Source organism: Corvus moneduloides, chromosome 14, assembly GCF_009650955.1.
Source record: "Corvus moneduloides isolate bCorMon1 chromosome 14, bCorMon1.pri, whole genome shotgun sequence".
Lineage (NCBI taxonomy): Eukaryota > Metazoa > Chordata > Aves > Passeriformes > Corvidae > Corvus > Corvus moneduloides.
Window position 1 is genome coordinate 12,830,746 of NC_045489.1, and position 72,089 is coordinate 12,902,834.

General features: G+C 41.7%; 2 protein-coding genes across 8 annotated transcripts in view; one reads left to right on the top strand and one right to left on the bottom strand.

Moving 5' to 3' along the window:
• Positions 1–5,668: 5,668 nt before the first annotated feature.
• On the bottom strand, positions 5,669–43,985 carry CHRDL1 (chordin like 1). 3 transcript variants are annotated; one of them, XM_032124062.1, is made up of 12 exons: positions 43,584–43,985; positions 40,629–40,774; positions 38,804–38,916; positions 34,809–34,902; positions 19,908–20,050; positions 19,065–19,158; positions 16,919–16,986; positions 16,025–16,199; positions 12,654–12,848; positions 10,794–10,961; positions 9,579–9,668; positions 5,669–8,318 (listed from the first exon to the last, which is right to left on the bottom strand). In XM_032124062.1, the coding sequence occupies exons 2-12, from the start codon at positions 40,723–40,725 to the stop codon at positions 8,188–8,190; spliced, it is 1,368 nt and encodes a 455-aa protein (XP_031979953.1). In that variant the 5' UTR covers positions 40,726–40,774; positions 43,584–43,985; the 3' UTR covers positions 5,669–8,187. The 3 variants fall into 3 exon arrangements, with proteins under 3 accessions (XP_031979953.1, XP_031979952.1, XP_031979951.1); XM_032124061.1 differs by having other exon boundaries at positions 10,794–10,958; positions 19,908–20,053; XM_032124060.1 differs by having other exon boundaries at positions 19,908–20,053.
• An 18,276-nt stretch (positions 43,986–62,261) lies between these two features.
• Positions 62,262–72,089, top strand: part of LOC116451000 (serine/threonine-protein kinase PAK 3-like) — a 113,482-nt gene continuing 103,654 nt past the window's right edge. For all 5 annotated transcript variants that reach the window (XM_032124069.1, XM_032124065.1, XM_032124072.1 and 2 more), the window contains exon 1: positions 62,262–62,495. The gene's annotated coding sequence lies outside the window, so the exon portion shown is untranslated. The remainder of the gene's footprint in view (positions 62,496–72,089) is intronic.

A 72,089-nucleotide genomic window follows, 5' to 3' on the forward strand; every position in this document is an offset into this window, starting at 1 on the left:
GTGGCTCCGCCCGCGCGCGGGAACTGCCTCGCTGCTGCTCGGAGAGCGCTCGGTGCACGTGGCCTGGGCCGCACGGTCCCTGCGCCAGGCTTCCCTTCGCCAAGACACAGCTGACATTGCTCAGCAGTCTCGGTAACTAAATAATATTCACGAAAATATTCTTCCATCGGCATATATTTTGACTCAAATATTAACTGTGTCCAAACGGTTTTCCAAAAGCCCTTGGTAAGAATTAAATCCCAAGAAACATAGAAAAAGTTCTTAAACAACCATGCCAGGAAGTGTTTCAGTTCTTTCTGAGCTTGAATCAAGCTAAAATTTACAAATCGTTGTTCAAGAATTGTTTTAAGTTTAAGATAAATGTCCATATGCGGCTCTGAGAGCCAAGAGTCTTCCCACGGTTCCTCCATAGTTTAGATACGGAATAGCAAAGCAAAACCAAGAAGAGGAATCCAAAGTTTCCAGGGTTTACTCACACAAATCAGTCGCTTAGGGATCGGGGATCGTTCTGCTCTCAATTCTCCACCATTTGTTGCAGTGGGGATACTGCAACACGCATATATCAAACCAGGAGTCCCGTGGAAAGGAAATATATATGGACAGACAGATTCTTGCTAGATGTTTCAGAGATGTTTATTTCCCCAGCCACATGGCCGGAGCTCTGCCGAGGAACTGTCCCAGTCACGGGACCAAGGGTCCTTCTGCCCGCGCAGGGAACACAAACCAACCAATGGGAACGAGGCTGAGCAGGGACAGGGAATCCCCGTGTCTGTGCCCTCAGGGCCCCTCTCCCAGGGCTACACGGCGGGGGAGGGACCCCAACAGTTTGTCAGAAAAAAACCCCTTTGATCTATAAAATCTTTTTTTTTGAATGCACTTTCAACTTACTGGACTACCAGTTTTAAAGTCAAAAGTTTATTGTCAAACATTACATCATTCTGAGCTATCCTAAGCCTAATCACCAACTTTCTTTTGGGATTCTCTCTCAGATGGCAATTGCTGACAATAACAGTTATGCTGTTGGCAGGGGCAGACTGGCTTTTCACAAGCTTTTTTAGAAATGGGCCAGGATCCTTTGTAATTTCCCAGGCAGCAGAGATGGAATTTTACAGAGTTTCTCCCAGCGAGGTCATCAAAAGTTCTTAGGAAGCAGATTTTGGCTCTTCTGCTTTTTTGGGTCACAAAATCTTGTTTTACCAGGATTTTTTCACAGTGGAATAGGTGTCCCTAGCTCTGGGACTAGAGGGAAGCTGATAGAAATATGATATCTGATAGAAATCAGGTTATTTTGATGCCAAGGAGCAGTCTATAGTTCTTGACTATTTTTTGTTAACATATGTTAGGTAACATATTCCAGAACAGTAGCAGCAGTCAGGCAGTCGATACACCGGCTGATTGAGGCAGCCCCAGCAGTGATCCCGGGGTTCACCTTGACTACCTTTCATCTACTGGACCAGAGCAATCTTTTTTCACAAGCAAGGTCTTTGGATGTGATTTCTGAGATGGAAATAAAAGTTAGTCTGCTGTGTTCAGCCCACTGCCCTGAAGCAGAAGTCAAAGTGACTGCTGCTCTACTCTCTTTACTAATCCTCTGGGCTAAGCAGTCCCCTGAGAACCTCTGTTTGGAAATCTATTAAGATTTCACAAGTTGTTCAGTGGAAGTACCAACTAATGATTTGCAATTTAAAATGAAAATGGGAAATGAGAAAAGTCTTTCTCCTTACTCTTATAATAGACAATGTAGTATTTTCCCTAATTTTTTGTGCCTTCTCTCCAGATTGAAGTGCTTCTTCCTCTGTTGGGTCAGATGTCCCTCTAATGTGCAAATAGACTGATTTGCACAGAATTTGATCTAATAATTTTGTTTGAAATCCCACTTGATGTATCTTTTTCCACTGAATTTCACTAAAACCTTCAGAGGCTATTATGTGGATTTATGGAGAAACGTATCTTAAGGGAACAGTGGCAGGCAGTGATTTTCTGGTATATTTGAGTTGTGTAATCTAAGGATTGGAAACCCCATTTCCCTGTTACTGAATTCTTGGCTTCAAGACTCTTCTAGTAGATAGATTTTGCTGGAGCTTCGTTCTAGAGGTATTGTTCTAGCAGAAGCTCCTTGCAGTATTTTAATCATAGCAAAAAAACCAGTCTCTTAAGAAATGCACTGCTTGGTGGAGAGGCCAGGAAAAAGAGCTGCAGGTTGCAATGTTCAGTATTCAAATGCAGTTTTGAAGCTGTCAAGAGTTTCTCTGCTCCTCAGTTTCTCCAGGGTTTGCTTAACTGCTTGCTTGAAAAGTCTATTTTCTTAGACACTCTATGCATTAATGTGAGCCACAATCATCATGAGCATGGTGGTTATGATAGTTTTATCTTAATAAGAGTGATCTCATCATGGACATCGTTTAGCTGGGGTAAATAATTCCCAACACATGCAGACTATAAAGACATTGGGAGCTTGTTATACACTGATGTCATGGGAAGACTCTTCAGCAGGGACTCATCAGTGCGAAGGTCTCTAAAAGATGTCTGACTTTGAAGTAAGAAGAAAAATCAGGGTGGAAAAAGTTGCTGTAAATTCTTAAGTCTGAATGGACTCTGATCATTATTATCAATTGAATATTTCAGCTCCTTATGATGGCAAAATAAAAGACTCTAGGCCAAATTAATAAAAAGTCGACTTTTTTTTTGTTTTGTTTGTGAAAAAAATCCATAATTTATAAACAGAGTCTTTCAAACAAAACAGCAGGAGGAGTTTTGTTTCCAGAAGTCTAGCACATTTGCTGAAGCTCAAAACCACTCCTTTTTTCTTTTTTTTTCTTTTTGATTTCATAGTGTGAAGTGAGTGAGAAGGGCTACTGGTAGGATTGATTGCATAATTTTACACCTGGTTTGCATTAATATAAATGGCGAAGTTAAACAGTGGATAATCAGTTATGATTGTAAACATCCTCTAATGCTTTTTAGTGTTGTCATTGGACCATTTTTGAAAGGATGCCACTGTCTGGCTAGATCTAAACCTGAAGATTTTATGAGACTTAGCTTATATGGCTTTATAATATGGCACTCAAAGCAAGGAAATATTTTCAAATAACACAGAATTGAAAACATGATCTCAGATATGGAAATTCAGCTTTCTGGAATGTATCATCACTTGGATCTGTATATGTGTCTCTAAGAACATTTTTTTTTTGTTAACTAAATAACCACATTTAGAATCTAATCTTCCTTTTTCTAGGAAGACATTTGTGAAGATTGATTAGTTGGTGACTGTTGTCTATTAGTTTATGGATAGCTATTCAGCCATGACTATAAATACTTCTACATAGTGTCTTTTTATTTCACTAAGGATAAAGCTGGCCCAAGAGCTCATTTTTCTTGTTTGATGCTTCTATAACACTTCCCATTCCACCCTAAGTACACTAAGAAAAGTTTGTGTAGAAACTATTTCAGTCTCTATTGAACTGCAGCTACCACAAACTGTGTTTTTAACAGCATAAAACCTGGCCACGCTGTCCAACACTTTAGTACAGGAAATGAAAGTAAATGCCATGTTAATGTCAAACTCGATGTGTTAACTGGAACATCTGGCTCTTCCCTTTTAGAGATGTGGAACAGAAATACCCCAGTACATAAACCTTAAACATCACTAGACTTCTATTTATACCTCTATAATTAGAACTCAAATTCATTGTCCCATCCTAGCTGTTGGCAGAGGAGAGAACTGAGCTGGGGAGAACCAGGCTAGAGCAACAGTTCTGGCTAAGGAACATGAAGTGACTGGGAATCTGTGAAAAGTATAAAATACAACTTTGGAATTTCTAGAGCACACTGCAATGGGTTTAATGCCAGTACAGTATGTATCAGTATGACCCCTTCTTAAAGAGATTGGAAGTTTTGCTGTTTCCATCAGTGGGAATAGAATACAGTTTTAATTTATTGTGGCCTTAACACACCTGATTTTGTAGTGGTGTGATCCTGAAACAAACAAATAAATTAGAGAGAAACAGAAATATAAATCTGTAGGAGATAGATTTGATCTTGGTGAAGAGATAACTCTCTGTGTGTGCTGTTTGTAGTAGTTAGTTACATGTAAATCTTAGTGTGATGTACTATCTCTGTCTCTTGAGCTGAGGTCACTTGAGGACAGATTGGGAGTTTTTACTTTAAGTGGTAGTGCAATCAGGCTCACTGCATTTGCTGAACATGCTGAACTATCATCCAGTGTGTCTACATTAAAAACTGTTTTGCCGGGTGAAGATCAATTATTTGTTTTTGCTTTGGATGCTTTGCATTCTTGCTCACAGTTGGGTTGGTGTTATGTGAGAAGGGAGGGTTGTGGGCTCATACTCATATACTCATGTAGTTGCAGACATACTTTACCCAAAAAGTAAAACAGTCCAAAACCTCAGATCAAAAGATGAAGACATTTTTCAAACCTCAAACAAAAGCAATAAATGGAAATAAGGATTAACTTGGTCAATTTTCACCCCTCCCACAATAAATCACCAAAATCTTGGCTTTTATCTTAGATGGATAACACAATAGGCACTAGAGCACACCAACATTACGCAAATACTTCATGTGCTATCAATTATTTTGGAAGGAGTCATCATCTGAATTGTGAAACGCTTTGACCTTTTTTTTAATGAAGAGTGTAGGAAGATGAGAGTGTTAGTTAGGCTGACACATTGCTTCTCTTGTATTTGTGTGGGTATATTTCAAAGTATTTTCAGAAGAACACAGCAGTGAATAGGGCTCTCATCTCCATACCCAGCCCGTCCTGGCCTGTGGAGTCATGTGGAGCCAGAGATGATCCCTGTTACATGAGAGGGGGATAGGAGTGAAGTGAGAAATAAGATTTAGTGGGCTGCTAAAAAGAATTTGGTTGTTATGAAATCAAGAGAATACATTCAATGGGGATGTAGCTGTGCAACCCTGACAGTTAATGACTTTTCAGTCTGCAACTAGTAGGAAGGTGAATGCCCCTCACGGAGTTGGGAGGGCAGAGCAGGCCCATGTGCCTAGGGTGTGTTCTCAGGATTCTCCTAACAGATTTCTTGCTAAAATGAAAAGATGGTCAAAATGAATATACAGGGTGTGATGAAATAACAGAAATTAATTTCATTAGAAATTTCCAGAGATATCCTAGATTTCAGATTTGATGTACTTCCTGATTCGAACTGATTTACTTTGAACACTCATCTTTGCCAAGGCTGATACTCTCCATTTTAGTTACACTGCTAGCTATGTGTGAGTTACATTTTCTTTTCTTATGTTTCTGAAAACCATCTCATTTTTAGGCAGTAGCACAGATTGATTCCATCAACATTTCCCCAATTATTTTGAGCTTCAGAATATGTATTGCTTAAGAAAAGAGTAAGTCCTGTACTGTTCTCTCAGTTGGCAATGCTTGATTTCTTGTTTAGTTGGTTTCCATATATGGATGTCAATGCTTTGATTTTCAAAATTAATCTTGCTGGGTAGGTGAAAGCTGAATTGAAATGGGTATTTCCCAATCTGACTCTTCCATATCTCAGTATCGATTTCACAGCAGGCAGCCATGCACTGCACCCAGCTGGGCACATGGCTTCAGACTTTCTCTGAGGTGGCAGCAGCAGGACTGCAAACAGGGAACTGAAACCAAACATCTTGACCAAACAGCACCCTATGAAAACCACTGTATTTTATTATCAACTTCAGAGTTTATTAATTTATCAAACCAGGTCAAAGTGATACAAGTACATAAATAAGTACCATAACAGACATACATCTCATGAAGAGAATGCAAAACATGACACTGTGTATTTCGTTGTCTTTAGTGACCAGAAACTGAAAAACACAACACTGCATTTTATTAAATGATGCTTATGATTGTTCTTTGCTTTTCTTAAGGAGTGTTTATTATAAAATAAATACACAATCTGGATTCCACCAGTCCTGTCACAAATACAAAAAACAGGTTGCCTTCTTTGTAAAAAAAATTACAAACACTGTACACTTTCCACTTAGTCTTTTTTCACCAGCTACTTCTACAAACAGACAATGCCTGTTAGGTGAGAAATCAACTGCTGGTCTTCTCACCAGAACACTACAGTTCCTCAGAACCTCTTCCTAAAGATTTATAATAAAATTTTACAGCTTTGCAGCACATTTCAACCCATTAGATGCCATGTGCAATCAGTGATGCTCATGCCAAACTGCTTCTTCTACAGTTACACTGCAGCTCTGGTGCAGTGAGGTCTTAGGGCCTTGGTTTGGATTTGCTACACCCCTTTCCAACACCAGGACAGGACTTATGGAAGCTACAGTGCCCAGGAAATGTGGCGGGACAGTTCACTTAGCTCTCTTTTTAATGAACAGTGATAGAGCACTTCTCTTAGCCAGGTGTTCCTGCGTTTCAACTTGCTGTGCTTTCAAATGGCCAGTATGCTCAAATATTATCTGCTCTCTGTCCAGGCCTAGGGACAGCAGGGTGGTCCTGAGATCACCCTGTATGTTTTCTCCTAATTCCCTTCAGACTTTCCTTCACCTTCATGTCTGTTCTCCTCACTTGCTCCTCTTCGTTGGGAAGCCCTGCATCCCACTCGTCCCGAGGCTCAGGCAGCACAGGCAGGACCTGGGTGCCATGGAGAAGCCAGGTCATGAGGCCTGCACTGCTGATGGAGACTGCCAGGGTCTGCTGGGTCTGCTGCCCAAGCCAAGGATCCCCTCACGATGGTGAAGCTCTGCCTGAATAGGCTTTTGGCATTCAATACCAACCTCTCCCACAACTTCATCCCTTTAGGAATGTGGACACCCTAGAGTACTGTCACTGGCAGAATGACAAACCTCAAAATCCTTGCTGTCACTGTTGATTTCACTCCCTGTGAAGCCCCAGCCCCTGGTCCAGGCCATTTCCATAAAGCTTTGTTTCCTAGCATGTGTTTAAACAGCAGTATTCCTGTCTGCTTTTGGAGTAGAAAATGGGAGCAAAAGCAGGCAGAGTCACTTGCATCTTGAGATTTAATCCAACATTGCAGCCACAGGGCAGTACAGGATTTTGGTGAAAACAGTTTTTAAATTGTTACAATTGTTCTGCAGATGAGAGTCACCTGTCTTAAACACACTGTAGATATGCTATACTAAATTTAACAGAACTGCTTAGATTTGGTTTTTTTCCCCAAAGATAACAGTTGTCACAACAAGCAGTTGCTTGTTGTGCTCTAGAAGCCTATAGCTGTTTGGTGTTTGTCATGGGAGAGAGCTGTCCTTGAAACATGAGAATTGAGAGGCCACTCTCAGAAAAATGCAGATTATGTTTGTAACAAATCAGAACAAATAAATTAAGTTCTGTCACAACTTTTAAGGCATTATGAATTGTGAGTTTTAATGCTTTAGGTGTTTTGAAAACACTGCAAGTACTTCACTACCTTCTGCCACGTCACTTTAGAAGGTGGTTTACCAGCCAAGAGCATGTGTAAATAGGACCCAGAAGAATGAAGTTATTCGGGCTGTGATAGGGAGCTAACACTTTTAGAGAAGTGGGTGGAGGAAAGAGTGAAAACCACTTAAAAGTGAACATTTGCTCCAATTGCTACAAAAATATAGTGATTGCCACTAACACCTGCTGTTCAGATTATGGACTTTGTTTGCTCAACTACAAGACATCATCCCAAAGGCAGGCTGCTAAAGAGTTTGTTAGTTTAAATCTGGTTTTTATGTCTCCAACATGAGTATTGTATCACTTGTATTTTTCCTCCATTACTACAAGAAATCCATGAGTCATTTCAACATTAGAAATGGTATAAATTCAGCACAGGATAAAATGCTCTCCATAGCTCCTGCACATTTATTAGGTGTCCTTCTTTTCATTAGTTTGAATAACTTGCCAAATAATAATAGTAAAAATGTTCTGTTTTCTCTTTTTAACTTGTAAAGAAATGCAACTCTGGGAAAGCACAGTGTCTCTTTCTCCTTCCCTCACCAGTAACACAGAGCCTTCTAGTCTTTTGGAGGAGATATTTGAACGGTTGACACAGGCCACTACACATAAAGCAGCAAATTTGCTGTGCATGATGTGAATAATTACTGCATTATAGTTTTGGGGTTTAGGGCAACTGTTGACTTAAGCAAAATAAGCCTGCAGTCCAGCTGCAGATCCAAGTTTTCATAAGTTTTCTTATGTTTCTCCCTCCAGTGCTGTCTCCCTTAACAGTGACCCTTTTCAGACTTTTCAAGGTACAAAACCTTTACCAAATCCTCGAGCTCAGTCCTGCACACTCTGCTTTCACACATTTGGCTGATCTGAGCTTCTCCCTCGCTAAATATTTTCCACTGGCCTGAAAACAAAAACACAAAGGAGAAAGATATTGACTTAGAAAAGGGCACAGGGACTTTGAAGACATTCATAAGCACTCTGTAAACCAACTGGTTCACAATGGTCAAAGAGGGAATGTCCAATCCTCCCATGGAAAATATTCAAAGCATCTTACAACCATGTAACATATTCCATGCAAAATAACTTTGTTAAAAATATAAATATGGATCAGAATATTACTATTTTCTTTTAATTAAGTAATCCTGTAAGTTGGCTCTGTATATTCAACCCTTCATTGGCACTGGATACCCTGGTAAACCAAAGTATTTAAAAGTTGGGAAGCAACACAGCTAAATGTTTCATGTGCTGTGAACTCTTCCTACCTGTGTATAATACAAAGTGTGATGGAAATTAACATTTCTACACATTTTTGATGGTATTAATAGAAATGCATGCTGTCCTGGTAAGTGGAATACTACATTACAGATAACAATGACAAGCTTACAGAAGGCTAACAGCAAAAATTTAGGGAATTTTTAATATGAAGACTTATCTGTATCTCAATAGGTCTGTAACGATTAAGAATATATTATTTCTGGGAAAAAGACTTCTTAACTAGGAAAAAATTATAGAAAAAAATTATAGAAAAACATTACAAGTTGTAATGCAAAAGAACTAGGAATTAAAAATATCTATATCTTAATTCAAGTAGCAAATTAGCTGAATTAGTAATTGTTAACTACTGTCACAATCCCAAACTGGATGAAATACAAAAACAAAATTGAATCAAGAGTGATAAAAGAAGTACATGTCTTTCATAAAACACTTTTCAATAATGAAGATATTGTTAAGAACATAGGAATAGTCTTTCAAATATAACATAAGTGTATGTAGAACCCCTTTAATAACATCTGAATTTTCTCCCTTCTAAATTACTTTCTAAAACACTGCGGTAACTTGACCATGTTACATAAATAAATCCAAATTTTGCTGATGTGCTGACGTTATTTCAGACTTATGCTAGCATGGACAGAAAAGACCCTATATTGTACTTTATCAAAATACAAGAGACTAAGACAGCATGGACATGAACTACTGTTATATGTATCTATATTTTAAATTGCTGTATTTTGATTACTTAAAACTAAACTTATCAAATATTGTGATCATGTACTGGAGGAAAATCCAGTACATCCATTTGACTGTGCTGAGTAAGAGAAAATTTTTCATGGCTATGATTATATGGAGAATATAAACTTCAATAGGTCAGAATTTTACTTACTAAGGGTTGTTCTTGTTATCAACTTGAAGTAAGGAAGTTCTTCAAATTCTCTCTTGGACAGTTTTTCAACATAGAAGTGACGCAGAATCCCTTCAGCAAAGAAATGAGAAGTGCATGTTACTGGAAATGTGCCCATTGTTCTAAAGCTGGTGTGCTGGCCTGCATTTTTGTAAAATTTTCAGTCTATTTTTTTTTAATTCTGTTTTTCCATCCCCCCCCCCACCCCCATTTTTTTGCTATTCCCCTGTAAATCCTCCTGTGAAATTAGGATTGCAGTGAGTTTGTGAGGGGTGTGAGAATTAGCCAATTCTTTTCCAAAATAGATGAATGCTTCCTTATTATGATTAAATGTAAGATTACAACAGAAGCCAAAAGTTCCAATGTCTTTGAGAAAACCAGTATAATTTTGCAGTCAGATACCATTTTGAGCCAGCAGGCAACATGACTGTCAAATCATTATGAGGCTTTGTGGCTTCTTAAGACACAGGGTAGTTGTGAACCATCCAAAGCTCTGTGATTTCTTTTCTGCTCCCACTTTGGCCTTGGCTTTCTCCTTTAAAGCATCTAGGGATGTATCACTTCCATGTAAAAGGGTGCTCTATGTGAGCACCCTTTTCCTATGAGGAGCATATGCTTTTTGCTTAAAGTAGATAGAGGAGAGAGGATTTTTATGAGGCTGGAGATAATTTTATTACACTGAAAGTTCACAACTTGCAGTAGTGCTTGGGCTTCTGAATGCTTCTCTATTTTGTTCCGATTTTACCAGTTAGTCTAGTAAAAAATACTGTTTCCATCCTTAAAACATTTTTTGCCCATATTCGATATATACCATCATGGGTGTATCATCAGTATGGCAGATAGGGCAGACTGATTTCAGTGGAAAGCTTTTTGGGTCATCCTAAGTAACAGCCTCCAGGCACTTGGTTCAAACCCTACTACCCATTTCTCTGCAATAAATTACACAGAGTAATACTGAAAACCTGTTTGTCATTGTGCTTTTGCTGCCAGTGAAGGGTAGGAGTTAGCAGAACTACAGCTTTGTGTGTTTCTGATGGGTTTTGTACAGAAAAATTAGAGTATGTTGGAAGTGGCTGTAATAGTGATATCCTAAAGAGCCAAAAGAACAGCAGTCTCAAAATCCTTGGATCTGTAAACTGTCCTGGGATTTTGATGGAAGATGATACACTGTTTAAAGAAAGAACTTGCTTAACTCACCTATTCTAATTGTCCACACATGTATTTCTATTTGAGGTGGCTTTTCAATCTCTATTGCAATTTTCCTGATGGTTTCTCCTTCCTCTGTGAAAATGGATTCATAGACAGGAAATGTCTCTTTCCCACAGAAGTAATCCTTGTTGTCAAAGGTTTGACTTGGCACTTCTTCTGTTTAAAAAACAAGAAGGACAGAACACATACTACAGCTATAATCAAGTCCTCCAGAACTTACTTGGCATCAATAGCCAAGCATGGCTAGTTTGAAAGTAGAATGTTCATTTGTATGGTCACACAAATCCATCTCCAGCTATTAACACAGACAATTAACAGTGCTCTGTTCTGCCAGGTTCTGCCAGCCTGTCCATGGTGGCAAGACAGTATTTATACTTCGAATCCAGTCTCCTAAGGAAATGAGCTGTGTGGTCTGGGAGACTCCTCACAATTTTTGAACCTGTTGTCCATGTTTCAAGCACATTTGAAATAGTGTTAGAAATCTCAGGGTAATAAAATAACTAAATTAAAATTGGTGGTTGGTTAGAGTGAAGAGACCCGAATTAATGTTTTGCTGAGGAAAAGAATCTATGAGGTTTGCATTTTGCTTGGCAGCAGCCATGTGGCCAGTGCAAGCCTGAACCACCCACAGTGCACATTATCTCTTGCCCACCTGGTAAAGCTGTAGAACATATAAGCAGAAATTGTAATTATTCTGTTTGCAATTGGAAGCTGGACAGGAATATAAGAGAGATGATACAACTTAGAGGCTCAGACCACTGTTTGTGGAAACACCTAATAATTAATACATCACATATACATGAGACACTTCAGGAAAAGGTTCAGCTTTCTTAAAAACGGGCACATAGGATCTCAAAAAACAAGGCAGTAACTTCCTTTTTGCCATTAATTTTTCTACTGAAGCCTGTTAGCCAGGTTTTGTTGACTGTTTTACCAATGAAAGCTGTGGATCTCTGCTTCACAAGTATCCAGAAGATCTAGATACACACCTCCTGCCTGCCTACTGCCACTGCACAGTGTTTTTTCCCACTGAGCAAGACTAGCAAGAGAAGATGGGAAGTGTGCATTCTACGAATGTTTCTACATATGGCTGAGCAACTCATTTCCTTAGAACATTTGTGCCCAGTGCATCACCAAACAAACACACAAATGGGTACATAAGGGAACTGTTTAAAAGCACATAAGGGAACTGGACACTCCTTTACCTTTTGTATCACATGAAACATGGCTTGTCATTTGGCAAACCATCAGCAGAATCCTTTTAGCAGATTTTTCACTAGCTGTAGGCATTTATTTTAGTAATGTCTACAGAAGTTTTATCATTAGTGCAGCATAGACACAATGCTAAATCTGTGATGTTAGTATTTACTTTAAGGATTAAGTTATGTAACTGACACCAATCAGAGTTTTGAATCCTTCTGGTACATTTTGAAAAGCAGAAATGATGTTATCTCCATGTGGATTTCCGAAGCTAGAAAAAGGATTTGAAGGTTCTGTGGGCACTCTGGTGGGGGAAGGACAGGAGTCTTTTGGCAGTAATGAACTTTCTGTATACATTTCTGTAGTACTCTTTGGGAATGAGCATCAGGAAGTCGTGTTAATAGCAGAGAGAAAGGCAGTGACTGCTCAGAACACGTGCCAGCAGCATGTCCCCAGTGTGAGGAGCAGCAGCAAGAGGAGAGCTGGCCAGGCAGCTCTGCCTGTCTCACACTGAGGCCTCTGCACACACACACAGGAACATGGCACAGCTGCTGCTGTTCACATCGGAGCTTAGTCTGATCCGGAGGCCTGAGCCAAGCCCTTTAACATGCACAGCAAAAAGGTGGTCTGTGATCAACTTTGTTTTACCTGGACAAACTTTACAGCATTTTCCTTCTACTTTCTGAGGGTATTTGCAGGGATATTGTTCTGGACAGTGAATTTTCTTACATTCTTGTTTGGTGATGTTGCAGGTGCACAACACACACTCTACAATTCCAAAGGCCCGGAGATTGGGATGCCAAGATTCACCATGTGAGTATGTTTTGCCATTTGAAACACAAACTGCAAAGGAAAAGAAAAAGAAGAAAAAGTACAGCTGGAAAAGGTATGGTCACTGGCTACCTATCTATAAATATTCATTTGATTCATGCATATTTTAAAGATATGCATACATACTTTAAAGCAGTGTCTCTGTACATCATCTGTGAGCGTCTCAGATCCATTTCTCTGCTTCTTAATTTTAACTTGGAGTTCCTTTACTTAAAATACTCTGAGCCCGTGGTCACCTTTTTCTGAGCAGTTTTGCATTGATTCCAACTCTGCTGATGTCCATTATATTTTGAGGAAAAGAGTGAAGGTGTCTGAGTCAAGTGTCTGACTAGCTCCCCCCTGGTTCATGCATTTCAGTTGTGCATTAACCAGCTTATAAAACTCACTCCTTCCCCTCGTATTCTCAGTCCACACACAGGACACAGCCTGCTACAGTGGCTTTGGCTGCATTTGAATTGAATTTGCAGATGACAGGTTCATGTCATTTGCTACTGAATTCATCTGCACAGCTCCAGCCATTAGCTGAACACAGCCTTTGCAGTGAGAGCAATGCTATCAGCTGAATGGATTAGTGCCACCTGGGCCTTTTATTGCTTTTGCATAAGAGTTTTGCTACGTAGAACACAGAACAAACCACAGAATACTTGCGAAATGAAGTTTAACTCCTTTGTGGAAATATAAATGTCGATAGGTATATAAAGTAATTTGGCTTTTGGAATCACAAGAAAACATTAACATGAAAAGATGCATATGGGACTGAAATCTCATTCCAACAGCTTCTAAGAACTTCAGAATATTTATTCAGCAGAGCCCCTGGGAGTCAGAGAAATACAGCTGACACAAAGAGAGTGGAAAAATCCATGCCTGGTAGAAGCCACTTTGGGTCACCCAGCAGTTGATGGGAATTATATCACTTTACACCATGTTTGCATTTGTCCTATAAATCCTACTTCTTTCTTTTTAAATATTTTATAAACACAAAGAAAAATGCAAACTAATCCTAACAAGGTGAAAGAAAGGGCACCGCCTGATTTCTAAAAGCAACAAAAGTGAAGCTGGGATATGTTGTAAATATTTCCAATTCTTCTAATATGCCATCATTTTTATTAATGTTTTTATTTGTGAAATGTGTTCCTATTTTGCCTGTAACTTTCAAAAGCCATTTAATTTTTATCTGTAATCTGAAATTTATATCTAACTGGTAACAGATGTAACCAACTGGCTTATGCTTTACTGAGTTACTGAGATTTATGGGGAGTGTTTTTTGCAATGTCTTTTGTGAGCTTATGCTATCACTTAGCTCATAATTTGTTGCTTTTTAACTCTTTCTTAAGACATGGGGGTTTTTAGAGGTAGGAAACAGTTTTGTTTCTCAAATAAAAGGGAAGTTTTATCTGTATACTTAGAACATGGGAGAAAAAACTATAAATGAAAAAACTGTTAAGTACTCAGCTGCTCAGTAGGCTTCTTACATGCTCAAATAATATGGACCTCTTTTCCCCCAGCCAGAGTTCTCCAGATTCTTTATGGACATAAATACTGTCCAAGTTCTCCCTGACAGGGGAAGGGATGATACACGACACTGTGCGGATACATACTCTCTGTCTTTTAAGAGTTGATTAACACAGAAAAATTAAATATATACTCTGAGGTAGCAGATGAAGCCTCTAGCACAAGCCAAATAATGGCAAATAACTTCTGGTTACCCTGTTTTTAGTGCTCTTCATGTTCAGAATGATAAATCTGTATCCACACAACCACATAGTATTTGCATGTCAGGAGAGCTGTTGTGTGGTCATTTTTTAACTTGTTGAAACGTGTCTCAAGGGACAGGTGCATTAATTAATAAAACACTTGTTAGTTGTGCAGGAACAAAAGAAAACAGTTGGTCAGCATTCCTTTTTCCATCATGGGGATCTCTCAGACACTCTCCAGGCAGTGAGTGAAGTTATACTGCATCCAGAAATATGCTGTTCATCTGTACGTTCTTTATTTGCTGAAACAAGTCAGTTAGAAACTCCTTTGATGATGTCTTCATGTGTGAATTACATGTCAAAGACATTGCACTGCGTGGAGATTCCTGCTCCTAGATTCAGCATAAAACACTGGCATAATCTGAATGCTTTTTCATGCTTGTTCAGGTGGATAATAAAGATCCTATAGCCAACATTCCTTCTGTTAGTTAATACCTCAAAAGATTAGTTGGCCCTAATACAAGGGATTTTAACTCTTTGTGGGTAGTTTCTAAGTGTATGCTGACTGGTAGTTGTGGCCCCCTGTGGGAACTGAGCATCCCACCCTTTTTACTGTACAAAACCTGCTGTCCCACTAACTGGTGAACTGGTATTTTCCCTTCCTGTAGTGCATGAGGAATGTGACTTGAATATGGTTTGCCACATGGGCTTAAAATTCTGCTGTCCCCAAAATGTAGCATGTCCTATATTCTATTAGCAGAAGGCCCTAAAGGATTCTTAGAGTAAGATTCATTACATTGGTTAAATTTGCCTCTCTACAGCTCAGGCATCCAGTACAGGCTAATTGCCTACTCTGCCCCTTGTGTTAGTCACAGGGGACGAAAAGCAACCCTTGCATCCCACTGTATAGGAAACTAGTTTAACCTGAGGGAAGACATGAGACTCTCTTTCATGAGAATAATTTCCTAAGTCTTGGAGGCAGAAAACCTCCTAATACTGTGGCAAAGCTTTATGGTCTGAGATTTGCAGGGCAGTTGAAATATAAGCTGTTTAAAGCTGTGAAAGTTACAAAATAGGAGAGAGTGTAAAGAAAATAACCACAAACAATTTCCTCCAGGACAAGTCACTGTGTGAACAAATTAGTGAATCTAAAGGCATCAAAGGCATCATGGTGTCCTTTGTGGCACAAAGCACCCTGGCAGCCACTGCACGAGCTCTCAGAATTGTGGGGCACAATCCCACAAAGTAACTCAGAGAGCAATACTGCCTTTGCAGAGTGAAATGCACTGTTGTACATGTAGCCAGAATTTATCTCACTCAAGAAGGAATTTCATATCCTCAATAGCTTATTGCTTTTGCCACCCTGATTTGCATTGGATTTCTTAATACCAGTGTGAATTTTCAAGATTCTGCTGTATATTTTGAGAGGTTTTTTGAGCTCTAGGTGATTGACTCCTGACCCAGGGGAATACTGTAAGAAGTGCTTGTCTTTACCTCGTCCATGCTTATGCTTGCTGTTGATGACGATTTGTACTATTGTTCCTGAGGCCTGCTGGGGATCCGTTAGGACTCCACGGTTACTCCTGGCATTGGCAAATCGTGGAATGTTGACTACCTGCCTGGCAGAGCTGGGTGACAGGTCGTAATGGGAGCGATGGTATGAGTGTCTCTGTTTGGGGACAGAAAGAGAGCACAAGAGTAAATGTCTCATTCCAATGGACAAGGGGAATGTGTATTGCTGGACTAAAGTAGTAGTAGTAAGAGGAGGAGTAGTAGTGCATAGCATGTTTTCTAGAGCAAAAACACTGGGTTTTTTCACAGAATCATTTTCCAAAATGCCCATGAACCTGAAGGTTTCATATTACAGCCCCTATTTTATAAGACATGATTCTTCCCACTCATCCAAAGATCTGCTGGTTCATTTATTTAGGTAGTGCCCCTAATGCTTAAAAGCCCTTCAGATTCTCTCCAAATGCTGTTATAAAAATCATCTCTTGAGCAGTAAGTTGTTAATGGATACTTTTAACCACCAAAGACAGTGATGCCCTAAAGTAAATGTGTATGTGAACTGGGAAGCTAGTGTTTGCAATTATTATTTAAAAGCAATTCTTCCTTAGCAAACAAATACTGTCAAATCTTATTCTTATAGAGCATACACAGCAAAAACCAAATCCAGAGACCTCAGGAGCTCCTCCTGACAGTTTCTAATTCAGCATTATTCATGAATTCAGGTTGAGTGAAAGAAACCTATTTTGGGCTAGATTCACAGAACCCAGGATGAGGCAGTAGGTATTTAGCCCATTATCATCCTTTTCTCTTTTTTCCCTGATGTACTGCCATGCACAGCACAGCAAGAAAGTATGTCTTTAAACTGTAGGTCCCACTTACAGCTTCCCTGTTGGCTGGCTGCCGGAAGATGTCTCCGTCAGAATGTTCCCATGATAATTCTCCATCTCCTGTACATGAAGTAGAACAGCATCAGTTAGAGGAGTAACTGTGCAACACCTTGGGAGATACAGAGGGAAAAAGTCTCACCTGGCTTTACAGCTATATTTAGGGTCTAGTCAGTAGCAGAGGAATGAATATGAAAATCAGCAAATTTTAATATTAATATATTTGGCCACGCAGGGAGCAGAAACTGACTCACAGTTTCCTCCCCATGAGCTGTGCTAAATCTTTACAATATTATGTTTAGGTTTGCATTTCATAGAAATCACAGAGGAGAGATAAAAGAGCTTCTGCCATATTGAAAAGGACAAGCTAGATTATGAGATAAATTATCAATTTGACATTTTTAAGTCAGAGCAGTAGACAGGAAAATACATTTAAAAAGCCCTGCATCAGTGCAGACAGTGAGTTGCCTCTGGTACACAATCTGATGTAATCTCACCTCTCATATGAAAATGCTAATGAACTGTTTTCTCATTAGTGACTGTGTCTGAAGCGACTGATTTCTCCAGTGTAAGGCTGGTTTACTGCATAGCTATGTCTGATACTTTGTACTTGGAAAGTCAGATTGATTTTTGTAACTGGAAGAAGCTGGTTTCAAATACAGCTCAAATAACTACCTGGTAACTGACATCATACAATTGACAAGGATTTACTTTAATTAACTGTCAATGTATTACATTTAAAACAGTATATCACTGTATTTCACCCTGGGAACAGGACTATCACTTTGCTTGCTAGAGATCAGGTGGCTTCACAAGTAGTTTGCCTGGCAAAAAGTTTCAAGATTTGTAAAGATACTGTGGAGTAATATGGCAAAGCAGCAAAGAATGAGGAACAATCTCTATGCAAAGGACCACTGCAGAGAGATCCTCATCCTTGTTTTGTCTGAGGTGACATGTTCATGCAGCACAGAGCACTGCCCTCCTGAGAGATCAGCTCAGGTCCTCCTCCATGGTGCCACACATAGGTTAATTACCACTGCATGTCCCCAGGGTAAGCAGCTTTGTCAGCCTGCTGCACTGATGGGACTACGCAGCTTCTGTGCAGGACCTCATTCCTTCAAATTGTGCAGGGCTTTCTGCACCCTGCTGCTTTACTAGCACTGATGCACTCTCAAGTACCTTCTTGCTGGCTCAGCCCTCTGCTGCTCAGAGCTTTTGATCCATTTTGTGCACTCAGTCAACTCCTCAGGTCAGGGGCTGTGGGACTATGCTGGTTAGTGTTTTGCAACTCTTAAACCAGAGAGAAAATTATACAACCAACTATATAATACTCCTTATTTTTACCATGCAGTTGTACTGAGTTCAAACAAGCAGAATATCAAAAGAATACAGCAGCACAAAGGTGCAAGCAGGAGAGTTTTTCAAAGCATCCTGGCATCACTGATATCAAGAGTGGCACTTCTGAAAAGTGTAGGTACCTTTAAGTGCCTATCTGCATCTTTGAAAACAGGTCATAGATGCTTAGATACCCTGGGAGTGGTGATTCAAGTGCCATTATACTAACAGTGAGATAAAATTTATCCAGAAATTCTCAGACATTTTGAACTTTTAGACAGACCATTAGGTTTAGACATTCAGAAAGGCTGGGAAGGCCCCTAGAATCAAGTGTCCTGTGTGTACAAGATCTAAAATGCAATTGCTAGTAAAATCCTGAAGTCATATGAGTATTGTCTGACTCATTTATATTGTAGTAATTGCCCTTGCCTCTCAATTGAAATTCTCGTGTCTTGCACAACTTGAGTAGGTCTGGTAACTTGTCAGAAAGAAGCCCATCTTTTATTACAAAGCTTCTCTACCCAGAGTAATGGCAGCTACTTCAATGCATCATTTGAAGCCTCAATTTACCTCATTAGGGGGATGCAACTTCATCATCAGTGCATTCTCGCCTTATTTCAATTTCGGAAAACAAAGGTAACAATGTTACCTTGCTGGCACTCACAGGGTAATTTCCCGATGTGCATTGGATTGTAATTACATGGAAAACTTGCAGACAGTGTCCTGAGTGACAGTGCTGGTGCACAGACAAGGCTCTGAAAGGGGAAGGAGTAAGCCTGTCCTCCTGTGGCTGTGCTTGAACTTACCTCTGCAAACTGGACAGCAGGACTCCGGAACAGAAACTGGGAAAGAGCAAGTTAATTTGGGACAGGTCTTCAATCCACAGTACACATTTCCTTCCTGCCAGTAAAACACAAAGGGGAATTTAGAAGGAGTTGTCGACTGTCTGGTACTGTATATTCATTTTTTATGGAGATGCTTAAATCTGTGTTTACATAAATGCCACTCAATGCAAAAGCAGAATATTAGATTAGAACAGTCTGTTCAGTACTTGTATTAAATTCTTAGTTCATGAAGAATATGATGATGATGATTTTATGAGAGGAAGTACAGAGGTGCCAATAGTTGATACTGAAGAGCTGGTGGGATTGAGAGGGATGTTCTGGTTCAGACACTGTCTCTGAAGAGTCACTGCGTGACCGCTCAAATATACAGGATTTGAATCGTGACATCTCAGGAATGGCTCTGTGGCCCAATGCCAGTTCAGAGCTGTCCACTCCCGGCCTTGGGGCTCTTTACTTATCAGCTCAGTCTAAATGAAATCAGTCATTGGCTTAGTGCTATGTTTTCCAGTTAGGTTGAAGGGAAATATTCTATATATGCCAAGCAGCAACATTTTACCTGCTGCCTCTGCATTGTAAGCTCACTTACAGCAGATGCAGAGTATGCTTTGTGCACTGTGTTTAGGAGGTCATCTGGCATTTGTTTACCAGGTGCTGCACGCTGGCTCTGAGCACTCTCATGAGTTTCAGCATTAATTCTCAGTTCCCAGCCTTTGCTATGTATTGCTTATATTTCAGTGTCACATCTTCTAGAAAGAAGAACTGGAGCATAGACCGAGCAGGGTTCTGTCAAATCATGTTACTTACTGAGCAGCTGCACTGGGCACACTGGTTTGCTTGCCTGTTTTGGAAAAGGCCCTCAGCCACAAACATTTCGCCATGGTGGTAGGTGGTGCCATTGTATTCACAGGATTTCCCGGTGATTTTGCTGCTTACTGAGAAAAGGGAGTCTTCTGGAAACAATGGGAAAGGAACACTTCATGCAAATATTCTTGATAATTCACAATGTCATAAATAAAGGGGAAGAAAATCTCCCCTTCTCCCTCATTTCTCTGTATTATGTAATGACAAGTTTTGTCATGCTGCAAAGTACGAGTGATATACTGCTACCTTGCTGAACTTTGGTAATTCACACTTTGAGATGACTGTTCCAGTTAATCCTAAGATGCTGATGATCAACAGCAATGCCAGCACTAATGGCCCTGTCTCATGCTGCAGTATTTTCCCTTGTTCTGTAGCATTTGGTGTTAGGACAGAGGGGTGTAGTTATGCGCCTACTTGTTACATGTACGTGGCTCTTTCATGCTGTAATGTAAAAGGCATTCTGTGCATACACACAGAATCCCACTATCAATAGCTCTGTTCTAGCAGGGTTTCCCCCTTCTTAGTACTGGGTACTGATTTTTTTTTTTTTTTTTTAATGATTTCTAGTATTGCAGCCCAGAGAAGACTTAATTGCAGGTTAGCAAGTTGTGCCACAGGGCATGCATGATTCCATGCCATGCACAGGCACAAACCCTCTGGTAGAGGAGCAGCAATACTGATGATGGGACCGCCAGACTAAAGCTATGTACTAAGCAAGTGTTTGTTCCTAGTGGCCTTCACAATTCATTGCTGCTGTTGTTTGCAAAATGGGCAAAACTCGTCAAACGCAGATGCCAAAAGCTAGCCAAAAGTTGATTTTTCTCTGACATGCATTTTAATGTCAGAGGTGCAACTGAGTGAACTTTGTTTGCAGAACTTGGTGCATATGACAAAGTGCATGTGATGGCAGTGTCAATTCAACTCTGAAACCTCCTGCTTCAACTCAGTATCATATCGAGTTCTGCACCACAGGGGTTAAATGTTTTTCTGAGACATAAAGCTATCCATACCTTATGCTAAAATATCCTCTAGATTATTTAGCTGTTAGCAGTTGATAAACTCTGCAAAGGGATTACACTTTACCCATGAAATGCAAGTTACCTGATATTGCTTGGGCAGTGAACCTGGCACTGCATACTTACATTCACATGACTTTAGCATCTCAGCATGGGAAAAGGCATTTCAAACAAGGGCTCTGTGGAAGTAACAGTGGAGTGTTTGTTCTCTGGAACCCAAATCACTGCAAATTTCTAGGAATGCAGCTGAAATTTCAATCAGTGGGTTTGGGCTTTCATGTAAAAGAAACCTGACCTGAAAATTCAGGTTTTGCTACACTCCCTTTCATTACCTATCAGATAAAACCAGAGATATTTTTTTGTGAAATCATGACACCACAGAATGTACATTTTTCAGCTGTGAGCTCAAATGAAAGAGCAGTTTTCTGCTGGCATGCACTGGCATGAAACACTGTCATTTAGTTTTCCATAAAAGCATACATTAATTACATTGGTCCATCAAATATTAATATTTTAAATGGTAAATGTCAAATCTGTCTGTATACATGTACTACAGTATTTAAAAGTGTATGGGCTCAGCAAAGTCCATTCTGTAGGAGACTGGCAGAAGTCAGCTAGCTAGGGTTCCTTGCCTGACATTTCATTGCCTGACACACTTGGTGTTCACACTTCCACCTTTGAAGCACTGGATACATCACTAGTTCAGTGCAATCAAGAGAGTCTAATGATGCCTTTCCAAAATCTTATAAAGAGTACAGAGCCCTGACAACACCTGTGTTTGGCATAGAAGTGCATTGCTTTCAGCACTTTCTATATGGCTTGCTAGTAATGCACAGTCTGAAATGGAAAGATGTATGCTCTAATTAAGACATCCTTTGAAAGTCATCAGCAAAAGATTCAATTGACAAATTCAGCTACTATTTAGGCACAAATATTGGAAAACATGGATGAAGAGACTTCTTAGGACTGTGCTGCCTCCCAAAACTTAAATCTCCTTCTTGGGCTTTCTGAGAGACATCTCATGGAAAGCAGGAGGAAAGACCGACAAACCTTTCGTAATGTCCTTGCCCCTTGGGCAACTGGAAGAGCAGAAGAACTGGAAAGAAATGAAAATGGAAGGAGAAGTGAAAGGATAACATAGATGGTGCTTGACCGGATACAAGGCCCTGTTCACACAGCCTCTGCAGGACATTGCTGTGCCCATGTGGGATGCCTGTCCAAAAGTAGTGTGTGGCTTGTGGTCTGACATTTGCAAAGACCAATACCTGAATGACTCACCATGACTCTTCAGAGTGTTGGATGAAGAGAGTAAATTTTACTGCAGATTTACCTTGGTATATGCCACAATACTCAGATCTGTAGGAAATTACCAGATGCCCTTAAACTGTGGCTTCTAAATCAGGAAGGAGGATGGTGAAACTTTTATTGCTTGGAAAATGATGGCAGAGAGTTGCACTATGTAGTTGTTTTCATCTGTTTCTTTTAATTGATCACAGAGTTGGGCCTGTAACAGCTAAATCATAACATGCAGCCCAAAAACATGTACATCTGCCTGTCTGGAATATGGGATGAAATTCTATGGCTGTTTTAAACCAGAGAATCACAGGATCATTAAGGTTGGAAAGGACCTTTAAGATCATCAAGTCCAACTGTCAACCTAGTACCGCCACCATGTTCACCACTAAACCATGTCCTCAAGTGCCATAGCCGCACATTTTTTGAACACTTCCAGGGATCAGGATGCCACCACTTCCCTGGGCTGTCTGCTCCAATGCTTCACAACTCTGTCTGTTGAAACATTTTAAACACATCTAACGTAAACCTGCCCTGGTGCAACTTGAGGCCATTTCTGCGCATCCTGCCACTTGTTACCTGGGAGATGAGACTGACACCCACCTCACTACAACCTGCTTCCAGGGACTTGAAGTCTTATTTGATGAAATAATTTTAAGAAAAGTCAGTTTCAATTACAGAACCTAAGACTGTGGTTTAAGTCCTATGCTGCACAAACCTGTCCATATGATCATCTGTTAGCACATTAAGTGACTGGACATATTTCATTATTGCACAGTTAGGTCTAGAAGAGGTTTTCAGATCAAGACCACATTACTTGTTATTGCAAAAAAATATATAGTCATATATTGGAGATGGCATATTGGAGAGCACAACTGATCCTCTCCAAACACAGTATTTGCCTGGAGCTGCAAGGAAGATTTGTTTATATTCTGTGTCCAAATATAATTTGTCTGGTGCAGTTTCTCTCTCTCTAACTTTGCTGGTGTGTGACTGACTTTCTTCAACTCGGACTTGGTTTCTTTCTAATGCTTTTTAAATTATGGCTAATTAGATGAGTTCAGACTCCCCCATGATATCATATTCTCCTGTAGAATGTGAAATCAGAGTCATTGTGGTTTGTTTTAATAAGTGCCACGTTTGAGCTTTGAAAAATCTTGTCATTAATATTGATATCAGCATACATTATTCTGTGCCTCAGTGAAGACTTGTTAGAATCAGATTAATTAACTGCAAATGTACTGCATTGCTCAAAGCTCTATTTGTAAACCTTGCTTCCTAATCAGGATTGTTCTCTAAGCTTTATCTGGCATTTTAATGGTGCTGACTAACATCGCTTTAATTAGCTGCCTCTGTAAAGTACCAGGCAAACCATCTGTGTGAATCCTTTTAATTAACTGGGTTCAATCTGAGCTTTTTGTTTCTGGCATTCTTAGCATGTCAGTGGAAGCAACATACAACGTAAAGACATTATAGCATCAATTGAAAAGGAATTATCTCTGTTTCTGTGGTTGGCATTTATTCTCTAAGGACTCAGACTTCCATATAGAAGTTGAGAGGCCATGCTTACATTTGCCTACAATTTTAGCGTGGTCAAGATAAGACCATGAGTCTGCAATATGGATAGCAGTGATTTATCACCAACATTAGCATGAGGTAATGGCAGGGGCCAAGATGTACAACCTGGGCTTCACATGACCTGATATCGATTTGAATTTATCCTGTAAGTAACTTCAGAGGTTAAACCTGGCTGAAAATATCCTTCAGATTTTAAAAACATACCACAGAATACAACTGTATCAAAAATTCATTAGCTTCAAAAGAATTATTTTATAAAAAGGAACTGGAGACTATGATGGCTATACCTGAATCCTTATATCCAAATATTTCTCTTTTCCAAACACGGGATTCTGTCCAGCTTCTTTTGTTTGCCTGGGCTGTTTTTCACTGATGTCTCATACACGCAAGGTAAGTTCCAGCCTCGATGAAGCCAATTCCAGCCAAGGATTCAGCCAATGTATGTGCTTGAATGCTTTTTAGAAATTGATGCTTGTACTGTGAGGAACTGCTGATCTATAAAAACAGGCTTTGTATCAACTGAGAACTGTAGTACACCTCAATGTGAAAGTTCACTATGAACTAGAAGTGCATACAGGTATAGTTCACAGATTCCATTAATTGTGGTTCATTTGACAGAGCATGTGAAGAAACAATATGGCAAAAATTTTGCCATGAAGGGATGCTACCTCAGTGTGAACTGCAGCGCCAATGTTTTCCTGATAGTCTGACAAAAAAGTGTTAGATATGAATTTCATAAACCACAGACATTATATGGAAATTTTCTGGTTCAGTGGAATCTGCTCCAATTACATATTTTTTCATGGAAGCCTGTCTGGGTTCCTGATGGTCTGCCCATGACTTGAGGTGTCCAAGGGCCAAGGTTTGAGGAAGAGTCAAAAATGTACATATACCCGGCCTTCCTGGCTTCTGGAGCTTTCCAGCCTTCTGGGAGAAACAGATGCTGTGTCACATGGATGACAGTTTTGGAAACATCATCTTTCAGCTTTTTATGTTTACAATTCTATTCCTTCCTGGATTGTTATAAAAACTTGGTCCTGAGATGTTTTACCCTTACTTGGATATGAAGTAGAAGAGCATCAGTTATTTGCAACTAATCCCTTGAATAGCTTAGGCAAATTCCATGGGCAGTTCTCGGTGTTTGAAACAGTGGTAACTTCTGCAAAAGTATTTATGTGCAGAGAGTGAAAAGCAGTAACCAGCTATGAGCAATCTAGCCTTTTGGGAAATGGGAGCTGATTTATTTGAGAAATGGCTTTAGGATCCAGTCTTAACTACAATCAATTAAGCATTGAACTTGGATCCTTCTGGATAAAGACAAGAGGTGTAGGTATAATTACTAACAGACAATTTAGGACGCTACCTAACATACTGCTAAAACCACGTCAGAATCAGTACAGTCATGCCATGATAATCAGTGAAGCATTTATGATGTGACATCTGAAAGACAAGAAAATCAGCTGCTTATGGGCAGTCCTTGCCAGTGGGGACAGCGAGACCTCTTGGCTTTCTGACAGCCATTGTGCTGAGTTGTATTGACCTGCAGTCAGTAGCAGGTTGAAGTGAGTGTACTCCTGAAATGGAGACTGCACACGTTGGCCAAGAAAGGTGCAGGCAAAGCTCATGCTAGTCATAACCCTCAGCAGGATCTGCTGGGACCCTGTACAGCCCCTCAGGAAGGGTCTGTGGGGTTTTATTGCATCTCTATGAGGCGCTTTCTCGTACAATATTCTGTCCATTTGTGTTCGTACTTAACACTCTCACTATTGCTTATTTTAGTATCAGAACATCTGGCAAAGAACATTTTTTAAAAATTCTACAGACTCTTGGCTTGCTGACTTAGAAACTATTTTTGAACTGCAACATTCAGAATCACCTAGTGTCATTTACTGAAAAAGATAGGCTTTTAGTGTCCAGCAGAAAGGCTGGGTGCCCAGCCTGGCTTGGGTTTTACAGTTTGTCTATTTTATTAACCACCCTTATAAAAACAATCAAGTGCTAAACAGTATGAAATTAATCAGATGGTCTAATGCCTTAAGAAACTTACCATACTGGGAACTGTTTTGCAGATAGTCTGGTTTTTTTTAAAGCAGACAGATGATAGATTATGAATTTGAATCCAGAGAGGATTTTTATTAAACATGTTTTCTGAATCAACACAGAGCATAAGCATGTACAGACCAAGAGACTGAGGATTGTTTTGGAACTGTATTCACTAGAGAAGCAATTGGATTCTGCTCTAACTCCAGGACAACTGCTTGCACTGACATCTCTTCTGCACATTTCTTTGTATTCTCAGTGAGTTTTGCTACTGAATGTACACAATTGGAAGTGTCAGTTTAGTTGCAGTGCAGACTCTAAGCTCTCTAGGCTGTATCCTGGTGCAGGAAACTGTCTTTGGACACCAGCTGACTGGTGATGTCACATGCTGCTTTCTGTACATCTCAAGTTGTAACAGCATAATGCAAGGCTGCATTACTTTCCTTGTAACTTAAAACTTGCCTAAGAATTATGAGTTACCTATTCAGAAGGCACACATAAAGAGCCATTATGAAATAAAGCACAATTCTTGGAAATGTGCAGACCACAAGCATTTCTAATGCCAGAGGGGAACAGGACTAGAGTATCAAAGTACTTCTTCCTTCTTTGCTTATCGAAAATTCCATGAAACCTGAATCAACTTAGGCACACACATGGCCCAACAAAAGTGGGCAATACTTTGATGACCTGACATCTGCTTTTGCAAAACTCTTTGCTGAGGTAGAACTTGCACATACCCCTAGGTCTCTGTGTTAAAAAAATATAGTTAATTCTCCTCTTTCATGGAGTCCAGGTCTTTTCCTAGAAACAGACTATTCCGTAGGGTAATGTACATGTAGAAAATATAGGGATGATTTTTGCATACCAAGTGGTTTTCATAGCAATGTTAAAGGCTACAAAATAGGCTCCATGCTCCACTGCAAAAGCTTCATTCCAGGAGGCCCCAAAATACTACTACCTGAAGTAGTCTGGAATAACAGTAATGAGATAAGTTATTCATGTGCAGATTCTGAATGGGAAATGGATTCAAACTGAAAGAGAGTAGGTTTAGATTAGATATTAGGAAGAAATTAATTACTGTGAGGGTGGTAAAACCCTGGCACTGCTTGCCCAGAGAAGCTGTGGCTGCCCTATCCCTGTGACTGTTCAAGGCCAGGCTGGACAGATCTTTGTGCAACCTGGTCTAGTGGAAGGGATTGGAACTGGAAGACCTTTAAGCTTCCTTCTAGCCCAAACCATTCTATGATTGTATGAATTTACTTTTCTAGTTACTTTTGATTGCACAGACAGTTGAAACATGTTTGGATCCTCTGTCAGCCTGAAGGTCAAGAGGAAAACACAGAGTAAGTCTAAGTACTTCAAAATTCACTTTGTGAGGGGACCAGGGCTGAACTCCTCTCTCCATCTTTTAAAATGCTGTATGCCTCTTCTGGTTGCTGGAACAGCCACTTTGACAGCTAGATAAGCATGTAAAGATGTTAACAGTTGTTGAGCTGCTCTGAGTAACAATGTCTGAACTAGCCTTCTTTCACCTATGGAAACAGAGCTCTGAAAAAGTGGTAATGAGTCCTTTGACTTCTCCAGCCTTGGTGATGTGTTCCAAAGGGTTCAGCCAAAGCTCTCCCCAGCCCTGGAGAAATCTAAGTGCTAGTAAAAGATTCCAAGTAAAAGATAAAGAAGCCTGCCTCCAGGCAAAAATCCTCTATGTTAGGCTCTTCCCTCTCCTACATGCAAGACAATAGAATATGGCTGTTGTATATAAGGAACAGCTATTCAGTATGAGACATATTTGGAAAGGAGGAATAAATATGTGTTGATAATCTGATCCTTAAAAATTCAAAACAGAGTGGTCTAAGACTTAAAAGAGGTGAGGGAAGCATCCTGCAGAGATTATACATCTTTCTAGGAGAGTGACAGTGAGATTTTGATCATAGTTATGTTGAATAAATCTGGAAAAACTCTGTTGATTGAACTAACCCTGGTGCTATGTGTACAAACCAAACCATATTTTTAAAATATTCCTTAAAAAAAGATCTTCATGTTTATATGGAAAAAAGATCACATAAATTATACTCTTCTGTGTTTATGCAGTGCATTTCATGCAGAAATAGTAGTACTTTATATAACACAGAGCACTTGCCTATTTTCCTGCAGTTCCAGTGAAACTAAGATACAGTAACAGCAGTTGTTTTGCTTTGTACTCAGAGATCCAATTAATGTTTGTCTGCTGACCCATTTGTACCAGAAAGGCCAGTGCAAAGAAGCAGATAGCTGGCTCATTCTGCTGCTGTGGTTCACATCCCCAAAAAGACTTTCAGTGCAGGAAACGTTCTGTGACCATATTTTGGCCACTTGGGTATGAGGTGCTATGCTGGGGTTACTTGGTGAGAGGGGCCAAATGCAGAGGTGCTAAAGAAAAGAGAGTAGACAGGGAATCTCTGTCTTACAGACAGTGAGGGACATTGTGGAGCACAAGTTTCATGGTGACCTGGAATAAAATATGCTCTGTTTTTTCCAGAAATTTTCCCATCTACCAAACTTTCCTCAGTATCTGTAAAAGCCTCTTGCTTACCTTTGCCTCAAAAAGGCAGGAAACCTGTCAGCACCATCAACTCAGTTCTATGTATTCTGGACTTGCTCCTAGTGCAGCTTCAGGGCTGGATATCTAAACTGAGCCCAGAGAGCCAGCAGCACATGGGGAACAAACTGCTATTGCAAACTGGCTGTTTCAAGGTCAAAACCACCAGCTGCTGAAAGGAGACATTTTTTTACAGTGGTAAAAAAGTTTTTACTACTGTCACATCAGGTAGGGTAAAACGCAAATATTCTAGAGCTACTTCATCACCAGGACTAGGTCTTGATTCATCATCTCATAAAAATATAGGAACCTCAGATAAGAAAACCTCTTACACTGTTTCAGTGCAGGGTTATCTTCTAGGGGTCAACTAGGACTATTTTAAACAACTTTTGTGGCCGGAGGTCCTTGGGGATTTGTAGCACAGCATAAGAGACCAAATGGATTTCTTTCCTATTAAAAATTCTTTTTTTAAATTTCTTCCCTCTAATTTTGTTTCCACTCTACACAAATGTGTCACCTCAAGGTCTGATCTGAAGTCCATTGAACTGAATAGATTTGGAACCTGGCCCAAACACCTACTCTGTGTGGCACAGCAAAGAGGCAGTTTCCCCTTTCATCTTCTGTCTCGTATTTCTACCATATTCCTTAGTATTTCTAGAGAGAGAAAGTCAGTAGTCAGTCATAGTCAGTAACTGCATCTGTTCTCATAGAAGACTGAGTCCAAAAACTATCAAAGTTAATAGAAATCTGTTGATTGACTACAGTAGAATGTGGATCAAGCTTCAGTCCGTGTGCATTTAGCCTTTTCCCTCAGTCATGCATCACAATCCAAATTATTACAAATCTGTGATTTAAAGAAACATAGATGATGTGTGAAGGTTCCTTTAAAAAACAACCAAAGCTGTGCAATGAAGTCGTCTTTAGAGTAGTGGTGGAGGCTGACAATAAATGTGGATGGAAAAGTTGTGCACTATCCAAAAACTGCAAACACAAGCTCTAAACAAAATCCGTATGTGCCTCTTGGAGGTGCAGGTGTCAACGATATTAAGTCACAAAATGCTTTACATCAAAATAACTTCAAGGACCAGGTTAAGCTCTAAAAACTCCAGGGTAATTCAGAGTTAATCACCACAGCTAGTCTTTAATATGGTCAGATGGCAGAAAGTGTATGAAATTCATTGCTTGAAGGAACTACTAGCACCTTATCTAGACACTCTGAACTTCCATACAGATTCAAGGCAAAGATGTAGTTTCAGTTTAAACATTCAAAAGGCTGTTGGTTGTGTTTTAGCTTTCTAGGGCTAAGTCAAGCTCTTCACATTATTTTAATATATTTTCTGCAGCTTAATTTCCTGTGTTTTCTTTTATAGTTGCATAAAAAATTGCCCATCAATTGCCCAGCAACTCTGAAGGACTCATAAAACACTTTCTAGGTTGCTCTACTTTAATTCCTGCTCTCAAGTTAAACGATTATATGAATCCGCCAATCACTCCCCTGCCAAGGAAACAAATTAAATGAAGCTTTGGTGTATTCTGAGTCCTCTCTGAAGCCTCTTTGAAGGTCTTGGAAGTTATCTTGGAAAAATTCTGAGCAGCTTATCCTATCCTATCATGTCAGTCCAAAGAATGGAAGTTCTGTCACCCATGTGGGAAGATATGTATTCTTTCAATGCATTTTGGATGCCGATATACAGATAGACTTTTTTTGAATTTTTATGGTCAAAAAAGCAGAATGGAAACAAGTGATAACCTCAATCTGGTTGTGATAGCAAACATTCCTTGTGAAGGTAGTGACAAAGGCAAATCACAAACCAATACAAATTATCTAAGAACACATCAATAGGAAAGAATTAGACATCTCCTTGGAATGCCTATGCCATTATATTTCTAAACCAAATTTACTTCCAAATAAATACTTAATTTGAACTATCTGACAACTACCCGTTGTTAGGACTCTCACTTGCTGATGTGAGAAGGATAGATGGTAGCAAGAAGAGTTGCATAGAGAATGGAAGAGCTGGGCACAGTATGCCTTCCTCCATCCCAAAAATGTTTGTGAATGGAAGGGTAAGAAGACTAGAACTGAGAGCCTGGGAGCTCTGGTGTGTGAGCTGGGTAGGACCCAAAGCCTCTTCACCAAATGGTTTTATGTACATTCTGCAATGGAAAAATCACCAGAGCATTCCAACAGTCAGGGTTGAAGATTTTGGTTGTAATTCAGTGCGAGATGCGCTGCACTACACACACGTTCTGTATTTACTTATAAAATGTCTGTCAGGTCAACAGGTGCTGTACGTGCCCTGCACCTTGTAAGGCTGAATCTTTATCTACACTGCAGAGTGCAGGGTGTCACCTGGACTAGCTCAGTTACTGAGTGAAGGTAGCACTGAGCTCATGGCAGGCACATTTTTCCTGCTTCTTCAGCAAGTTTTGCAGTGCAGTGAGTTGCATGCTGTCCCAGGATCTAAAATAGCTAGTTCAAAGATTCAGGTATTACTGACTCATGCTGCAGTCTACCCTGCAGACAGAGCCTCACTTATTTTTAGGTGATGTTCTCAGACCACTGTTGTGAGACGCCTCATCTGGTCCATCTTTAGACCAGCTATGTATATAGGTACCACCTGGCATTTCTGTATCTAAAGAAGAACAAAAGTACATCAGAAAAGTGGTTTGAATTTGATAAAGAAAAACCATAGTACCAAAGGAGCTTAAATTTAAACATGTTACTAATAATGAATGTTCTTGGAAGGCAGTGTGTTTAGTCGGGGCAGCAAGCTTAAAAAACACTGGAGCCAGATGGGCTGATTCATACATCAGCGTGCAGCCTTATCTGCTGAGAAATCAAACCAGCAAGTGGAATGTGGAAAACTGTTCTAAATCCTGCAATTGTCAATCTTTGCTTCTGATGTAAGCTTTTCTTAGGTTTACACGTTTGATCTTCAACTAGACTCTAAATGCTTTGATTCATAATTGTTGAATGTAGAAATGATACAATTTACAATAGATGTTCCAGCTTTAAAGGCACTGTCCATAGAAGTGCCATAAATGACAGCTAAATGCTCAAAGAACTTGTACATGAAGTTTATTTTCATGACAGGAGTCAGAAGCTCTGAGGTCCACTCTAGGTAAAGAGCTGATCCAGATCTAAAAATGACAGTGAATTCTCTCCCTGACTACAAATCACCTCCCCTCTGATGATGCCCGGAGCATGCTGAGGTGGAAGGAGGGAGACCAAGCTCAGAAGCATGTGATGTCCTTTGGGTCTCACTGATGTGCAAAAAGAGTCCCAATTCATGTGACCCTAGTATTTTTGCTTATGTATGTGTGGTGATAAGAATACAATTCAGATGGTAAACTACTTTTCAGAGGTTCAAAAGGAAGGAATATCTAGATCTTTATAAGACACAAGGTCTGGAATTTGCCAATGCTAGAAAGAATAGGTTTAAAAAAAAAAGAAAAGTTAACAGTGAATCTATGGTAGAAGCTGGTGAACCACTGATGAAAGTAGAAGATGCTTCATAACATATGTCTAAAAACTACTTAAGATTCATGGTATCTGGTTCCAGGGAGACAGGATACAAACACTGCATCTCTTTGTGTCAGCAAGTCCAGTGTCGCTATGGATGTAGGAGACATTAATTCCAGGGGGAGAGCAGTGCCAACTTTTCTCAAAGGAATCCCTTCAACAGCTCCTCCACTTAGGTAGCTAAGAAGTTCAGCATCCAATGAAAGTTGCTGCCTCCTGGCATTACCTCTACTTCATTAAATAACAAGGCAGTGATTTGGGCAGTTACACCCTACAAGGCCTGTAGAGATGCAAGAGAAGAGCCTCAGGTCACTCTGACTAGCACTACTCATTTCTATAATGCAGCTTGAGAAATGGAGGGGAAACATATGTAACAGAATATAATGAGCATTTATGAGAATAATTCACATGGATGGCCAATGGCCAAAGCTCTCACACATTCCATTAAAAAATAACCAGGAAAACTAGAGAAGTGAATTTCCTGCATATCATGGCATGTTGCACAAAAGACATTGTATGCCAGACACATAGAAATGGAAAGCTGGCCTAAGATCTCCAAGAATGCTTGAGATCCTATTCAGATCGAGCATGAACATTTGCCACTGAAGATAGAGCACCAAATATGATATACATAATCACTGCAGAAAGCAGAATGCAAATAAGCCCTGAAATCACAAGAGGCTACGCATTCTCTTTTGCCTAATATTGTTACAGATTCAATTAGGGGAAAAACAGACCTTAGTGGGACTCTCATTTTTAATGAGATAGTGCACAGCTAGCAATGTAATGGCCTGTCATTTGTAGCAGATTGATTACAAATAGACTTTAGGAGCAGCTAAGAGAAGATAATATATCACAATTCAGGAAAGGCTCATTCTGATAATTTTCCATATTTATCAGTTTAAACACAGAGTACAAAATTCCAGCTGAAATCTATGAATAGGAAGAACTTAATTTGATAAGAAGGATTTGAGAGTTTACAGGGGGCCTTACTCTTCCTTACTAGACCACTGTAGAATGTTTTGAAATCTTCATAGATATCATGAAATTTGCAACTCGTGAACAGAAAAAAGCCAAAACAGTTCTTTGCCAAGGAGCACTTGAAGCAAAACCAATCAATCTAGAAGCGTTTATGATTCTATAGTAGATACTGTACAGAGATACTAAAAAAAGAATAGAAAACATTCCTGACTGAAGATGCCAATTATTGAGTAGGACTTCTGCGATTTAATTTAAACTGTCAAAAAGTAAGCATCCAGTGTAAGCTGTTTTCCTGTGCTCCCTCAATAATCAGTGGAGAGTGACAGGCATCTCCAGGGAAAAAGTCTTCTCATTCTGGGTAACAGGATGAATCACCCTCATGTTTCCAACAGCTGTAAAGGGCATCTGGATGATTGTCTTGCCAACTGAAGTTTAGATTAGCTGAAAAAACAGACCAGATTTTGGGCACACCAGTACACCAGTCCTTCTTTTGATCTGGAAACAAAAGAACCAGCACCTTACCATTTTACTAAGTTATAGTTGGCCAAAGAAAGCATTCTGCCTTACAAATTTTCTTTCCTAAGTATTAGACCATCATAGATAAAACTCCAGTCATCAGCTGGATGCCAAAGAGTTGGATTTAAAGTTGGATGGGCTCAATCTCATCCTAGGACACCAAAGCAGCATCACAGCATCAGATGAGTTATATGCTCGAAATGGTTCTTCCTTGTCACTGGTTAAAAAAGGCTTCTAGATACATAGATCAGATATTGATACTCAAATCTGATAGAGAGTGCATATAATTGTCGGGGAAGATGAATCCTACCCAAAATTGATGTGTGGATGCCATTTATTATCCAGTAAGTGCAGTAAACACATCCATCCCAGCTGAACAGCAACCTTTTGTGCACTCATGTTCCTCTGCCATTGTGCACTTACTGCCTCCTGCTCACAGGCTTTGGTCAGGGAACAGCTGTTTTCCTCAGACAATTAAACTCTCTGGAGAAAGTCAAATAAAACCCCTTTCTATGATGCTGCATGAATACTCTTTTATAAGTGGAAATGTGGGGTGCCACTAAGACAGACATTTAGGGAAAAGCTCCAGTCAAATCTACCAGCCATTAGGCCATGTCGGGAATGCTGGAACAGGCTCGTGAAAGATCTTGCTTAGTCTCTTTCATACAGTGGCTCTTAATAATGAGCATATAATAAATGTACAGTCTGGAGAATTTACTATACAGTATCCAATTGGATTTATATAGTCATAAACTTCTACAGCACTGCTTCTATGATTTACAACACACTCTACTAATTATGAAGCCATGCCTGGACCTGAGATGTAAAAGGCAAATGTTACCAGACTGGTTGTACAGTGACACTATACAAATTCATGCTTGCCACAGCAATTTTGAATTGCTTGTTAACAGAGAGCCATTGCAAATAACCATATATTTTGGTCTGCTCTTATGAAAAGCACCAAAACCAGAAACCTAGGAAATTTGTGGGATGGTGTTTTATTGTGATAGAATGTAGAGACAAGGAGTCAGGAATGGACAGTCGATGAAACTTCTGCTACTTTCTGCCTGGATTGTAGGGGATTGGACTTGGCAGCTCACCTGATCCCTTCACAAATCTATATTTCTGCTTTCCTAAACAGAAAACACCATGAGAAATACTGTAACTTACTGTAGGACAAGCCTCTCGTGACCTAAAGGGATACAGGAGGATGTTTACTTCACAGAAGTTTTCCAGCACAGATATTTAATTTTGTTGTTACTCAGCATATTAAATAACTATTTCAGAAAGGACTACTTGTCACTAATAGGAATTACCTGGGCATCGTGGGCAGCACAGCTGTGGTACATGCACAGGGGAAGCACAGTGTAGACTTGGGCATCTTATTCTGCTGCACAAAACATTTCCATTCTGCAGGTGGAACATAGTACATAGTATTTTAATGAAATGGGCTGTCTTACAAATCTCTGTGTTCTTTATTCTACATCCAAATATTTTTTTAAAAATGCCTTTTTACAACATTCTGGTTTCACTCATACCAAGGTAAGCCCAGATACTTCTATTGCCTTTGAATTTATGCTGGAGGTCAGAAATCCTTACAAACCTTAAAATCAGAGGAAGTGCCTAAAAATGGATGGCAACAATCCCCATTTCTCTTTTAGTTTCCATTTGTCTTTTTCTTTTGAGCAGATTATGCTTAGGAATTGCATTTCCAAAACTAAGGCATGGATAAATGGTAGGTCTCTGAGATATCCCCTACTGAGGGTTAGTTCAAGACCGCAAGAGACAATAGCATCTGTAATTGCTCCTGAAAACGATGGAGAGTCTTTTGTTTTCATTTTATTGCTTTCCCAGTAGACAAAAAACACCAGTTGGTAAGTAGCCATTTTTCTAAGAAATATGAGTTAAGTCTTGGGAATAAGGTTCATTATTCATGTCACTAACATAATATTCTATTTGACCACATCTAAGTTTGATTTATAATTAAAACACAGGGAATTTTCATTATCCAGTGTCTGTAACCAGAAAAGAACATCAATTTCAAATTCCCATTTCCCATCTATAATTCATCCTCTTAATTTACCTCTGAGTTGCTCATGTTTATAGCAAGAAAGATCTTTCAGCATGAACACTGACATTAAGTTATGACTGTAGTTTTAGGTCGTGTCAGGACTAAACCCACTTTATTTTCATATGCCTTCTGGAGCACTGAAATGTTTTCAGTGGATGTGCAGACTTCCATAGACAGCAGATATATAGGCCTTTCTAGTCATCTCTTTCAAAATAATTCATTGACAAGTATCTGCAGACCACAGGCTGGAATCCTACTATTAGATCATTGCTAGCCACAAACTACAGTTGTGCATCTGCTTTGGAAAGAGACACTAAAAATGACATCACCATCTGTTTCCAATGAGAACTGAAATGAAATATACTGATTTTGTAGAAGAGGAGCAAATTTTAGACTGCAGAAGCTTCACGGAATAGGGACTATCCCTGGTCTGCACAGCTCCTTGCCCAGCAGACATGGGAGCCTGTGAAACACTGCTGTAGAAGAAAGGCTGGCACTGCCTGCTGACCTGGCTCTATGTTGCTGACTTGTCCAGTTCCATGACCTCACTCTTTTTCAGTTTAAGTCCTGCAGAATCTCCTGAGGGGAATGTTTACTTTCTGTACATGGTCAGCTGTGATAAAATTCTGCAGGCCAACTTTTCTGCTCTGTGCTGCTGGCCAGACTCCACTGTCTGCAGCAGGACAGAACTACTTTAACTGATCTTGTGCTTAGTGAGACTGATCTTATGCCTATATTCACAGTGATATTTGGGAGAGCAACCCCACTGACCAGAGCGGGACTCAAGCACTGGTCAGTCTCTCTGACCCAGGGCCAAAGTCACATTTTTGCATCAGGTACCAAAGAGTGTTGATGCATCTCTCTCCCCAAGCTGGGCTATCAGTGCTGAGTGTGGAGAGCAGTCATTTAACCCTGCAGATATGACTATGAACACAAGCAAAAGCAAAAAGCTGCTGTATTTTAGGAGTAAAATAATGATCTAACAAATTGTGAGTGCTCAAATTTACTTGACAGTAACAGTCAACAGGCTCCACTGTGAACTGGGGGGGAGGAAGGGTTGTAAAACGAAGGGGGAACAGGGCGAGAACACTGAATTATGTTTAGTTTTATTCTGGTTTAAGTATGTAAGTTATAACTTGTAAAAATACAATACTATATACACACAAAAACAGGAAAGCTTTTTTAATGCCAGGCTGAATAATTTGGCCTCTGTTTAGTTAATTTGTCTCACCTTTTTCTTAAACATCTGAAGAGTGTGTGCTGGGGGGATGGACAGACAGACTGTTTAGAGACAGAGCAGAGATCTCTGTCTGCTGCCTGGCTGATGTGACTTGTTTTGTGCAGACATCATGCAGATCACAATGTTTGTGGCGAGCAAAGACATTTTGATCACACTGGCCATGAAGACCTCTAGGGATTTTTTTGCTTTTCTCTGCAGTGTGAGGGAATCAGTCGCTGCATCAGACTCTATATAGATCCCTCGCCTACCTGACAGGGAATCATACATGGTTTACACTTAGGTCTCTCTTACTTGCTATCTGTGGCACACTTTACTTTTCTCTTTTATGCTGTCATATTTGGTTTATGGTCTGTGCTTGTGCTATGTCATGACATGTCTAATGCCTTTATTTTGTTAAAATTTTAAATCATTGAGGGATTCCTGAAGGAAACCTCATGAAACTAATGAAGCTTCAGGAGCTTTTATTGTAGGTCAGTGCTCTGAGGACATGACTTTGGCCAGGACAAAGCTCAAATGAGTGGTTGGATGCTGCAGTTGTTATTTGGAATCTTCCTTCCAGACAACAAGAGTCACATCCAAGAGATCCCTCAGCATCCTCACTGCTGAAATAATCCCACGTTACATTTTGCACCCTCATGGTACACCAAAGGTAAAATATAGCAGACAAGGGAGTAGAGTCCAGTCCACTTCTGAGCTGCATGTACTGGGAACTACCATAAGCGGTTTCATTCTTTACTAAACCTGCTGCCCTGAACTGTCACTTTGTCTTCCGTGCCCAAGTTAAAAAATAAAACAGACTTTTTTTGGAGGCTCATAATGTGTGGGTGTGTGTGGGTGTGCCTGGGTCCCAGCAGTGCTGTTCTCTAGAGGAGCTGACCATGCACTTTCCCATCCCTCCAGGCTGTCTAACAGCTCCCTAAAAATCATCAAGCAATTATTTGTATCCAGATCTCTAGGGCTTCCAGTTAATTTTTTCCCACCCAAGACACATCCTTCCAGTGATTTAATGAGTGTTTTAATCCACACAGACTCTGAGGAAGTTTTCAACTTCGCATATACGTCAACAAAAGTTGACTGGATACTCCTTTTTGCTCTAAACAAAGATTTTCCTTTCTTCCTACTACATTGGTTTTTCTCGCACAGCTGCATTCTGCAGCCAAACTTGTGGGACTACTGTTAGTGCATCTCTGCACTGAGTTGTAGTAGCAGATTCCCTCAGAGCAAATGCTGCACAGGGGCCCAATATTTTACACTTGCAGGGAGGGAAAATAGCCAGGAATACTTTATTCTGCATTAAATACAGCAGACAGAACTCAGCATCTGGAGTGTCTCATGTGTTAGTGATTAAGATCGCTTATTGTTTATTTTAAAGTACTCTAAGGGACATAAACTGCCCTCATTTTTGTGCCTCCCCCCAGCCATATATGACATACTATGGGGATCTCTGACTGCTGTGTTTTTGCATCAGCCATCAACTGATGGGAGCCCTTTCATGTTTTATCCAATTCTCTCTGCTCCCCATAACCTTTTCTCATGTTTCATCATCTCGTTCTTCTTTGACTGACTTTTACTAACAGCTACATCCAAGCCTGTTCCTTCAGCACTTTAGGGCAGCAGATGCTTTGACTGGAAGATGTTGGCACTGTACACAGATCAAAGTACCAAATTCAGGTTCAGCATAATTGTCCATATTGGTGGAACTGCAAGGATTATACTTAGGTAATAGGGCCTGATCTGTCAAGATGTAATGCCCAGCATCCACAAAGCTTCTGGCTAGTTAAGGAGCTGTTTTGTCTATGCTATGTGAGTATTATTTGCCAGTATTGGCCTTCTCTGTTAGTATTTTCCCTTCACTAGGATCACCTGCCTTGATTTCCTGCAGCATGACCAGGACCCATGAGTGAAACAGGTTTGGGCTTTGTCAAATTGTAGCTACAACGGAAAGGATTATAGTCAGTGAAGCAAGTAGAAGTTGTAGGATAATAACTCAGCAGTCCTACCTCTGAGCAAAGACAATTAACGCAGTAAACAAGGCCATAGGGTTCTAGATAAGGATGCCATCTTTCTCCTACATGGTACTTCTTATCTTGGAACACACAGTATGTATCTGAATCTGTAAAACAATAAAGAATTGAAAGAGCTATGAATGAAAATTTCCATTCCATGCTTACAAAGTGAATTTAGGTGTGCAGAGTTTTCTGTAAACTAGTTTTTCTTTTCCTGGAGAATCACACAACAGAAACACCCTTAATTTCACATGCTGTTTTTTCTAACCTCCCAAATCAAAATAAATGACATGGCCTCCCATTCTTCCAAAATTGCAGCTCCTGAAATGATGATAAAATGGCTTTCATACAGGTGACTTTATCCTTTCACCTGTTTAGGTAAGAAAATTAAAGTGCCCGATCACTCAGGCAGGCTTATAGGAAACAAAACCTTTTCATTGCAAAACCAAAGCAATTGGTGCAACTGAGGAAAATCCCAGGTTGTACTGCAGAGAGATGCTGAAATAATTGATGCATCAGCTTTCAAAATATTTTAAGATCTTTTTGTTCACTAAGCACTTTTGATCTTGCAGTTGCAGATTTGCAGAAATCCACATACCTGTCAGACATTGTTGTCGTGTCTCTCCCTGTCACATTGAAACCTTCAATCTCTACAATAAAAGGGTGTTTCTCATGTGATTCTGTGTGGGAATTCCTTTCTGTTATCTTAATGATATCCAAATTCAGTTTCATCCATTACCCTCAGTATAGAAGATGCTTCAGGATATCTTAACAAAATACTCATCTTCCATGTGATAATCCAAGCCAGGGACATTCTTCACATTTACTGGGCTAGAAGAAGCTATCAAGAGCTAGGGACTGTTAGTAGAAACTGTGATCTGCTTTCCCTTCACACAGAAGCATGACAAATGAAACACATGATACGAAAAAGCAGACAACTGGAGTCTGGTAATTTCTCACACTGTTCTTTCTTTGAACAAGGTTCCTTCACACTCACTCACTTCCCTGTGGGTGAGATCAGTGGGGCAGAGGGCCTTTCTGGAACTCACTCTTTTTTTTTTTTCTCCATCTAATTCCTTGGAAGCAGAAGCTGCTGAGACTGAGGCTAAAAATTTCAATGACTTCTCAAGGGCAAGCAATGTCTTTTGTAAGAAGGAGGCCAAAACCCAGCCTGTGCAGGTAGGGAGAGCATTCCAGAGATCTAGTAACAAGGCTGAAGCAGTCAATAACTCCTTGACTTACTTGGGTAGCTATTCCTCCATGCCATGATTTCTGAAATGTGTTAACATCTCCCACGGATGACAGGCTTTGCAGAAACGCTCCCTTTATTTTGTTTGTATTCTTTTCAATTCTTCTCATCAAGTTTTTGACAGTGCTTAGACTCTTAATTTTCTCAAGGGATGTACCTAATCCAGTTCATATGAGGTTGTTTTTACAACACAAGAGAACAGTCTTGGACGAGCTTTACACTAGCTGAAAACTTCAGCACAATAGTCTTACACATGGGACAGATTCCAGATAATCTGTCAGATGTTTACAGAGGTTACTAAATGGAATCAAGCACACTCTTGACTCAGGATATTTGAAATAAAACAGATTCTCCAACTGATGTGTTATATCCTTTACGATGCACTATAACCTGTACAGCTTTAGGAAAATGTACCCCAAATGTGGGTGTGACCTGATTCCACTAAACACAGGATTAGAAGGAGGAAGAATGTTAGAAGGTTTAGGACATTCTTTCCTGAACCACATCTGAAAATAGAAGGAAAATGTCTAATTTAGGTGAATGTGACAGCTTTGTTTGAAGTCTACTTACGTTTTATTTGTTCTAGTTTACCTCCATCTATGAAAAGGAGGCAGAGCACACCAAAAAAGATAAAATTAAAATCCTCCAATATCCACTTTCTTTTCATCTTTATCGTCAAAAGGAAAAGAAAGAGCCTCCAAGTAGAGAATGTTGAGCTGTTGGGAAAAAAATATTAAATTAATTAAAGTAAAATCTTGTAAGATACTTAATGATTTCATCCAACACACAGAAATCCTAAACTGCCAGGACAAAAAAAATACGTCTGTATCATGCATCTACCTTTTGTGGAAACAGCTTTGCCTTCAGATCATTTAATTTCTTGAAAAGGAGACACATTCCTATTCATGAAAGCTGAAAACTGGATATTCCTTCTAAAAATGTCCTTATTTTATTTCCAAGCAATCTGGCAAGTAAGCAATCTAAATTCTTAAAAGTTCTCTTTTCCAAGAAACTAGTTTGAGAGATGTTCTTGTAGAGCATCACTTTCGGATGTATCTTTGGTGTCATTTTTAACGTTTGCTTCATCCTAAAGTTAACGTTGGGTGTCCCTGGAGTACTGGCCCTGCACTGTGGAAATCCTGGGGGAGCCAGTGGCCCTGCTGCAGCCAGTGGGAGTTTTCCTCACCACATCTAATAGGCTCCCACCACTATTCAGCTCGCCCCTTCGCCCCTCTCCCAACCACTATTGTTCTGGGACTGTGTATAATTAATTTTTCTAGAGTTAACCCTTCTGCTGCCTTGATAGCTGAGAGCAGAATGGGGGAATGACTTGTCATCTTCATTCCTGTAGATCTTTAATGTCAAAATCTTGCATGTGGTGCAAAGCTTAATGTATTCTTCTCTGTGTGGTGCAGAACTGGTATCATCCTTGCTGCCTGTGCCATTCTATTTATCTTTTTCTGGTTTTTAACAAGTGAATTATTTTAGGAAAATAATTAACTAATTAACTAAAGTAGATTTTTTTTTAATAAACCCAACTTAAGATTCTACTATTTTTATGTGTCAATGTTTATGAGCATTCATTACAAAAGTGTTATCTTCCCAGAGTGTACTTGTCCATAACTTACAATGTTGGAAAGATTTGGGTGTTATTTTAAAAGCCTTGATATGGATTTGCTATTGGTTTTACAGAAGTTTAAAAAACACAAAAAGAGTGACTATTGGAAAAATGAACAGTCTGTTTTGTAAACTAATTTGGCCTCTTCAGATCTCATGTAAATAACAGAACTGTACATAAATACGTTCAAACTCTCACATAATCAAGGCAAAAAGAATAATTTATATATGTATATTGAAAATTAAGTGGTGGGTAACTCAAAGAAATGAAACAGTAAGTTAAGAAGCCCTTAAAATGAAATCTTCCTATTAAGACTGTTGAGACCTAGGATACTGTAACAAAGAGTGTGTGATCTGATTTTATCAGCGGCTTCATTGCCTTTACTGTTCAAGAATTCTCTGTATTCCCAAACCGCAACCACAAAGGACATCTTCCTTAACTAATCAAACCTGTGCCGCTACTCTGTACTCAGTAAGCTCATTCAAAACAATGCAAGTTGCCTCTGAAAATGTTTTAAACAAAGCATTCTTTAAAGCACACTCCCTATTCAGTAACAAAACATAACTTTCCATTTATTTTGCAAGTTGAGAATAATATTTCAATTTCAGAAGAAGAGTTTAAGTAATTTTTTCCTTTCAGCATATTCAAATCACATAGGACATTTTTGAAGCCAAACATCCTTTTAAAAACCTGTTTAACATGAAAACTTTATAATTTAGTCCCAGGACATCATGCATGCACTGAGAACAACAGTAGCACATCGCTGGGGATAGCAGAAATGTGAATGTTTAAGTATTTCAGCCTTCTTAGAGATTGCTTAAGCAAACAATAATTATAAATGGTGCATGATTATCCTTTGTGCAGCACTTTATCTGTTAGCTACGTTGGTTAGTTGGAACAGAAAGGCTCAGAAATCCACCCATTTTAAATGTCAGGTCTTCAAAAGGAAGAACATTATAAAACTTGGACTGCTTGTGCTCAGAAATGCTGCACAGTAACATGAGATGGTGGAGTTAATAACAGAAATGGGATGGAGACTTTTGATGTCTTTCTTAATTCTCTTTAATTTCTGTATTGTTGTTACTCCAAATATAAACACATACTTTTCACTATTAGCACACTCCCTTTATTTCCCCAAAGGGCAATGTCCTAAAAATATTCCTGGATTTAAATAATCTCAGTTAGGATTAACCTGTTAATTATTGGTGTGTTTTCTGCGTTGTAGAAACAATGGAGGTGATCCACATCTTACATGAATTAGTGAAATAAGGCAGATGGGGCTCTGTTTAACGCCTCGCCCTCCAAAGAGCCCGGTTTGGTAACTACAAGAGGCAATGTCCGGCCTCGCCACGTTTTACTATTAGTGAAAAAAAAACCGCAAAAAGCAAAAATGGCAGTGCCGAGGGCAGCTGGCAGAGGCTGCGAGGCGCGGGGCTGCGGCGATGCAGCGGCGGGGACAGCTCAGCCCCGACGGCCGCGCTCCCCCTCCATCATCCGCAGCGCGAACCCTCTCCCTCCGCTCTTCCCGAGGCTTTATCCCTGCGGCGCGTGCCCCCGCTGCCGTCGCGGGGTGCCTGTATGCGGACGGGTCTCCCGCTGAGCCGCGGTCGGAGGCTCCCGGCTCTCGCAGCTCTGACAGAACAGCCGCCCCTTGGGCGCCGGCCCGGGGAGCGCCCGCCGCCCCGCCCGGGGCCGGGACGGGAGCTCGGCTCGGGGCTGCCCTCCTGCCCGGGGCCGGGCGAGGTGCCGGCGCTGCCCCCGAGGGCGGCGGGACATCGGCCGGCGAAACGGGACAGACGGAAAGCCCGGGACGCGATGGGCTGTCTGTGCCGCGGCCTCGGGCGCAGCTCCGGCAGCGGGAGCGCGCCTTCCCCGGGGCCTCCCCTCGGACAGCAAAGCTCACAAACCTGGGCCAGGGCTGGAGGCCGCTCCGCTCGGAGACCGCCGCGAACAGCGCTCGGGCTGGGGCAGCCCCGCAGCTCCGCGCTCCGCTCCGCCGGGGTACAGGGGCGCTCCGGCCAGGCGGCTCCGCTGCTCACTCACATTGCCATAATCTTCTCCCGCGACTTTTAGGTGTCCCCTTCGGTTCGGTGGTGAGGGGGCAAGCAGGAGACCGACGGCGTCCTGCCGCCGCCGCCGCCAGCCCTCGACCCCCGACTGACGGACGGGAGCGGAGAGGGAGAGATCCGCTACGCCCGAGCTGCGGGGCCGCTGCCGGGCGGGCGCTCCGGAAGGTCCCGGGCTGGGGCACCTGTCACCGCCTCCTGCTCCGGCGGGGAGCGTAGCGAGGCCCCGCGGCCGGAGGATGCTCGGCGGCGGGTCCTGCCCCGCAGCCCTGCCGGCAGCGAGCGGCGGCGGGAGGCGGGGTGAGCAGGTCCGCCTCCGCCCCGGCCCCCTCCTCGCCCGCGGCCCGCGCCCGCCGCCCGGCACAGCGGCGTGACTGACACGGCCGGGGTGGAGCCGCTCCGCCATGGGGGGCCGCGGACAGGGGCGACACCGGACACGGGGCTCGGAGCCCGCCCGCCCTCCGGGCTGCCCTCCCGCCCGCGGAACCACCTGCGGGCCGCGGGACTCGCACCCGGGCGGCGGGGCCATGCTCCGGTGCCTTCAAACGAGCTGCGGGCTGGGTGACCGTGGCCACAGGTTCCTCTGCGGGAACAGAAAACCCCACGGGTGGCTTTCTTGGAGAGCGGACTCCACACCGAGACGGCTCTTTAATGGGCTTCTCCCAGGCGGGGTGCCCCCCAGAGCAGACCCGACAGAGTTAGCATCCACTGGGATCTGCCAGACACCTTCTGCTGATACCCTCCGGTCTGATTTATTGTGTTAGAAGGTTTCAAGGTCACATTGAGATTCTGGTGGAACTAAATTAAACCCATGACTCATTATATGCTTGGTCAAACATTCTTTTTCTGTCTTCTTGTAGCCCCTGTAACTAACAAGAAGAGATCAGTGAACTCTTGACAAATGATCTGAGAAAAAGGGTGAGGTATGAAAAGACATCATGTGGAGAAACAAATTACAACCTATTTCCCCTAGTTTGGGACCAGGGTGTTTGGGGAGCACTGCTGGGAGGTCATACACCTCTCAGACTTAGCAGATATTTTCAGAAGGCTGAAAATGGAGCAGAACTTTTGTTTCTTCCATTGTACCTTAGCTGTACAAAATACTGAAGGTACAGTGCATGGTGAAACCTTATACTAGCATGAGGAAAGCATGGATGACTTTACTAAGGCTTTTGTAGTGTGACTTCATGAGTAACCAAGGCTGTATGTCAGTCAAATGCAACTTTATAACTCTAAATATTAAATAACGAAAAGAGAAAGTTCTGGAGCTAAGCGTTTTGAAAACACTGCTCCATGCCTACTTCTGTGTCACTCTGCCACTCTGTCTTGCTGTGCACAAGCAGTAATCCATGTTCCTAAGGAAAAATCATTGCTCAAAGCTCTTAGTCCCCAATGTGATGCCTCCTGCTGCAGGCTGATAGTTTTGGAAGAGACAGTGTATGAAACAGGGATGGGCAAACAGAGAAAGAAATGGTAACTCTGAATCAGAAGTATGATTTTAATTTGCACATGAAAGCAGAGAACCTGCGCTGTGCAAGCTTCAGTCCCGCAGAGGGATATCCATGCTCATGGAGCAAAGAGTTAAGCACATGCACGTGCTTCTAAATTGTGGGGCTGTAGAAATGTTGCTCCTTTAGGTGTTGTGCTGTGTTAGACCATGCAGGCTCAGCCTGAGAGACAAAATGCATAAGGATAACATAGACATTCAGATGTGTGACTGAACTGACCCTGTTGCAAATCTTTGTGAGTAGGAATCCACAGGTCTTTGTAGACAGGCTTAATAGTTTGGGTTCATAGCAGCTACGTGACTTTAATAAATGCAGCTTTGGGCCTGGGCAGACCTCAGTTTTAGAGCAGAGACATCCTCCAGAATAATCCACCCAACACAGCTACCCACCTGTGTCAGTCTTCTCTAGACACCGCTTACCCCCTGTATTTTCTTCTCTGTGCTGATACAAAGTCCAGTGTGTGTAAAGACAACAGTAATTGTTGCAGTACTCTTTAGGCCTAGTCAGTGTAGTAGTAATGAGAAGTGAAATATTTTCTATAGACTGTGTGACCTGAATTCTTTTGCAGAGGGATTCTTTGAAAATAAATTCCTTATTTGGCCTGAAGAGTGCTTTGGGAAAGTTGCTGGAGATGCCAGCACTTTCCACTGCATTCTGTAAGACTCTTTCAGAAGATGCTGCTGTCTGATGGTCTCTGGAGATACTAATTCAGGTGCAAGACCTTTGCTGAACATAGAGATTTATGAACTGGTGTTATTTTCCTGCTCTGGCAGATTTAGGTTGTAGAGAATTGGCTGAAAGAGCCTTTCTCTCAAGTGAGGGCTTGGCATTCACTGACTTGGCAACTTGGTGGAAACCCAGACTTCCAAAGGCAGGCTACTCTAGTCTGACTCCTAGTCCTGGTCCTGCTGCTCAAGCTGTTCGTTATTTGCTGGGGTGTCCCTGAGGGCTGTGGATCTGGCATCTCTCTTGGTCACATACAATGGTGGCGTCTGTTTCTTGTCTTTCATCTTCCCGTGGCATAGTGTTGCAGCAAGGCTTATGGTCGTTAGGCCAAAGGACATTGTGGCACATGCTGGACATTGTGCATGCATGGAATGTTCACAGGTGGCCTCTTGGTGAGCGACCCTTGCTGAGCTGGCAGGGTTTGTCAGTGGCCCTGGATCCTGGTAGTGCTGCACCTATGCCTGAGCTGTTCCTTTTCTCCCAGCTCTGGCCAAGTCTCACCAAGAGGAGCAAGGACAAGCCACTACCCTTTATGTGTCACCACAGCCCGTTAATGCTTTGCCTTGTCTCACAGCTAATACTGCCCCATGGTAGACATCTGTCTTACCCCCCTTAGACCACAGTACAGATGACTTAGCAAACCCCTTGCTCCGTGCTCTTGCTCAGCAGTGGGCTGTTACGGCAGCTTGTGAAGTTCAGGGCTGCTGCACACGTGTGGCACTGAGAGCTCTGGAGAAGCATCAGATCCACAGTTGTTTTGCCAAGCAGAGCTCACTGCTTGAATATGCTTGAATATGCTCTGCATTCTGGTGTCCAGACAGGAAAGAATTGCTCCCAATAGAGAGCATTAAAGATTGAAGGATGCCCTAAGTTTTTAAAAGCAGAGATTTATCCATGCAATTCTCACTAAAGATAATGGAAACTAAGCAGATAATAATGTGACACTGACAGTAGAAGTCCATGTCCCTGTGCTGTGCCTCACAGTGACTGAGCAGCATGTAGGTATCCTGCTATTATTTCTCAGTTCTTGTGAGGGGAACAAAAAACCAGGATAAAATATTCATGCCAATGCTAACGTGTTTACACACCATGTGGAGTTTTCTTAATTGGAACAGACATTGAGGTCTGAGAGATATTAGACACACAACACAATACAACACCCCTGTCTATTTTTTTTTCCTTCTCTTTATCTATGGTCAAATTTTCACTCTAAAAATGTATGAAAGGAAGTTCTTAGTGTAATGAATTCCTTTGGTTTTTGCATTCCTATAAATTCAGTGAAGCCCTTTGGAAAACGTATATTAAGATGCTAAAAATTATTCCCAGGATTTTACAAAAATCTCTAAATTACTTTTTGTGGTTTGGATCAGCACCCCCAGATATCATACTGGGAATACAATCTGGATGTTCCCCAAGCAGTCTCCACATATACTGTTCAGCAAAAAGGGCTTCAGACGTGCGTGATTTTGTGATTATGGCATAGGACGGTCATGAGCATTCTCCACCCTCCTATTCATTCTGTAGCACAGACTTCATCCACAGTGGGCTGTCAGTCCTGTAGCACTAGAAATTAATTTATTTATTTTCCAGTGAGACAGATGGATGTAGTGACCCTGAGATTCCAATTCAGTTTGCTAAACAGCAACAGCATTACGTAAAATGTCAAATTGCAGCCCAATTCCTCATTACCTTGTTGTGGATATATTCAGATGGGACTGAAGAGTAGCTGAAAATCTTTAATTATTCTGTCAAAAAATGAAAATAAAATATATGTCTTTAAATTTCACTTCCAAATATACAGGTGACAAGAGTCTCACAAGACCAGCAGCAGTGAAAATACAGGAGAAGGGAACCACACAATGTTCCATTCCATCCTAGGGTAAATGACACTCTGCTAGGTGGGATGTTGAGAATCCCAATGTGTAGGTGTAGATTAAATATATGCACTCAGAGGTAAGGGCCTCCTGATTTTCGCATGTGCTCATAGCTCATAATTTCCTCAAAGTGCTCATCTGCAGATGTTTCTAATCTAATCTAATCCATTACCACCACAGTGTGTGTACAGCTGTAATTATGATCCCATAATTCTCTGTCATATCTGTCATGTCAAAGACTTCAAGACAATTTGTAGGAATATAGATTTTTTTGGTATATTCGTGGGCTGCATGAATAGCAAGTTCAAACCTTCAGTCCAAACTTTCATCTGTAATTCCTGTATGGGCAGTGTTTTGTGAGCAGGAAGCCCAATTAATGCTTCCAGCAAAGTGTAAATCCATGTAACATGCAATAGCATCTCAGTGACTATTTTCAGCAATTGAAAAGCAGCATCAAATAATCTGTATAAGTGATTATTTCTTAGGTCTGGGATCCCTTCACCTTCATTGTTTTTTCACTAGCACATATTCTTGAAAACAGCAGAAGGTGGTATCATTCACATAAAAACAACAAACGTTCGTTCTTGCTATTGCAATTGTTGACTAGAATCACACTTGGTAAAAATTTTCAGGAGTTTAAAAGAATCCCAGTGATTTGCTCTTGCTCCTGTTATGCACGAGAAAAACAGGAACAAATCTTACAGATATCATACCATGATAAAGATCCACTTGCTGACGCATTTCTTTGCAGCTGGCATCCACCAGATAAACCCAGTCAATCCTGTCTCCCAAAGCATGACAGAAGGAGTCAAGGCAGGCTGAATGAGGCTCCAATTGCAACTCAAATATACTTCTATAAGCCATGATTAGTGCTGCTAATCTCGCCTTGGTAAGCCAAAGACAATAACAACGACATTACCGAACACCTCGGGTATTATGTAATTCTTTTGCTTAGAAACTTGCTGGTGTTAGAATGCTTTTGAAACCCATTAGTAAAACTGAACTTGCCAAATGAGCCTTCTCTAGGGAGAACAAAGTCAAATATGTGCCAGCATGGAGCCAGAGCCTGCCAGGGGCTGAGGACTTGCAAATCCCATTGCTACCAGTGAGAGCTGAGGACACAAAGTCCTCCGTGAAACTGAGCTCAGTTGTAAAATGAACTAATAGCTGTGGAGCTGTCTTTCCCACTGATAACAATATTATGTACTTATTCATAACAGACCCTAAAGCATTGACTTGCACTAAACTGTGATGCCAGCCTGCTGGATTCTGACTGCAGGCTTAGGAAAATCCAAGCTGGCCTCTGCCTCAGTGTCCAACTGACTGTGAGGGCACTCACCAGCACTGAGTTAGGCCAGAGGGGGACACCACTTCTTTCTCTTGTCTAGTTCATAAAGCCAGTCTTGAACTTTCCTTCACCAGAAGATGGTGATCCTTTCACATGAACAAAATTGTAGAGAGACAGAAAAAATAGCTAAGCTGTTTCAAAAAGTCACAATTAATTTTCAACAGAGGATGGGAACAGTGGAAATGTCCAAGACGATAATGGTGAAATTAGAAATGGCTCTTTGAGAATAACCAGCTACAGAAAAAAGTTTAAAGTGAGGAAAGGGGGCATTTCATTTCATCATTAAAAACATCAGTATAAAATACATGGAGAAAAACAAACAGTGAAGACACTGTTGCTAGTGGGCTGACTTTTAAAGTATTAATGGAACGTCACAGAACAAGAGTTTCTTTTATTCTTTTTTATCCCAGCTCCCTGCTTTCAAGGTTCTTGTGTGAACATGCAGCAGTTTGTAAGGCTGTGAAATTATCAGACCTGGACCACTGCCAGTACAAACCAGTTTATTGGAGTCCAGCAATTAACTAAAACCTAGAAAGCTTGATTAGTTGTGGCACTGCTCAGCAGGGAACATTGAGAAAAAAAATCAGACTTAACTCCATGCAGTGTCTCTGTTCCATATACCAATCTACACAATATGTAAAGAAAAGTTTCTTCTCTGTAAATATCCCTACTATATTCTTTTGCATCATGTAGAAAGTAATTACAATGCCATGTGAGAAAATGCTTGCTGATGGCTCTCTGGATAATAATTTCATAATAGCTGTTATCCTGTTACTTTTTTTGTTATTGAATTAATATCTCATTGTAACCCCAACAGTAGGATATATTATTTTAAAACATTTTTTCATTAAGCTTCTCTCTGGAGGGACTTACTGAGAATCCAGAGCTGCTCTGTTTCCTTCTATTTCCTCAAACATTGATGTGTGCAAGAAAGATGGGGGTTTGATAGTTGTTCAGAATCATTTAGGATTAAAAAGCAGCAAACAAATAGTTGAGCTGAGAATCAATTTAGCAGGGCAGAGTATGTTGACTGAAATGAAATCCTGTAGTCCGAGGAGGCAGACATGATGAGAAGCAATTACGAAGTGTAATTTAGGTGTTAGCTGATTTTATTATGATAGTATTAACAAATAGTGTCCGCATTGTTTGTTTTATTGTAAGGCTTATCATAAAAGTCTATGCATAAGCCGGAATTAAAAAATCTCATTCCTGGATGCCTTAGTGGCACATGAATCACCTTTGGTATAGATTACTGAGCAGAAAATAAGTATTCCAGCTCAGTGTAATGTACTTCTGCAGCATATTGTAATCAGTAATACAAAACACTGGATGTGATTCATCTTAGTTCTTCTTACATCAAAATAATTCAATGGTTAGTACTGGGAAAAAAAGCTGTCTAAAGATAAAAAAAGCGCAGTAAAAGAATTGTCACCCCTGCCCAGTGACAAGGAAAAGAAAGATACAGGAAAATATTTTTACCTTTTCAAAATCATTTTGTATCCTAATCTGCATCCAACCGCGACACTGTCACATTCTCAGATTTAAAGAGTGCAATCCACAGACAGGGCTAAATCACATTAGGCAGCAGTGATAATAGAGCCCGGGCATGCAGAACATCCAGGCAAGGCTCTAGCTGGAACTGTGGGGTGATTTGGGACATTCAATGAGGTAGGAAGGGCTGTCTCCTCCAATTTCACTGTATTTATTGGGGATTTAATGTATTTTTTTAAAGATATTTGCAGTGGAAATCAGTTTGTCGAAGGTCATCTAATTGAATCTACAGCCCTGGCAACCCTTCACAAAGGCTGCCAGGAATGACCGAGTTGCTAATGCTTAACTGTGAATACCCAGCAGGGGTCCTCCACAGGCCTGAATACAGTCAATTATGTTATTTTTCTAAATATTAGTGACTCAGCTGTCTCTGCTTGTGAAGAGTTGCCAGGGTCACAGATACAATCAGACAGATCCTCCCCCTCTTCACTTCTAAGAGATGGGGAGAATCTTTTAAATATTGCACAGAATAATCCTGAAGTGGAGAGAAGGGTTCTCACAGGCTCTGCTGTTTCTCCAGGGGGTTCACAGGGTCTCCCTGGTTTGAGGAGTGCCAGGGGCCAGGCAGGGCACTGTGTAAGTGTGGGGGGAGCACTGCTGTGTGTGAGCAGCCTCCCAGCTCTGTGACATAAATACAGATTTCACAGTTTAGCTCAACAGGCACTAGGACTGAGACATGACAAAAGACACAGGTGCCACCAGCTTGTTTCACCCCTTTAACACTTTTTTGTTCTTTCTGTCTTCTCCTCTCCCTCCCACCTCTCATCATGCTCCAAATATCTCTATGAAAGGAATGTTTCTGTGTACTGTAACAATTCAGTTTTCCGTTTTCCTCTGTAGACTTGGAGGACAAGTCTTGGAGACAAGGACTCTTGGAGACACAAGAGTGGTGGCTAAGGAGAGCATTCATGGTCCGGAGGGTTCTTCCTTGACACTTACAGATGCCTCAGCAGCTGCAATCCTTTGCCCTCTACACAGAGCTCTGCAAGTATTTTAGGTTTTTGGTTGTAACTTCCTTAGTTTTTGCCAAAAAGGCTCTTTTCCAAAGCCCAGCCTTCTCCAGAAACAGCATCCCTATCCCTGTGGTCCATAGCCCAGCTTTTCTTATCTGATCAACAGTTTTTGGCAGAAGGGAAAAATCCCTCTAGAGCATTTGGGTGCCTGTGCATTGTTTTGGCCCAAGTTTGAGGTAGTGCTTTGGAGTTGGCAAAGTTTCCTAATTTACTGCTGTTAAATTTTATCCAATTTTAGGAATATTATGTGGATGTGGCCAATTTCCAGCTATTCTGAATCCATTGCAAATACTTTTCCAGCATGTGTCCAAGTATAATCCAATTTTGATGTTTTTAATTTTCTTGTACAATTTTCCTGTAAGTACCTTCGGGCCTGGCATCTGAACTGCAGTGTGTAGGGGTTCAGCTGCTTGGAGCCCAAGTCCCAGGAGCTGAGACCTTTATTCCTTCTGGTCCCTGTCTGTCCTAGAGGTGGAAAGCCCAGACTGGGTCTCTAGTCACCACTGATGTTGCATCTCTGACTTGTTGAACATACATTATTTCATGTGAGAGTGAAGATCTAGGCATCTTCTTGGAATGAGCAGAGAGTCTGGAGTCATAAGGTGTCTTCTGCTACTTGACATCAGTACACTTCAAATCGGGGTACTGGTGTTCCAGCTGTGTTAGAAATACAGTGGCTAGATAAAACTGCAGTGAAAGCAGAACTGAAATTTCAAGTGTTTCAGTACTGCAGAGAGCTTGACTTTGAAGAGCTGGACATTATCGAAAGGGTGCCTTTGTAGCTTGTTCTTGCTATAAAAACAGGGAGGAAAGCAAGCCACCTCTGTTATAGAGTTTCCCCTGGCTGGAGCTCCCCTAGGGAGAAAGAAAATAACCCAGCAAGGGAGAGGAGGCTCACTGTGTTTAGACAGCCTGCCCTGATCTGCATGTGCTTCTCAGGAGGAGGAGTGCCCTATGAAGGTTTTCATGTCCGGCTAATTACCAAGGCCACTGCCTCCCTCCTGTAGGAGGATATGGTTTGGGCAGCAGCTGTAGCACTCTAACTGAAGAAGAGATGGTTTCCTCAATGTTTTCATTTTTAATTCACTGCCTTCTCCCCAGGTCGTTGTCATGATGGGCGAATACATAGTGCTAAATGCTGTCCTCAGGCATTTATGAGGACTCTATTGTGGAAAACTGGAATCTGGATATTATTAATGTTGCAAAGTTATGTGTGACCTACTTCAGTCATAGAAATGATCAGGACAGCAGCATCCTGTCTTGTGCTCCAGCTCATCCAAGTATTCATCACTGATGTAAATTGTAATGTCCATTGTTACAAGCAGCTGACAAGCATACATCAAAAAGAGAACTGAAGACATTTCTAACTTCCTTTTCAGCAAATACACATTTACTTTTCTTCTATTGACACAGTCATCCATAATTGTTAACAAGACTTCCTGGTTTTCTGTTCAATAACATTCAATAACTTAAACGCTTGGCAGAATTATATCCATAACAAAAGTGATGTTATCAGTCAGTGTGCTCAGGCTTTGTGAGGGGGAAATTCCCTTCTGATTCTATCCTCAAAGAGTTCCACCCTATTCAGAGATACATTATACTACTGATTGGTCATGAGACATTTTGCAGGCCAAATTCATGGCTAAAGGAAGCAGGCAGGAAAGCACCAGTTCAATTTATTTGAACTCATTAACATCAGCAATTACTCACTTTTTGGTTCTTCTGTGCCACAGTTTTTGACTGCCTGACAGAACTGGTTTAAGGAATGTGTGACAGTATCTGATTTAAGTACAAGAAAATTAATAATAAAAGGGGAAATGTTTTTACACTGACACAGAACAGGTTTAGATTAGATCTTAGGAAGAAATTCTTCCCTGTAAGGGGAATGAGGTACTGGCGCATCTTGCCCAGAGCAGCTGTGGATGTCCCATCCCTGGAAGTGTGCAAGGCCAGGTTGGATGAGGCTCTGAGCAATCTGGTTTATTAAAAGGTGTCCCTGCTCATGGCAGAGGGGTGGAACGACATGATCTTTAGACTCCTTTCCAACCCAAACCATTCTATGATTCTACAAAAATTACCCTCTGACAGTACAGGGATACAGTACAGAGCAGAATTGTTATTGTTGTAGCATCCTTAACAATCCTTACCCCTGAATCCAGAGGCATGAAGAGGGGGAAGGGAGCAGGACTTCCAGCAGCTCTTTGTTCTATATTGCTCTGCCCAAATGTAGGTGCTTCATCAGAGGCTCTGCTGACAAGAAGGGAACCAGACCTTAGCTCATCTAGTGATTTCATGGCTGGCACTGCTGTTACACTGCACTGTCTTATCTGAAGACACTTGAAAAGTTGTGGACTTTTCAGGTTGTCCTTTTTAGAAACAGAGAAACTGAGACACAGTGAGAGGAAATGCTTTGTGTGAAGGTACCCATCAGTTCAGAGCAGAATTACAACAGACCTCGTCTCAAGTTTCTGGTTTAGTGTACTACCAACTGAGTGATATTGCTATTAAAAAACGTGCTCTTTCATGTATTTATGCATTTATTTGGGTATTTCAGATCTCAGGAGGACTCAAATCTCCCTCTTCCTCAGTTAAGAAATGGGAGAACCACATATGAGGTGACAATCTTACTTACTCTTCTACCATGACCATTTAAAAGAGAACGGAGAAGCAGCTGATACTGAAAAAAAGTAACACTCAAACAAAAGCCCCCGAGAGCTGGGTAAAAGTTTTTTTAAAACCAATCTTCTGCTTACTTTTATTTTAACAGGCCATCTTCCAAACTTACACAAGGCTAACTATATTACAAGGCATAGATTAACACAGAGAAGTTCTCTAAAGCAGACCTGTTGGAGTTGTCTTTAATATTAAAAGCAGAGTGTTTGTTTTCTTTAATATGGAGGGCAGCACCAATAAAAACACCAGGGAAAGGCCAGTATTACTAGATCACATGTCTGCTTTTATCTCACAGCAGAGTTATAGTAGAATGATTTTTGCTTGGAGACTTGAAAGCTGGACTGCATCCTTTCATGCTGAAATCATATCTCCTGCAAGGATTATTGGAGGATATAATGTTTCCTTCAGCTTCTTATTTTCTCCACTCCTGAACTTGGACTCCTGACCTCAACTTTTCTCTGGTTATGACCAAGCATTGGCCTTCAATTGAATAGCTGAGCTTTTTACAATCAGATCAGCTTTTGCTCTTGTAATTTCAGACTCATTTTGTGACATTGATATTGTAGATCTTAATTAAAAGCCAAACATTTTATATCTTGAGTAATGACCATACAGGAACTGCCAGGTTTTGCTCCCACGTGTGTAACCATCCAAAACATTCAATATGTGTGACTGGAGTCAGCAGAGTCGTGTACACTTTGCATGGGGGCCCCTGTTCCTCTTTGTGTCCCTTTTGCAGCACAGCTCTGCACCTGTGCTTTGCTCTGGGGGTCACAAAGACTCGTCCGTGAATGGCAGGTAATTCAGGGTTCATGGTAGCTGAGTCTGGACCCTCTCATTAGTTGAACAGCTAATCAGGCAGAAATCTGTGGGGCTCTGCAGTTAATTACAGGGCAGGGTTAGAGGGTGGGTGCTAAAAATACCTATTTCTTGGCTATGCCACTGTTGCTTGCTAGAACCAGTGGAGGCTAATTGCACTGGATTATCTGCACAGATAGGGTTAGACGTACTGTTCAGAAAAGTACAGAATCTGGGAAGCCTTCTGTTCATGGGACTTGTGATGGTTTTTTTAATTGTTCTTTATTAATTGGATGTGATGTGCCTTGTGCTTTCTCTCACTACAGATGAAATGAAGATCGGAGTTTGGTTGTACAGCTACACTGTCAGCTTGAGTGTACAGCTATTGATTGATCTTGTAGTCAATAAATTTGAATGTCTTCAATTGTTTGAGACACCAAAAAACCAGGTGTTGAAATATGGTCTTGAAATCATACTGCACTGGGCTTGGTACAGTCATTTGTTATCACTGTAACAACTACTTCATTGACATTTCTTATTTGTGTGAGTGTGAAAATAAGGATAACCAGGTACCTCTGCAATATCGTCCTGTAAAAACTTGGCTGCAGCCTTACTGTATTTAAATTACTTTCTGGTAAGAGTGGGACTCTCAGAGTATTTTAAAGGAAGATTGAGAGAAGGTTATTTAGCAGAGTCTTTCAAGCTGATGAAACTGTTTTCCAGAACACAAAATATGCCTGGACAAATGGGACTGCTAGTGAGTTTTGCCTCTGAATATAGTAGATATTATCTTCACTCTGAAGTTGGTGGCAGAAATATCTCTGGTATAAATGGAACAGGGAGCAGTACCTATCAAAGAGCATAATTTTGCAGATTTTCCAGTTATTTGCATTGCCAGATGAGGACAGTTTAGGATATTTTCACAGACACAAATTCTATATTTGGAAAAAAATAATATGCAAAAAGGGAAGTGTTTTGCAAAGCTGTTTATGCCTTTTGATTGACACCTTACTGTAAACCATTTATTTTAGACTAGCCATCCTCTTAGGCTTAGGAGCTCATAGGAGGAATTACCTTCGGTAAATACATTTGTTTTATTTTTCAGTGTGTCAGTGGTAGTGAAAGTACATTAAGTGGGCCTTCACTGCATTGTGAAGAACTTATTAAACAAACCTAATAGAAAATGTAAAACACTTCAAGCACTAAAAGGAGGCATTAACCATTGCTAATTAAAATTGAACTTGCAGATATGGCATTCCTTTTAGTAGAAGTGTAGGAAACACTGTCCCTTAGTGGTGGTGAGGAAGTATTGCTTAGGAAATAGCTGCACAACTCCTTGTTCATCTGACTATGTACATTGTGCTGAATGTCTGTTGCTGGCAATTAATAGCAGCACAGGGCACGCAAAAGCCTTGGGTTATGTCCTGACATTGTACAGTAACTAATGGAGTCTGGAAAAAGAAGGTCAGCACTACTCAGAGGTTGTTTATTTCCAGCACAGGCTGAAAAGTACAGAACTTGATCCCAACATAATTTGTACCCCTGTGAGTGCCTCACTTTTACACCAGTGGTGCTGAACTCACTGTGTGACACCCTTATGCTGTAAGAAAATAACACCTTCACTTCCTAGTGCAGCTGAGAAAAAGCTGGTGTGCATTTGGGCAGGTATGTCACAGGCAGACAAAACCATGTAATTTTTCTTCTTGGCACCCAGGCTTCCTCACTGCCTTTGGGAGAAGTCATTCCTGGGCTTCAGGCACTGCTCTGGAGAAACTTGCTCCTTTCTGTCTGTGCAGCCATGGTCTATGGATAGTCTGAGGATTCAGTCTCCAGAGCTGTGTAGTTTGCCTGCAAGAAACTCATTATCAGTTAAAAATGAGGATTTGTCATTTTCTGCATTTATCTGTTCAGCTTAACAGGTGTAATTGCCTTGTGAGGATAGTAAGACTATTTACAAATCTATTTGCATGGCTTCTTTTAGATCTTTTAAAAATCATTCTGTCAATACACTATTTTTGCCAGAAGTATATTTTTGTCTCAGCCCTGGTGCATAACTGATTGTCAACAATATAAACAAAAAGGCGTTTGGTGGGAGTGCTGCTAAAGTCTGGCAATGTAATGTGCCTTTTTTGTACCTGCTTCTGGAGAGTCCCAAGGCCTGACACCTCTCTGTTACTCTGGCACAGCATGCAGACAGTGTAAGCCAAGGACCTGGGAGGGTTGCTGACGATTGTCTGGGTTGTATCTGCTTAGACAGTGGGCTTTTGGGGGATTTGTCTCTTAAATCCTGGATATACAGGATTCCATCTGTTGGGATATACTTGGTGAAGCTGGACTGGCTCTTAAGAATTTTTCCGGTATAGAGATAGGTCAACATGTGAGCAGGAAGAGGCTCAGAATGTGTAACTGTAATAATCATGATTAATTTTCCTCTGCAGCTCTCTAAATACAGAAGGGAACGAATCCTGTGAGCAGTGAACTATCTGCTACCTTGCCATTGCTTTTAGCCTCATTTCCTGCACTCCCAGCTTTCTTTAGTCGCAGTGGCATGTTCAGAGTGAAACACTGAGCTTTTGATTGCCTTCAGCTGAAAACTTGTCCGAAATCCTCCTCTGAGGCTTTTTAGGAGAAGAGCTCAACTTATCCAAACGATCACATGGATGCTTTGTCTGGACCTTTCTGTTTCTTCGGTCTTCTCCCCTCCTAAGTGCATCCTTACAAAGCTTTAGAGAAAGTTTTCCTCAGGTAATATCTGTGGGGTTCTTTTCTGGAAACTCCTGAGTTACTAACCATTAACTTATTCTGGTAAATTAAAATGCAGATGTTTGGCTGCAGTACTGGCCAAAGTAAAAAAGTGGTAGTGAATAAAAGTACCATTTTCAATAAGAATATCAGTAGAATAATGTAAAAATTGCCAAGTTTTGAGAAGAAACAGTCTTCATCATCTTTCTCTTGTTATTACTTGAAATGCAGTAGAATGAATTTTTATCTCAAATTCGTGGGTTTTAAGACCATTCATTTCCTTTGGGAATTCATCTGTGTTTTATTAACAGCATGTTGTTTTATCATATTGTAGCATTTATCAGTTGAAATATGTACTTTTTATAGACACTGACAGTATTACTGATAATAACAGTGAGACATCAGTTACCAAGGTCTGGAAGAAAAACTCAAAGAAAACCAGGAACATAGAAGAGGATGTTACAGAGGTAACCCAGACATGATCTCAAGAAGTGACCAGCTATGGCCAGCTTTCTCTTTTGTTCTAACATTCATGATGCCATAGCCACAGGTAGCCTTGTGTTCCATATGTAAAGCTCTACACATACCCTCACACCAAGGCAGTTGCTGGGTTACGGGCTGTGGGACTGATTGTTGGGTAGTTTCACTTCTCTCCTCGGAAGAGCGTAACCGAACACAGTGAGTAGCACAGCTGGTGCCTTTTTAATGGACAGTGTTTTTGGACACGTGTGTTTTGGTGGCTTCTTGAGGTCTGTGGGTGTCTCTGTAATTTAACTGGGGACATTTTTCAGGGCTGAACTGTCAAATCTCCAGTGCTGCCTGTTCCTCAGACTCCTGCTCTCAGCTTGTACTCTGGGCATGGGAGTTTACCCAGAGAAAGATCACAGCAGGACTGTAGCATAAATCATAGATGGGGTGTGTGCACGTATTGAAGAGGAGAGGGATGAGATGAAGCTGAACCTGCCTGCACATTTAATGGAAAACACTTCCAAGGGTAGTTCAGTGGCCTACTACAGCTCTCTGGCCAATGCACATTTGTTTTCCCACTTCCCAGATAAGCCTGCTTTGCTGGGAGGTCTCGGAGCACACACAACATACCTGTGAGATGGTGGGTGATACACTGGGTGCTTATGTTCTCTTCCTGTATGTTTTGTAGGATTCCCTGATGTATGAAAACCTCTGACTGTATCCCATATGTGTCACCTGGCTGTACAAAAGATGAGCATTCGAAACCAACAAAAGCTTATGTGAATTCACAGTATGTTGAGTGCTGCCCCATAGATGCTGTGTCGCTCTTCAGACACAGAACTGAACGGCATCATCCATTGGGATGTAGCAAAACACTGCTTCTGTGCCCTGATTTGCCTGTAAAGCTGTCAGTGGATGGCTCAGGGCAGTCTTTTAGGAAAGAACTTTTTCTAATTACCAGCAGATGTGCTGGAAGTGCTATCTAGTAGGAAGAGCAAGGCATATATGCAGATAGGACACCTTCATCTTTCCAGTCATTTTCATACTTCCTGTTAGATGATCAGCACATCTCTGTGCTCACAGTGGAAAAAGAATAAAGGTGTTGTAAGCCTTCATTCAAGCACCATCTGTGAGGTGTTTTGAGATCCCTGGGATGGAAGAAGGATAGTGATGGATATGTGTGCTGACATATAGTGGAAATCAGCAATGTATTTTGGGGTGTGAGGAGCCATTTTTAATAGTCTGTGTTAGACTGTTAATGGAAATTTGCTTTAATTACACCATGGATTTGTTTGCATCAGCTTCACGCACAGCCTTGTTCCTTTTCATGCAGTTGAGGAATCTGACAGGAGATGGTTGATTTCCTACCTTCATACACTTTGGAGAAGAATTTTAAAAACTTGAAAATATCTATAGTGCTTTAGTGGTTTTATGAAACTGTTGATTTTTTAAAATTGGTTTTATTAAACCATTAGATTACAACAGATGGGTTAATTTATCTCACTATGTCTTTATATATATTTAGATGGTTCCCATCTCTGTAGGACTTGTGTCCTCCCAAGTATTTTAAAACAGAAAAAAAGCCTTTCTTTCTCCACCTTTCTATCTAGCCGCTAAGAGGAATAGCAAGCTATTAGTTCATAGGCTTCGATTTGTTGGGCTGGGTACTAGCGTTCTTTGCATGATTGTGTGTGAAGAAATGAAGCTCAGGGGGGAAGTTTTGCATTTGCTTCTGACTGCATTCAGATCTGGGTTATTTCTATCTCTGTGAGGCAAAGTAAGTTCCACAGTGCAGAAATACTGCCTGGGAAATATGAAACTCCCACAGTCTTTTCTCACCCCTTGGTCAATGGTGGCAGTGCTCCAGCAGGAGCTGGCTGTGGAAGATTATTAAGGGCTTTGAATATCAGAAAAGAAGACCAAAGTCTGCAGTTAGTAGGAATCTAGGGTGAGCAAAGCACGCTGCTCTCCTTTGCTGTATTTTACACCTGCTGTGGTTTATTTCAAAGCACAGAGAATTTCAGTAATTAAGCTGCAAGACACAGTTTATGCACCAGTGTGTCCAGGCGTGCACTCCTTAGGATGAGGTGCAATCTTCTGGCCAGTCCCATCTGGAAGAGGGCATTTCTGCTGACATGGTTGTTCAACCATCCAGTGGCAATGTGGAGGACACAGACACCCTAAGGCTGTGAGACAGATGCAGCAGCTGACTAAGCAACTCTGCTGCTGTTGGGATGTGAAGGAAATGTTTAACACAAAACTGAGAAGAGATGAATCTGCACAGTCCAGAATGGCAGGTTCTAAACAAGACATCAGACTGAAGAGGTATCACCTTCATTCACCATTTCACTGTTCCCACAAGACAGAATTTTACAGAGTTTAAGTTCTACCATGATGTTGAGAGCAGTTGGCTTCTGGGGACAACAGAGATCTCAGTAAAGAGTGTCCCAGTCATTTCTTGAGAACATGTCCACCATCTGATGTGAGTTACTCCTGTAGTAGAGTTTAGAAGAGCCTTTTACAACCCATCTACCACCTGCATCCACATGCCACAGAACAATTATCAGGAGTTTCAGTTGCTGTGTGTTCAGGCCTGCCCAGGCTAGCCTTCATCTTTCTGGTCCAGGCAATCTGAGCTTCATAAGCATGGTGGCATGGATCTAACCAAGCTTGCCAGGGGCTGTGGAGACATTTGTAGGTTGATGCCACCAAGTCCTCATTACTAGTAGCATCCTGTAAGCTGGAATCCAGTCAGCTCAGCTGTGCCTAAGTGCTGACTTCACCCTTTCCTCCTGTGTATGGGCAGGTTGTGGTGTTTTGGTCCATGAGTTCAGGTCTTTTTCACTGTCTTTTCTGCCACAGGCCACCAGAGCATCCCATTGTGCTGTGCGACAGGAAAGGTGGATAGCAGAGCTCTCTAGAGTAGCTAAGGCTTAGGGATGGACAGGGTTTCACCACCTCATCTCTGCTGTGCCTCTTGGTTAAGGGAGATGTTCTGCAAGTCTGATTCAGCATGACAGCACATGCTGAATTAAGAAATTAACATTTGCCTTAGTTAGATGGATGTTCATTTGGTGTCTCTCTGCTCCTCAGCCTAGGCAGGAAGCCAGCGGCACAGTTTAGCTCGTTGAGAGCCCTCGTTGCTCTCTGGCGTTCTGTGGAAGATGGGGCGCGTTTATAAGGCACAAATCCCCGCAGTGCCCGAGAGCAGCGCAGCTCTGCGGCGGCACTCGGCAGAAGGCTGGTTTAAAACCAAGCCACTGATGGTGACTGGGGTCCTTGCGGGAACCCCCGGCGCTGCTCCGGGCGGCGTGCGCGGCTGCTCCGGACGGAGCCCGCGGGCACGCGTAACCCCGCAAAGCTCCGGGGGCCTGGGTAAGCCCCAGGTTCAGCCGGCCACCGGCAGTAGTGTCCCCGCACCGCGGGATGTCACTACGGAGCCAGCGGACACGTGTATTTCGCTGCATTTTATAGCCTTTCCTCTAGTGCCGTGACCGAGCGTCACTGAGGGCACCGCTGCCTTCAGCGGGCTCTGGGGCCGCCGAGCGCACCCCGGCGGGCACCGGGCAGCCCGCCCATCACTGGGGTGGAGAAAATTATTCGCCACTTTTTGCCTCTCAAGTAACCTCTGCCTCTCGGGGACGGCACCGCTTTCCCACCCCGCCCGGGGACCAAGGGACCGGGACGCCGCTGCCGCCCGGGGGCTGCGGGTAGCCGAGCCCCGGGAGCGGATCCCCGGCTGCGGGGGCCGCCCGCATCCAGCCCCGGAGCATCGCGGAAGGAGGAGGGGGGCGAAAGCGGGTTCACTTCCGCCTGGCTGCAGGAACCACAAGCCCCCACAATATATTAGAATAATAATAATAGAAAGGTTCCCCCCCATCCCCGTTTTTGTCCCCCTGGAAGGAGGGGTGGAGAGCAGAGCAGCGAGGCTGCCGGAGGGCGGATCGATGTGGAGCCGGTGAGGCACCGCGGCCGGCCCCATCTCCCCGCCGGCACCGCGGCCGCGGCCGGCAGGACAAGCGCAGCCTCCCCGCGGAGAGGCCAGGGAGAAGGTCTGTGCTTTGCCTTTGTACCTAGCGTGCCCGGCACGGCTGTGCCCTGGGCGGAGGGGCTGGGCGGGCTCCTGGCAGCCCGCGGTCCCCTGCAGCCAGCCAGCCGGGCAACAAAGCCCAGCCGGGGTCCGTGCGAGGCTGCAGCTTGCGGGGGGCTGGGGAGAGCCGTGGCTCTTTGTCAGCATCCGGCTCTCTTCGGAAGTTCCCAAATCTGTGCCTTGTAACCGCCCCGAACCCTGTCCTCTGGCTGGGGGTCTGGTTAGTTTGAGGCTCCAGGGAAAACTGGCTCCATGGAAAAGGCTCTGGCATGTGCCCGGCGGTGCCGGTTGGGCCTGGATGCTGCGGGACCGGGATGCCGCGCTGCTGGCTGGCGCTGCAGGCAGGCACGGGGAGCCTGGCGAGGAGCGGGAAGGGGGGGAGGCCAAGGGCTCTGCAGGCTCCTCGTGTGAGCCACCGGCGAGCCAGGCTGCTTGTCCGCTGGGCCGAGTTGAGTGCCAGAGATGCACCTTCCCATGCCAGATGCACCTTCAGGGACTTGCCATTCAAATATCTTAAGATCAGTTGCTTTTCACATATTAAACATTTCCCAACTTTTGTCTTGTTATTTTTAATCTGGAGGCTCAGCGGGATGGTCTTGAGTGTCTTTACACGAGTCACTTCCAGACTCACAGGAGGACAGTGATTGGAACGGGCTGCCTTTGAAGCCAGTCACAGCCTAAAACTCCTAATCTTGCCAGTGCCATAATCCATCCGCCTGTCTAGCCATTCCCGGTTTGGATCTGATGCCCTAGTTTAAGGGATCACCATCAACTGGCTGAGCAGTTTAAGAGATTGATAATGGTAAATACAATATTAGAAGTGGAGATGAGCACTGTGGACTTCTACTGAAACAAGACCGAAGGTTAAATTAGCCATCCTCCCCTTGGGTCAGGTGCAGAGCTCCCCTCTGTCCTGTTACTGTAACTTCTGTGCAGCATTTTCTCGCTCGGCAGACTCTGGGTGTACTCTCCAACAGAGATAGTGAGCGCTGAGATGCTGGAGAAACTTTGTTGCAGCAAAGTCTCTAACGCTGACAGAAGTCCCATCAGGGATGACTTACTGGCTGCTGGAACACTCTTTCCATTCTTTTTAAAGAAGTAACTGCTCTAATTGCACCCCCACATGTTAACAGTTTTCTTCACAAAGGTGAAGCCTGTGGTCTGTATGTCTTCAAGTCATTCTCATTGGAGTGAGAATTCGCAGGATCATGCAAAGATTCAGGTTAGGATAAGTATATGTTAACTGAGAGATAAATGTGTTGACTGCTGTGCTCTCTGGTATACTTTTAAAAGGAAGAGAGGCTGATGAGCGGGATGGGCAAGGCTATTCCAATAGCTCTGTTGTTGAAAGTGACTTCTAAACTAGGGATCATAAGTATGCTGATTCTGTTTGTATTTATCTTCATTCTTTTTAAATTTGTGTTTAATGTCTAAGAGAGCTGAACACCTTGAATTCCAGAGTGCTTTGATGCCTCAAACCTGTATACTGGTAGCTGAGCATTGTACTTTGGAAATCCTGCCAGTGGCCTCCACAATTTAATATTACTTTAATGTATAGCAGTGTATAAGGGAAGTGATTTGCTTAAGACTAGTGTAAGACTGGGGAAAAAACCCTGGCCTCTCATTGCCCTGTGCCTCTACTTCCCCTTCCAATTCCATTCTTCTTGCCCCTTTTTGTTCAGCCAGAAGTGTGACAGCTAGAGTTGTTTAGGAGCTACTTGCCCTCCTTTCTGAACCTTTTACAGGAACTACTGTCACAGGAGGGAAGAGAGAAGAGAAAGTGTGAGTGTTCAGTCTAGAGAGATATCCAGAAATGAAGGTATGGCACAGAAGGAATGAGAAGCAGTGAGCTAATGTGGTCTGAGAGCTGTTTCATGAAAAAAACAAACTACTGGTCTATCTGTCATCTTGCTCATTTCCTTTCATGAAGACTGAAGGTGTGTTGAAAACAGTTTAAAGTTCATGTTCTGAAGCATGTGAATTAAGCTCCTAAATTATATGTGAGGAAGTGGAGTGACTTCTCAGTGGTCCTGCAGTCACAGCCTCGCGTAGCATTCAGCTGGGGTGCAAGTGTCTCATGGTGTGGTTACTTGCAAAGAGTTTTAATAATGGGCTGAGGAACACAGTTTCTCTTTTGCTTGTGAATCTGCAGAGGAAGGGAAATAATTTTCTTTGATTCTGCTTCCCTTTGAATAATTTCTTCTGAGATCTCTTCTGCCTGTGAAGTGACTTGAATTTGTGGTGGGGACAGGATGTAACTCTGGTTTCTTGGTCAGCTGGAGAAGAAAGCCCTAACTGGTTAGGCAGTTATGTAGATCTGCTGCTGTAATACAGTTGACAGCTACAATAGCATGGTTAAGTCTAATTCATTTGTGTATCTTTCCTGTAAAAACTGAGTCTTGTGAAGGTAACCATCACTTCAGAGTCAGTTACACTCAGCTGTGAGCTTGGGGTTTATACCACAGAAACATTTGCCCTAGCACAGGGACAAGTGGGTAGGAGTAAAAATAGTAAAATATTAACTTTGGATTATACTATTTGTTGCAAAGATGTGAAAATAAGTGAGAGGTGCTTTACCTGTGAATGAAGTACAGTCCTGAAAGATAGAAGTATGGCACAGTGCTGAACAGTGTGGTACAGGTAGGGCCGTCCCCCTGCCATAGGCAGCAGTGATCCAGAGCATGAATCTTACTGCATCTGTTGTCTGACGTAGATGTTTCAATTGCTGAGATTTCAAATTAGTCTGTAAAAACTAGGATAACACATCCCCCAAAAGCCTTACCAGCAGTTGCAATGTTATTTGAATGCTGTTGTGTGGATTTCTCTTTTAAACTGGGTTTACTCTCCAGAAGCCAGGGAAATCTGAATATTTATCTGCATTAGCAGAATGGTATTAAATGCAAAATCCTTAGCTGCCATGAATATTTATTCTTATCTTGGCTGGCTTCAAACTGCATCTCTGGCTGATTGCCATCCCTGAAGGTTATTTTCACAGAGGTTTTGGAGTGGACGCTCACACACTGATACACCTCTAGATTTCACGTTCCCTGATATTTCTAAACAGATTGTCAGTAGTTGGCAAACAACTCCATAAAAACAGACAGTCATTGAAGAAAGTATGGGCCCAAAAATACCTTTGGGCATCAACAGATATCACTTTAAATCATCGTTTCAGTATATGTAAATACTCCCAGTCTCTCACAGCGCTCTCTTAAGATTGAGTGCCTTGAAATTATCCTCCTAGTTGTAGCCTTAGCTCTTCAGATAGAATAAGATACATTTTGAGATCCTAAAGGATTTTTTCGTTTGAAAACTCCCCAGTAATCTTTCTTTCAGTGCATCATATTCTACAAGGTTTCACTATGGAACCAGTGGTCCATAGTCACAGGTCTGTCGAGCACAGCACGGTATGTATAGCATCTCCGTGGACACACTGGGACCACAGTGGATGAAGTGTTCTTCAAGTACACTGGAGGGGGTTTCTGAGTGTAGAACTCTCTAGTTGTGGGTGCTGGCCCTTTTGGGTATTTTGTGGGTGCTGCTGAGTACTGGCAGCCTGTCTCCATTCTTAATCAGTGCAGAGGGTGAGTTTAAGTATTATAGAAATATATTAATATTTAATAAGGCCCTACAGTATGATTCTAAATTTACCTAAGAAAAATCATAGAATAATTTAGGATGGATGTGACTTGTGGGGTTGGTATAGTCCAAATATAGCTCAAAACAGCACCAATTTTTAGCAGGTTACTCAGGACTTGGTTCAGTTAAATTAGCACTACCTCCAAAAACAGAGATCCTACAATCTCTCTGATGCAATTTCAATGTTTGACCATCCTCATGAAAAAAAAAGTCTAATCAGAATTCCCCATGTTTCAGTTTGTGTCTGTTACCTTTCACTGTACACCTCTTGGAAGAGTCTGGTTCCATCTTCTGTACCTTCTTGGTAGGTAAAGGTATATGCATAAAAAGGTAGATAGAGAGCGAGGATAGAAGAGATGTGAAAAGGGCCTTTTCATAGCTGCTTTTCATTTCAGGCAGCCTTCCTAAGGTTTACACCATGTGGTTTACTCTGATGTGAAGTTAAGATTGGCACAGCTGTAGCCTTGCAATGAACCTGTCTCCTAAATCCTGCCTTTGAATGCAGCCTTATGTGACAGACTGCGGACTGTGTTACTGGACTGGATGAAGTGCTGAATTAATGTGTCTCCTTCTCTACCTCTGGGGTTTTCCAGGAGCCTCTTGCAGTTTCAAGTCATGAAACCCATTCATTGGCATGTTTTTCTTTTAAGGGATTAATTTGGTTTTGAGGTGGATCCATCCTGTCATATTTGTATGGCATAAGACATTTCCTTCCCTGATACCAAGTGTGTCCCAAGCAAAGTCACTGACCAGTATCAGCAGTTTTCCAAATTTCAAACCTTGGGCACCATCGAGTAGCAGGATTATCTGCAAGGCAGCTTGTGACCATGAGCATCAAACACAGTGGAAGTTACAGATTTCTATGGGAAAGGGAATGGGAGAGGGAAAGGGAAAGGGAAAGGAAAAGGAAAGGGAAGGGAATGGTATGGATCACCTGTGCTGGCCTCACATGTCACTAGGCCTCATAAACAAGAGATTTGGAAGAGCATGTGAAGAGCATGAAGCTGTGTCGGGAGAGGTTTAGGTTGGATATTAGGAAAAGGTTCTTCACCAGAGGGTGGCTGGGCACTGGAACACGCTGCCCAGGGAAGTGGTCACAGCACCAGCCTGACAGAGCTCAAGAAGCGTTTGGAGAATGCTCTCAGATGCATGGTGGGATTACTGGGGTTGTCCTGGGCAGGGCCAGTTGGACTTGATGATCCTTGTGGGTTCCTTTCAACTCAGGATATTCTGTGGTTCTATGATTCTATGAACATGTGTCAGCCAAAGCAAAATGGAAATTGAACTGTGTAGGAGATAAAACCACCTTTGTAGGTGAAATAATGAAATACACCATTTATGACTTCTGAAGTTGAGAAATTTGTATTTAACTTTTGCCATCCCTCCCATGTCCTGGACCACTGCTCCTTTCTCCTATGTTGTTGTTAGATTGTACGGAGTTTGTTAATAAAACCTTTTCCAATAGGCTCAAGCAGTTAATGCACTTTGATATACATATGGTATTAAAATATTACATATTTAATACATTAAAAAATGTATTAAAAAAATCAGTGAAGCACTGATTGAATTTTCAGTAACAATTTCTGTTCTAGTTCTTAATGGCTGATTTATGCAGAGGTTAGCAGAGAGCAATAATCAAACAACGTCTCTTACATAATCAGGATCAGCTGGAAAAACTGACCTGCTGTCTGGCAGTTGGTGTGAATGTTGAATTTTTGTGGTAGCATAAGGACTGCAATATTAGAGTAGGTCTGAAGGTCACCTACTCTGCTGTTCTAGCCTGATATGACTTGTCCTGGGCAGCTCAGGTGACAGTGTAAAGACCATATGATAGGAACTTGCTGGCCAGTCCATTTCCCCACATTGTAGCTCATTTTCTTGCCTTCATAGATCAGCACACAGATCAATATGTTTTTCAGAAGTTTATCCTTATAAATTCAAGGATGCTTTCCAGCAGCAGTGATACTAAATTCTACAACAGGCTACCTAGAGAGGATGCAGCATCTTCACTGCTGAAGATTTTGGGGAGTAAGAAAGCAAGTATTGCTAAGAATGTAAGTATTCAAGTGGGGGGTTCAGGTCTGCACCATCAGTAAAACATTGCTGAGAGCTTCTATTTCACACACAGGTGGTCACTCCTGAATGTCTGCAGGACAACCTCTCTTCCTTGCCCACCTTCCAGATGTTGCCATCAAAAACATCCCTTTCATCCTGCCTGTGGGTGAATGTACAGCACAGGGCTGACTGGCAGGGAAGAGGCTGTGACACTGCAGCTTTTCTGCCACGTTAAGTAGTTCAAAACATGTAAGGTGTGGAGCTAAACAAAACATGGGAGAGGTTACCATTTCCCTCTTTCAGGATGCTGGGGTGGTTACACAAATACATAAAAATATGGGATAGAGCAGTGGGAAAAGATATGTGTAGAAATACCCATCATAATTCTATTGAACTCAACAGGAATTTATGCCCTGATCTTTAGGTTTGCTCTACACCTAACCTTTAATGTATTTAATCAATCTTCCCATTGCTCAAGGGCCTCATCAAAATTTGATTAGCCCTTTTAAGGAAAACAGTTTATTGCTGAGTAACAGTGAATCAAATCCTTCAGATTAATTAAAAGTCAGTAAGAGCCCAGAACCAAACAAGGCGGTAAGATCGCTGACCTCTGGAAGAAGCCCTGGAAAGCCTGTTACTGAAGGAACTTTCTCTGCTCATCCACACAAGCTCCTATAGCAGGACTCCCAGACCTGTGGTACTCTTTGGAGTACACATTGGCAGGACAAACTTATCTGAGAAAGAGGCTGTGAGTACAGGAAGATCCCCATTTAGTGCTGAGGTCACAGGACTATTATCAGCTGATTTGGGTTCTTGTCCTGCCGTGGGAGACTGGATTGTTCACTTAACCTCCCTGCACTTTGCATCTTCCAGATAGAAAACTATTTTTATTTATCTCTTTGAGATCTCTGTAAAAAGGATGCTATGTATCATTCTCACTCTTTACAGACAGCTAGAGGCAAATCATATAAAAGCTCCGTAAATGCAGCACATTTTGGCCTGGCAGGTCTTTAATGACTATTTCACTGGGACTCCTTAATAGCTGCAAGAACTGAAATGGAATATCCTCCTCTTTCATAGTCAGAAAGGCACTTAAGACAGGTGTCTGCCCAGGCCATTGTCCAGCACAGAGTGCACTGGGAGAGCACATGCCCACATGAGGTTTCGTCAGAGTGTGGGATTTCATTTCTGCCGTACCACCTGCAAATCGTGGCAGCCATGTGACAAATGGGGCAAGAGCCTTTTGCCTGTTTTCTGGGACTTTCCCATAGGATCAAAAAAACTGTCCATTTTCATTTTCAGGTTAGTGCTTATATTATTAATTAATGAAGAAGGGGGATAGAGAGGTCTGTTGGCTTTGCCCCTCCTTAATGTTTATCAGGGGAAAAATTATACCTTGAAGAACTGTTTATTTTAAGATTTTTCCTCTGCTAACAGCTAATGATGTTTACCACTGATCTCCCCAGCAGGGGCTGTAGTGTCTTTGGCTCTGAGCCTGCACAGGAAGAATAAGGGAATAATAAGCTGAAGGGTTGTTTTTAGGGGATTTTTGACTGTTGTTTGTTTTCTTCATTATGTGTTCAGTGCTTGTCTCCATGAGAAAACTCTAGGTAACCATAGAACTGAGGAAATTCTAGTATCTTGGGAACTGAGGAGTGAAAGATGAGAAATATGATGGAGAGCAGATTTGCAGGCAAGAAACTGTTTATGTTTATACAGAACATTCAGCACTTGCCTGCAGTGCTTTGGCTGCAGTGTGGGTTTTTTCTGTAGACCACCCCAACAGAATCTGAGAAGAATAAATTAGATATTAGAGATCATCTTGAAATAATACTTTTGCAATCACATCCCAGCTCTGGCTATAAATATCCACCACAAAAGCAGAGTAATATCTATATGTAGTGTTTTACTGTAATGTTTGTGTTTGTCTTCCTTCCTTCACTCATTCTCACTCTGTGACGAGTGTGAGAGGTCTTAGCACTGACAGGAGGAGATGACACTTCCCCTCCAGCACAAGTTACTGCCTCGCTTCTGCTCACCTTCACCACTTAGGAGACACCTGCAACAGTGGAAAGTTCTTCCCCCAAAGGTAGAGCCAAGAAATGCTGCTAGATTTACATCTTCTCTCTGTTAAACAATGCTGAGTATTAAGCAGAGTGGGCCACGTTCCAGTGGCAAGATTGTAAATTGCCATTTGGTATAATTTTTAGAAATTCCATCCCCAGAAGTATCTGATTGGAAGGAAGTTCAATGAAAATTGAAATTCTTGAAGCCAAACAGTTCAGAAAAATAAGCCCTAGGTCCCAACACCTAAGCAGCTCTGCTCAAGATTACATGAGGAACCAGCTTTTAGTCCCTCCCCTTGGTGTTTTTTCATATTTCACCTATCGACTACAAAATCCTCAGCCACCTTCTGAACACCTCATCTAGGAAAGGACCCGCCTAATTCTGTGGAGTCCAGTGATCTTGTGACCCAAAATATCCTCCAGTTTATTCAAAAGTTTTCCTTAATTCCATAGAGTTTTTAGAGAATTAATCATTTTCCAGTAGTTCATAGAGAAGGAAACGTGCTGATCAAGATACTGAAATAGTTATTCGCTTAAACTGCCCAGATATGGCTTCTTGAATTTTCCAGTCAAGCTCCAGAGGTATTTATTCAAGTAAGATGATTAGATGACTTATTTTCAGTTGGTAATTAGTACATTGGCTTTAGGGAATGAAAACTGTTACATGAGAAACAAGAACAGCAACATCAACAAAAGATTTTCATCTGTTCCTTATGCCAGTATGTGTTGTGTGTAAATCTGTAATTCTCAGCTGCCTTACCATCAACCATGTCTGGAATCTGGGGTGTGCCTGTGGTGTGGAGTGACTTGCCTTTGCTAGCTCCTCGTCGGGCTTGTTTTGGAGAACAGCTTGGGAAGCTAAAGGCTTGCTGAGCCTGCCAAGATCTGTTCTAGGGAATCCCTGGCACTGTCACCACTGGAGCTTTGCACTTTTGACTTGGAATGAGATTGACCATCTATTGGACACCTTGCAGATTTTTAACACCAGTCTTCGCTTCAGAAGTTCCCATCATGGGGATCTGAAGGGGGATCCAAGCAGGTGAAGCCATGATTGCAATTTTCTAGAGTAAGTGCAGTGATAAGGAAGAGGTATGTGGGCACACGATATCTGTGTGGATTAACTCCTCTTTAATCCTTTAGGTTTGGGAGTGGAAGTAGCACCCCCTTTTTTTTCTTCCTGTTTCTCAGATGGAGGCAAAAAAAGAAGAAATTATCTCTGCTCTTCTGCATCTTTCTTGCAGAGAGCTTGTGAGGTAGTAGGGAATCTCTCGATTAATTTGCTTCCTGTTTTTTCAAAAATGAGGTTCTTCCTCTAGGTTTTTCCAGATTTGATTTGACTGATGCATATGATGAGCGGAGTTAAAGCATCCTCTTGATGGTTAATAAACAGCCAGGAAAAAAACTCAGCTGAGGATCCCTGTCCAAGGGGCTCAAAATATGATGAATACAGAGTCATATTTTCAGAAAACAGAAATTAATTATTAATTTATTATTTCAGAAATCTGAGTTAACTCAGCCACGAAGACAGACATATAAACACAAAGACTTCATTCATTATTGATGTTAAGATATCAAACACATATTCTGGGAGACTTTATTTAAAGTGGAACTTACCTGTGTTTTCTAGAAGGACAAAATATCTCATGAAAGTTTGCATATGATATCCCGAGTCTCGCTCTGAACTTCTCTCTGGAGAGTCCAGTCCTTGGCTGCTTTTTACTTAACTCTGAGGCTTAAATTAGGAATGGGGTGAAGTTTTGCCTCTTTTAAGATCAGGACAGTCTTAATTTTGAATC

Bases quoted from the DNA above. Each gene is read 5' to 3' on its own strand.
- CHRDL1 (XM_032124060.1), bottom strand. From the start codon at position 40,725: ATGAAAAGAAAGTGGATATTGGAGGATTTTAATTTTATCTTTTTTGGT. The intron at 38,917-40,628 runs GTAAGTAGACTT...ATTGTTTTACAG, and splicing joins TAAACTAGAACAAATAAAAC to ATTCAGATACATACTGTGTG. The intron at 16,987-19,064 runs GTAAGTTCAAGC...CTTCATGTACAG, and splicing joins CTGCTGTCCAGTTTGCAGAG to GAGATGGAGAATTATCATGG.